Here is a 72,089-nt window from a genome sequence, read left to right as displayed (position 1 = left end):
TTGTATCATATCTTATCATATTGTATAATAATGTTTTGTGTCAGAACAAATTGTATGGTATTGCATGTTGTCATATCATGATGACCCAAAATATCTCATTGTATAATATATTGTGTCCAATACATCCCTCGTATAGTATCATATTGTGTGATATCATCTTGTATCCTCTTAAACAGGGTAGCAGGCTAAGCAAGTCCACCCAGACATCCTTTTCTCCAGCCACACTTTCCAACTCCTTCTGGGAGATCCCGAGGCGTTCCCAGGCCAGATAGGATATATAATCCCTTGTCAGATGCTCCTTTCGCTACCAAGGAGCAGCTGCTGTACTTCTAGCTGCCTTCGGCTGTCTGAACTCCTCACCCTATCTCTAAGGCTGAGCCCAGCCACCCTCCAAAGAAAACTCATTTTGGCCGCTTGTATCTGCGATCTCATTCCTGAGGTCATTTCCCGGAGTTCATGACCATAGGAGAGGGCTGGAAGGTAGATTGACTGACAAATTGAGAGCGTTGCCTTTGGCTCAGCTCTGTCTTCACCACAACGGTCCAGCACTGCTGATGCTGCACCTGTCAATCTCACGCTCCCTTTTACCCTCACTCGTGAACAAGAGCCCAAGATACTTGAACTCCTTCACTTGGGGCAAAGACTCACTCCTCCTCCAGAGGGGGCAATCCACCATTTTCCAGATTGTGCATTATCATATCTTGTCGTATCAAATCGTACCATCTCATCAAACCCATTGAATTGTTTTGTAACATGGATTGAAATGTGCAACTCAGAAACCCAAACTGCCCAAATCTTTAATGGTTCAGATGATGCAGAAAGTAAGGTTTTTTTAAAAAAATCAGAATAAGAAACCACCAAAAACAAGGAGCCTCTTAGTAAATACTTGAACGCCTTTATGAGGTTGTTTACAAAGCCTTGACCAGAGAGTCCTATGACTAATGCATGTACTGGTGAGTCATCACAGTATGATAATCAAAGAATAGATTCACCACCATCACCCTTTCTGCTGAGGTGACTAACCACTAATGTTAAGAGACAATCTGTAGAGTGTAGTGACAGTTTTTTTTACATAGCAGCCTACTATGGATTCGTTAATGTGTCATTTAGACCCTGTGTTTTAAATCTCTGTCGTTTCACAGTTTGAAAGATGTGTGGGAGGGAAGGTTAGGCGCCTATCTTAAAAAGCAGACATAAAAGAAGCACAAGTTTTCTAAAGAGACTGAGCAGACACGATGATGTTCTGATTTGCAGTTTGAATGGGATGATTCACTCCTCTCTTAATCTGAATATGCTCTGAAAGGACAAACTCAAGTGCTGCCTCAGGCACACAAGTTCAAAGCAATAGGATGTGTCTATGAACTTGTGTTTGCAGAAAAAAGAACGGAGGCTTCATTGCTTTCCCATTACTCTACTGTAATGTAGCTGGCACACCTTTTCTGAGTCACTGTGATTGGATGAAATAGGGTCAAAGCGTGCCCGCTCGCTGACATTATGATGTGTTAGTGAGCATGACTGAGTTCTGGCTGCAGGCACAGAAGGGATTTAGATTTGGTCATGCGAGCAAATACACCTTTCTGAATATTTATCTGCTCCAAAAATGATTTTTTTAAACACTGATGCATCAAATTCAGATTTGGACTGCCTTCAAATGGGCATATCCTCATAAAATGCCAAACGCAGGTCATGTGTAAAATTGAAACTTTTGCACTAGTTTGTGGATAAGGATGAAGCATCTAATTTTTTTTTGTTTTGTAGAATTGGAGCAGAAATAGACTTACTTTTCATTCAAAGAGTGGTTGCATTAAAAGATTTACATTATTGCGAAACATCTTCCATGAAAATGAAAGGGATATTTCAGGATTTTGGAAGTCACCGGCACTCCACGCACTGAACCTCTGATCAGCTGTGTGGGTCTGCGGGCTTCTACAGAGATAAACAGCATCACACCAAGCTGTTACGGCCCGGCTCAAAAGGCAGCAACAAAAAGAAGGGGAGGACATGGATGGCAAAGTTTAAGCCCTTTCTTGTGGGGCATTAAATGCAATAATAATAACAGTTATATTTCGGTTGTCAGTATTGTGAATTGTGTGCTGTCTGTGCATGTGTGCGAGTGATAATCAGTAAGAAAACGTTTGTAGTGAAATCTAAGTGTTGAGGTGCGTGTAGAATGCACAAAAGAAAAATTCAGTGGCAACAACGTGGCCGGCCGGAGGATGGAGTCTGCGAGAGAGAGAGAGGGAAGGCCACGGCAAGAAGTCAGCCCTAGTGGGCAGCCGCAGCACCTCAAACAGAACAAACACATATCAGGTCCCATGTTAAGAACCGTGACAAAGCTAAAACAGAGATAATATGATAGGTGTGTTTCCAGTTATCTCAGATGTTGTAAATTAATCTGTGCAACCAACACCAACCCAATTTAGGAGTTAACTGACAAATAGACCATGTTCAATACCTATAGGCTTATACTTTCCACTCTGCAGAACTGTAATAGCTTTTTAACTATTGTTTCGTGTGCAATGTACACTATATTGCCAAAAGTATTCACTTACCCATCCAAATAACTGAAATCAGGTATTCCAATCACTTCAGTGAATTCCAGCGTGGTACTGTGATAGGACACCACCTGTGCAACAAGTCCAGTCGTGAAATTTCTGGCCTGGACTGGCCTGCACAGAGCCCTGACTTCAACCCGATAGAACACCTTTGAGATGAATCAGAGTGGAGACCGAGAGCCAGGCCTTCTCGTCCAACATCAGTGTGTGACCTCACAAATGCTCTTCTGAAAGAATGGTCAAAAATTCCCATGAACACATTCCTAAACCTTGTGGAAAGCCTTCCCAGAAGAGTTGAAGCTGTTATAGCTGCAAAGGGTGGACCAATGTCATGTTAAACCCTATGGATTTAGAATGGGATGTCACTTAGGTTCATATGCAAGTCAAGGCTGGTGAGTGAATACTTTTGGCAATATAGTGTATGTAAGCTGAATGATCCATTACCATTAAAATTTCTTCTGCAAAAGATTCAATTTAACTTAATTTTGTCTGGATTTACACGAAGTATTTATTTGACTTTAAACTTCTCTGCTAAACATTTAGATTTTGCATGTAATTGAATGGAATATTTTACCCCTTTAGGTGCATCACCCATATAAATCAAGGCAAATCAAACCTGATTTGAGGCTGAGAATTTGTCCAAATAAACCTGAAGTGTTAGGTGTCATTGCTTTTATTTTACTACTTCCTGTTGTGTCGGGGCCTCTCACATCTAAACCCCATAAAGCAAACATGTCTGATACTGTCTGGTATGATTCCAGGTTGGCCTGCACCTAATGGAATAACCAAAATAACCAGTGTGAAAGCCGACTGGGTAGCATCATCAACCGGATGTTAGAGAACTTTGACAGCTTATAATCTGTGGTCTCCCATGATCTTAAAATCCATTAAGACTTGATTTAAACTCATCCAGTGCATATCCAGCTGAATCTTGACATTTTTAGGTGATGCCAGGTAGATATTTTGTGAGCAACCAGATTCAGGTGGAGAGAGAGAGGCAATACAATATGCATGTGCAACCCCTTTCAAGTCCAAAGATATAATTCATTAAGTAAACACAGGCCTGTAGACAGTGTGTTAGCAGAGTGTGTGTCTGAAGTGTGTAAAATTCATGTGTGTGGATTAATAAATGAAGCAGCTGGGGACAGGTTACACTGTCCCCTTGTTTCCTCTCTCTGGCAGAAAGCCCTGTTAAAAGCCACAGTGGAGGCTAAGTGACAGGGTCATTTTCTCACAGCTTTATGGACTGCTGTGAGGGCAGTTAAACTTTACTCAGTCCATGACATGAGCTTGGTTTTTAAGTAGTGTTTGTTTGCAACCAAGGAAGATTGGAGCTTTTAAGTATCCTGAGATAATGAAAGGCACTTTCTTTTGGCTGGGAAGCTTGTTATACATGACAAAAAAAACCCAAAATGCCCCTAATACTCGTCTGCTATATTAGATAATAATGCATTATTTTAATCATTTTTTTAAACATGCAAAAAAAAGTTCAAGTATCTATTGAATGACAAAAGTAAACATCACTCAATGCATGTGTTCCTTTATTATTGCAATCTTCGCTTGTTTCCTTAAACCTGACCAACAATTAATCAACAAGAAATGAGAAATAGCAAACCTCTACAATGACAAATGATGATTAAAGAAGCTTTATTCATATAGTGCAGGGGTCACTAACTGGCAGACTGCGGTCTGGGTCCGGGCCCAGACACCATCCGATATAGACTGTTAGATTAAAAGGGAACTTTAAATTTAATGGGGTGCTTCTAATTTAACCAGTGCAGCTATTCTAGGATTTACGGTACTGGTTTTGCAGATCAGAAAATGCACAGATCAATTGCATACAAGTTAAGCCATCTACTCAGCCAATAAACTGTTTGCATTCCAGGCAGTAAACATTAAACTGCTGCATTCTTATGAGGGACAGATGAGAGGAAGACAGAAAGATAAAATAAAAAAGAAAGAAAGAAAGAAAGAAAGAAAGAAAGAAAGAAAGAAAGAAAGAAATCACACCCAGATCCACATATCACACTAACTCAAGTTAGACATTATGATGTTGGAATGTTATGATGGAAAAGCAATGATACGGGTATAATCGGGCACCAAACACTCGCAGATTCCAGCCAAACCATGAAATCCCACAGAACTGTCTTGGTCAAAAGTGCCTTTAAAGTAAATGAACATGGGAGGAAATTGACAGGAAGTATTTGCAATATTGTTTAGGTTGCTTTCCAATGAAAACTGAGTTTTGTTGTTGTTGTTGTTGTTGTTGTTGTTGTTGGGCCTGCTTCTGCCAGCTTGTGTGGGATGTAATGCTATAGAAAATTTCAGAGGACCACTACTAAAAAGCTAACCATATTTCTCTTTAGTTCTTCCATTCATATTTGGGTCTTGGGTTGTTTGTTGTGTCGGGAGCTGATCCACTCTCCTAATAGATAACAAGGACATCTAGCATCCACCAAGTAGGAGTCATACAATAAATTAAAAACTGTGACATTGCATCCTTTTGATGGTGTGGTCCCATCATGGAACTGGCTGTTGATTCTATGACACAACAGTCCACAGAGTGCGTGCTCGTGTGACTACAGAGTTGACCCCTGTAACAGGATACTGGATTGGAAATATCAATTATGTTCAATATTGAAATCAGTCTATGTGTCCATGCAGACTGGATCACATCAGCGGGAAGTTTGGCAAAATACCGTTTTGAACCATTAAAATGAAAATCAGGAATTTGGATCAATTGATTTCATCAGTTGACCATTTAAAGGAGAAGTTCTATTTCTGATTATTTCTAATAATTTGGAACACAGTGTATTGTTTTTTCCCAGAATGCTTTGTGACCAAAGGTACTCTGTTCAACCATCATGCCATGCTTTGTTGAACTGCACATGCTCAAACACGCAGACAATGATGTAGATGGCCTGAATAACACTAATGAAGAGAAAAGGAGACAGAGGGCTTGTAGTTTGGCCCTCTGTGTCACTACTTTTTAATATTTAGCAGTAAAACTCTCAATAGTCAGCAGGACAAGAACTTTAGTGTCACAGAGAGCCTCTTCATTAGGATTCTAGTTGAGCCATGTTCTGAGTTCACTGTAGGGCTGAAATAATGGTCTAGTTTTACACAACACAATCCAGAAAGTAAACACCAATATCAGATTTGTACTCAGTGTCAGTGATACCAAACACTCTGGTATCGGAACCGATATTGGGAAAAAAAAATGGTATTAGAACATCTCTACTGATTATCACAAATTTTGTTGAAAGGGGGTAAAACACAGGAAAACAAGGCATGGACTCTGGGGATTGTTGAATGGTAGTTCCTCTGTAAGCAAGCTGAATACAGGAGGAAGCACAGCAAACCCAGCCATGGTGATGATAGTTACTATAAAGAATTCAGTTAAATGGGCAACACAGATTTGTTTTGCAAAACTCTCGCCAGTATCTGAAGTTCATTTTTCAAAATGTACAAGCCTAGCTCTCAAACATCCATAGACACAGAATCACCTAAATAGCCTAAAATTGTCCTGATTTTCTCATGTGCACTTTATATGAAAGCAACACTGAATTTGCAAAATCACAAGCTGCTCTGAAAATGAGCTAGCATACGGAGCCTCCCTCCCCTGAACATATCACACTGGCTATGCATCATTATTAGCATGTAAACAAAAAATATCTTGTCTGACTCATTGTGTCAAGCAGGTAGAAGTTGAGCATCTTGCTGAAGGCCACTGCAGGACATAAACCTGCGAGTTTGTGGTTATGGCACCATGTCTCTTACCCCTAGCCGTTCCTGTTGGTTAAACACATCCACTGCAGTCAGTAAGAGCCTCAGCTGATCCTCTGCAGAGCATTACTTGACCTGGCTGTTGGGAGAAAGGACAGACGTAAGCTTTAAATATCTCCCAGGCTTGACACAGCAGTGCTCCAGCTGCACTCTGTAATTACCAGCAGTGCAATCAGCAGACTCGTTAATTTCCCCTGACTGACAGCCGCTGACGGCTCAATTGCAGAAAATGCACTGGTACAACTTCATAAGTAAATGGAACTGACGTCCTGGAGCATTCTTCAGCCTGGGTGGCTGCACTCAGAAGACTGCATATTATTATCATGAGCACATGAAGACGTACAGTACAGATGCAGATCATTTTCTGTTCTGTCTAGCAGCCAGTGACACACATATTCCCACCACATGACTGTTTTTGAAATGCCTCATTAAAACATCAAAAAAAGACAAAAAAACTATCTGAAATCTCTTCCTGCCCCTTAAGAATTGCACATGTACAGATCCACACTCTCCCTGCAAAGCCCTTATCTTACATAACATGTTTGTGCTGCCATAAGAGGTGCTGCTGAGAGGTCTCGCACATGGAAGTGCTCTCTGCTTCTGCAGAAGTATCGATTTAAGTGTAAACTAATGTGAAGTGGTCCAGAATGGACATTCCACCGGCAAAGTAATTGGGGGGAGTGAGCCAGCAGAATTGGCCCAGATAAATAGGTCACTTAATGGGTTGTTTACGGCGGCGATTCAACATGATGCATCAGAGAGCAGGCGGCGAGGGCATCCAGTTTGAGCTGCTGAATGGCACAGGTACAAGAGCTGAAATATGAGATACACTCAGTTTCTTCAAACAAATACATGGCACATATTTCACAGAATCTTTTAGGGCTTATAATCAAAGCTACAGTATCTCTTCACACTCAGGTTATTAGTCTCTTTCACTCTGCATTCCTTTGTGCTGCAGAGCCATATTAATTTATTTTCTCCTGATGTCAGGGCGCTCTTCAGAGGTAGCTATTTTATGTGCCTGCTCGGTTGAAATAAAAAATGAAAAGCATGCAGCCTATGGCAAGAGAAAAATTAAAGGACTGTGAGGTCTGCACAGACCAGGGAGGTGAGCAAAACATGACCACAGGGAGAACAATTTGTTTTCCACCAGGGAAGCAAATGCTGTTTCACAAATGTATGCACTCATGGTACACACTGCTATCTGGGAGACAGCTGGTAAAGGATTTGTTTTTCAGCATGCAGACACGTTCAAAGCACCAAGTAAAAGTGCTGTTACCAAGCAAGATAAATGTTTAGACGGATTAGTGTGTAAGAATTATAACATTCTCTAAATCAGTGGTTCCCAACCTTTTTTCCTTAAGGACCCCCACTCATATCTAAGAAAAGCTTAGCCCCCCCAAGACCCATTTGCAAAAATTAAACATCATTTTTAATTGGTTACATTGAAAAAATCCCAACATAATTGGCCTACGTACATACTTCCCTGATAAAACATCTATATATAAACTATCTATTACTATGATGGTGTAAAATAAAGAGGCTCTGTTAAATTTAAAGAAAAAAACTCAAAATTCTTAAGTCTAAAAAGGTATTAATTCCAAGAAAAAATAGGGGTTTTTGCCTTAAAATCTGTAAATGTACTTGAACCAAAATGTAGACTATTTGTAACTATAAGTCAAAACTCCAAACACTTTTTTTCAGCTTTTCTGTAATTTTTTTTTACTTTACACTGCTGTAAATGTCATGTTTTAAAGCTTGACATTTTTGAGATTTGGTGTCAAAATTTAAGCCTTTTTAAACCCTGAAATTCTGAGTTTGATCCCTTGTAAATATACGACTTTATAATCCTAAAATTCAGTTGTTTTTTTTTCTGAAAATGTTTTTGCACAAAAATGAACAGATTCTCTTCATTTTTCAGCTTTTAGGTTGGCCCTAATACATCATGTTTCTAATCATGGTTTTAAAATATATACGTATATATGTACACTCATTTTGACAACATCAGAGCAGACAGGGTCCCGCACCCCCCTGAGATCTTTGGCGCCCCCCCAAGGGGTGCCTGGACCCCAGGTTGGGAACCACTGCTCTAAGTGGAGCTCAGCGAAAGTGAGCTACAACCTCATTTGACCAATCATCACGCACCTGACTTATTACCTCCGCCATGGAGGTTATTTGATCGGGTGGGTTTGTTTGTTAGTTAGTTAGTTAGTTTGTTAGCAACATACTGTAAAACACCAAATAACAGCCCGGGCGTTTATTTGTCTCAATCCCTGAGCAGACCAGGCGTTTTTTTGGGACCAGGCAGCTATTTGGAACAGGCGTTTAATTCCTTTCTCACAAAAATCTTGCTTAGCAAAAATTGGAAAAATATGGTAAATTTAATCAAACTATTTATTTACACCAGTATGAATATCACTTTTATATTTTTAAGACAAGATTACAGTACCATAGTTATACTTTTGTCTTCTTCTGTCAACTCAACACTCTCTAAACACTTTAAATACTGGTAAGGAACTGAACAAACACAAAGTTGACGACAGACAGTTAAAAGTTAATGTCGTACTTTTTATTTTTTGGCTGGGGGTGCCCCAGCCAATGAGGAGGCTAGTACTCACAGCCAACCAGGCTCAGGTCAGAGGGAGCGTTCCTATTGGCCGCTGTAGCTTCTGTATCTCAGCTCAGTGAGAAGTTGATTCGATGGCTGAATTACAGCGGTGTTCGGTCCTGTGTAGAATTTGTTCCTGATGAGATGAAGTGTTTTGTTACCTGTGATTCGGCCGGTGATTTCAGTGGAACAGCAGAGCAAAATCACTCCAGCGGACATTCTCACCCGCGAGGAGGCAACATAGACTGTAGAAGGGAGGCACGTAAAGAGAGGGCCGGAGCTACGGAGCTCAAACATGGAGAAGAACAGGAAGGGAGGGGGAGTTGTGAGTTGATTCTATATGGTTCTCATCTTATCTCAGTCACATATCAGAGCTGTAAATAAATTACACCCGCCATTTATTTGGAACAGGCGTTTATTTGTCAAAATGTACTGCTACACCCAGCGGTTAATTGGTGTTTTACGGTAACTCAAAAAGTTTTGGACAGATTTTGATGAAATTTTCAGGAAATGTCATAAATGGCATAAGGAAGAACTGATTAGATATTGGAAGGGATCCAGATCACTGTCTGGATCCAGGAATTTTTTAAAGGATTCTGTACTATTGGGAGACAGGGCTAATGGCGGAGGTCTGCGCTGTTACCACTTTACACCAGGAGATGGCGGACATGAGTAACTTCAATCCCAGCAGCATTTTGGGTGTGTTTCTATTCAAAGTTTTGAAGTTTATAGAGCTTGAAAGACACACGCCCAGTCGAGGAGACGAGTCGGAGCCTAACAGAGAGCAAGACAGCTAATTGTAGCGAGAATACTCACAATACTGGGAGGAATAGAGGAATATTCACCCTCTGCCATGACTCCCAGTAGACCACGGGTGCATCTGTTGGCACGCGTAGTGAAGCCACTGCTTTGCCTCACTGTGTTTCCACCGCACCGGGGAGGGAGTAATCGGCGAATGCCGTGGTGGGGGAACATGGGGACAGATCCAGGAATTTTTTAAAGGATTCGTCACTATTGGGAGATAGAGCTAATGGCAGAGATCTGCGCTCTCAAAGTGCTTCTCTAGTTTTAAATCTGATATCTCTCTTCCACAGTCGGCTTGTTGTTTCGGTGTGGATGCTGCAACCCTCCTGCACCCCAGCCACCTCCATTCATTTAATCAGCATCTCATCAGATTCTGCCTCAACCTCATTTGACCAATCATTATGCACTTGTCATATTTTACATGTCATTCTCACTTTCACAGTCAGCCTGTCATTTCAGTATGGATGCTGCAACCCTCCTCCACCCCGGCCACCTCCATTCAGTTAATCAGCATCTAGTCCAGACCTCACAGGTCCTCTGCTCATCTCATCCTGCATTCCTCAGTGTCCTTCAGTGTCTTGCATCCTTTCAAGCCACCACACTGGTTCCTGGTCTACCTTCTCAGAAGTCTGATCCTACATATAATTTTTGCTGAAATGTGAGTGTAAAATAAGGTTTATGTGACTTTTGATGCTTCTGTAGCCAGCTTAAAGGCACAGTGCACTGTAGGGATTTTTTTCTTCAAATACACAGTTAAAGGAGATACAGTATAGACAAAGACCTACAACACAGTCTTTCTTTGAAACAGACAAAAGCACAAGTTATATCCAAAACGACCTCAAATATCACTCCAGTGAATGCATCATTATGATTCTGAACCTCTCTGTCATGTTACCTGACACCTCTGACTTTTTCCTCTTTGTATAGTCGTGCCTGTCTGTATATTGCGTGTGCCTGTGTGTACATTGGACAAACACTTCCACAGAAATCAACCGGGCCGATGATGAACCAACCAAATGATTGCATTCATCATTTCAAGCTGCAGAGGTGACATTTACACCATGACAGGAAATGTGATGAGCTATCAATCTCCCATGCATATACATGTGCACACGAGTACACATGCGATGAATATCTGTGATGTACTCGGCTGTCGGCCATGTTTGACGCAGGGTACACATTAATGTGCCGCTGAAGAAAATGTGATCACCTTGAATAAATCAGTTTTCCATCTCTTCCAGAGACATCCATCTATATTGTTTGGGAGAAACTCGTCAGTAAAACAGATGCTGATGGAATGAAACCATTTCACCTGTTCTACTAAGGACGATAAATCTATAATTTAAAAAAAATATGTGAATACTAATGTCATAAGATATTAAATATGCATAAGAATGTGCCTGTTAGAGTCATCATTTGATAAAACTAAGATTCCAGTGTCCTCTCATGCTGATTTATTTCTTGATATTAAATGTAGGGTAATAAAACAGTCTCAAAGGGTGGTAGCTGCTGTTTGGGGGCAGTTCATATCTTGCATAAATTTCTCATTTACCTCTGTCTCTGTCAAATGAGAGAGACATCCAAATATTACTATGGCTTAGCAGTATGCAACAGGATTTTTTCTTTGATGTCATGCATACATAATATGCACAGTCCAAAGAGAAACCAAAATACCAATATTCAGATGTGACTTCAACAACAAAAGATACTGTCTTATTCTCATTGTCAGCAAACAATCAATTCATCCAGTCATCATCAATGCTCCTAGATATTTGAGAATGTTTCAGGAGACCAAGGTCACACTACACAATTATTTTGGATTTTGACAATGGCTGCTAGGCCAGTTTAGGCGATCACAGAGCCTTAAATTCATGCTGTGACTTGACTGACAGATGTGACAGGCTAAAAGAGGGTACATGACCAGTCACTGCAACCATTGCAATGAATGCTATGCTAAGGCTAACAGCAGTGATTCACCGGTTGCAATTTCTCGCCAACACTTCTGTCATTTCAAGTCCATCGTGTTCGTCCCTTGATGGCACATCATAAAGCTCGACAGCCAACCGCATCTTTCTTGAAACAATTACATTGTACATAGCATAGCCCTCTTAAGCCACATGCACGGGTCAAACCAAAACAACAGTGGCGGATTACAGGGTTGTGTTCGTGCTGCAGAAGCTACTGAGCTTATTATGGTATTTACAGCAAAATCTGATGCTCCTCTACCACCACGGAGAACAGCATACACCAGATGTACACCAGAAGGGCAACGAGGAGAAAGTTTTGGGCAGTTTTCCGTAATCTTCTTTTTTGGTCATTTTCCGTGGTTCTATGTTTACGCGGACATTTCCTGAAATGATCCTGTGTTTATGAGAAAACTTTTTGAAAACGTAATGGAAATATATCATTTTTGTCTCCATGTGGACAAGGCCTCAGACACATCCTTGATTGTTGATCACTAAGACACTACAAAATGAAAAGACAGATTTCCAGGCCTAATGGTTCCCGTGTCAGTTCTATATGGGGTTACAGATGGTGACTTGCCAAATCTTGAGCAAGCATATTTTTTCATTTCATTACACACTGCCCCTTTTAAACCAAACTAAACTAAATAATCATGTTGAAAACCTCAGCTTAAGTACTAAGATTTCTGTAGTATACTACAATAAACCACTATTTTCATTGCATGGATGAATTTCACATGAAGCTCTTAACTTGCTAAATTAGGAGGCTGAAAAATTAGGAATTCACATCTCTGGATGCTGCCATCGAATCTCTGTCTATGAATGGTGACAGTGTGGAAGTTGTTGAGCAGTTCACCTACCTTGGCAGCGTAATCCATCGATCTACTGACTGTGAGGCTTAGATCAACTTGGACTCACACATGGGGATATGGGTTCGCTGAGCAAGACAGTGAGGCGTTTCCTGTATCTGAGCATGAGGACAAAAGTCAAAGCCTTTCAGTCCTTGGTCCTCCTGGTCCTACTATATTCTTGTAAGGCCTGAACGTTGGCTGATGGCCAGAAGTGTCGTTTGTACTCCTTTGTGACAGCTTCTCTTTGGGTATCGTTGGCAAGATCATGTGTCTAATGCTGACGTGCTCAGGAGAATGGGGCCATATGGGCGCCGAGAGTGTTTGCCTGAGCTTGCATTGTGGAGGGGGCAGCTGGGAGGACACCTAGAGTGATGGGCCATGGGCCTGGCACAGGCCTGGACAATGTCCATCAGGACAGAACCAACGTTGACAAGGCGAAGTACTGAACCGGCATCTGCTCCCATACCTGACGAGCCCTTACAATGTTAGGGGCTGGGAGGTTGGAGGGTCAACGTCAGAGAATATTTGTGGTGAATTACAAATAAGTAGTACAAAACCTGAATGCAGTACAGCAACAGGACAGCTGCTAGCAGTTTTTTTATGTAATAGTCTTTGACACAGCATCCAGTATTGCCTTGACAATAGCGACCATGTCAGCAATAACAACTACTAAATTAAGAATTTTTCAGGCTTTGAAAACTACTGGGAATATCCAAGGTTAATTAAGTACTCAGCTAAACAAAAGATAAAACAGTAGTTATCATTTTTAATAGATAAAGACATATCAGTGCAACAATTATGCAAATTGGTTCCTTCAGCTGGGTTTGATTGCCAAAGGACGAGGGTTTGAACTTTGAAATACCATGAAAGCACCAAAAAGCGATAATATTATTGCATTTGAACAAAAGGGCTCTAAATATTCACTGTGATGTATTATCTGGAGCCATTTTCAAATCTTTGTAACACAAAGCAACAAATGCAAGGATGAATTGATTACCCTTTAACACATTATACAACTGTCAGTGTAACACTCAACGTGTGATTATCAAGCATCCACCCTCACACTCCCTCATTGCTTACAATATAACTGGATAATTACACTGCATGATTTATCTTTTATTAAAAATGTGTCTCAGTCTACTATACCATGTTCCCCCGCGTGTGAGTCGCTGTAGTCCCACTCTATGTTAAACAGAACCCAGCTGCCCTTTTCTTTCTCTGGTGTTGATTCAGACCCTCTAAGTATTTCAACATCTCGGGCGTCGCCACAAAAGACGCAGGAAAATCCATTTGTCATGTCCCTCACAGTACAATTCATTATGGATGGAGCACTGAAGCACTACAAAAGCAGCAATTGCTTTAATGGGTCAGCTGTTCAGTGTTTTCGGAGAAACCAATTTCAGAACATAATTAATCTTCAGGGAGGGATGTTTCGTGCCGGTTGGTTAAGGTGAAACTCACTGTGTCCTCACTGTTGCAGAAAGTAATTGATAATGGATGCTTACAGAGCTGAGGTCTCTAAAAACTACCCTTTTCAGTTTATCTGACCTGTAAACATTTGAGGACAGATAACTTAGTAAAGTGTCCTTGGTCCAAATAAATAAGGAACAAAATAAGACTTAGGCACTTGGATGCTGGAGTTTTTTAAATAGTGAGTTTTAGAAGTGTTGCAAACAGAATTGCTTCCACTTGTGTGAAATGTATTAAAAGAAAGAAAAGAGACAACCACCGTCCTGGAAAGTCTGCCACCAACACTCACACATGCTCACTATAAACAATGCATCTCAGGTGAAGGTGGACATTTTTATAGCGCTCCTTCCCTGCCAGGTATACCGCTGATTCCTGGCAGCTGCTGGCACTTTGACTCTGCTGAGGGGAAAACATGCCTATAAAAGTCAAAAGACTTAGAAAATAGAGTCACTTGAAAAGCAACCTCACAAAAACTCTGAGCCGAGACGAAAATTAAAATTGATTTTTACTCAAAATCTGGATATATATCATTGGGGTTTGTTTTGACTTGAGCACATATTCTGCCAGAATTGTAATCATAAAAATTGCATTCTCCACGGGGTGGGAAATTTTGGCTGAGTCACAAAGTTGGGATCAAATGGTAGGTGAAAACTAAAAATCTTGGGGTGAAAAAGGACCTGAAAGGTGTTGGGGGCTGGTGTGAAAATCAACATCCGGTGAGAATTAATGCCTTTGCTAAAAGCTCAGCTACAGCTGTGACTAAGTGTTTTCCTTCCTGATTTATTTTTCTTTTCTTTTTGAATATTTGTCAGACTTTAATATTTTAGATCATCAAAGAAATTCTAAAGACAAAGATTACCTGAGTAAATACAAAATGCAGTTTGTTTAATGAATTCATTAATTAAAGAAAAAAGCCATCCAAACCTACATGGCAGTTCACACTCAGACCGCCAGATCTGTTGAATCAAGAAATTCCTTCAATAGAAGCTGTCTGAAAGTGAAGTAGGCTTAAAGATCTCATGTAGGAACACGTCATGGCACTATCAAAAGAAATTCAAGAAGAGATGAGAGAAGTCATTGACATCTATCGGTCTGGAAAGTGGTACAAAGACATTTCTAAAGCTTAGGGACTCCAGTAAACTATGGTGAGAGCCATTATCCACCAATGGAGAAAACTTGGAACAATGGTGAACTTACCAAATTACTCTAAAAGTTCAAGACTAGGCGAAGACAAAGAAGCAAGGCTAACTAGCTAGTTAGCATAATTTTCCTACCAAGATTGTTCATCCTTTGAATGAAAATGGAAATAAAGATTTCACAGTGAGTTAGCAAACATTGAACACTAAACAGGAAGTGCACCATAGCTTCTGCTGAATTCCATTGAACTCTGAAGTCAGAGCTGGGGATTCGTCCCATTTGCTATGAGCTCATAACTAGGGGTTCTGGGGGTTGCTCTGACTCTGGATGTAAAAAGATGTGTTGGCAACACAAGGTGTGTTGACAAGGAAAACCAAAGTGTGATACTGTGGTAATGCTAAATACTTTGGTAGCTAGCTTCTTACCTCTGGTTTTGAATGTTAGGAAACTACAAGGTATGTGGGCAGTGAACTTCCACAGTTAGAATGAAAATCCACTGTGTAACAGTGCTAATGCTAACATGCTAGGCTAAGTAGCTTGTTAGCTCTGGCTACGTAGCTTATTTGCTCTTATGATTTCAAGTAATTGGTTCCACAATAGCCTGAGGTAAATGACTTGTAAGTGATGAAACCAGTAAAAAACAAGTATTTAATGGGAACGACTGCTAATGCTTCAGGATATTTTATTGGCCTGAGTTGTTCAATGGCTGGGTAACGTAGCCTGACTAAAATAAGAGTGAGGAACATAAAATGGTACATATGCTAAATTTTAGGCTAACTTGCTTGTTAGCATACTTCACCTACCCAGTCAGCTTTCATCCTTTGAATGTTTATGAAAGTAAAGGCTTAAAGTGCACAGAGTCTGCAAAAAATATTAAACACTAAAAAGCGTTAAACTGTTGGTGGGCAACCAGAACAGTTGGCAGCAAGAAAGATGCACTCTTGAGTTAAATCTTAGACTTGTAGTGTTTTTTCACAACTAAGTTGACAACATATGTTGTAACCTGTGAAAAAAAGGATGATGGATGGTCCAGGACACCTTTGAGAGAAAGAATGGGAAATTTCCATCAAGACAAACCCAAAAAAGGTGAAAAGAAGACCTCAGTCTCAACTACAACTCCTGGCTAGCTTAAAAGCTAAAAACTGCCAGTAACTGCTACAGAACACTGCCTGATCAACAGGAGACTACTGAATGCTACCTACTGAGGTAGCATGGGGCGGCACGTACGAACGCAGCGGCCCGGCGCTCCATGACTAGCAGCAAAACAAAGACACCAGAACTGACAGCATGTCACAGAGAACGGGACGCTCTGAGACTGAAAGGAGGAGGACATGGAGCAGCACGTCACCTACTGGCGGGGGGGCAGAGACAGCGTTGTGCAAGGAGGCAGAGGCGGGGCAAACAAGCCGGTCTGCAGGCTAGGCTAAGAGCGGCCCCACACAAACCTGCCCTACCAAGCATCTTTCTCCCGGATGCCCGCTCCCTCTCCAGCAGGACGGACTACGTGAGCCTCCAGATTTCTAACCACCGCTTGGACGGCTGTGTTTGCTGCTACAGAGGAGACTGCCAAACGTAATTTCGTTGTATTTTTTACAATGCAATGACAATAAATTACTATCTTAGTGTCATAAAATTGCTAACTATAGCTTACCGATTTAATTCAAAAGTTTTAGCATGTGTCCATTCTAATAGAGGCGACGTATCATTGTAGTAAGGGTCTGCAAGGGTGGGTGTCAGAAATGTGTGGTCTGCAGTCAGACTGTGTTGAGCTCACCTATCCAGTCAACTTTCATGAATGAAGGGATGACTTAATAGTGCACTGAGCCAAAATATTAAACACCAAAAAGGAGGTGTTAGAAATTCATAACGTACCATGACTTATTCTGTGTTGGAAGGTGAACTTTTCATCCTGTAAGAGCTGTATAACTACGCCTGAATATAAAGCTCCCTAGTTTCATTCTTTAATGACTCAAAAGGAGAAGTGCCAATGAAGGGAAGTGTACCACATTAAAATGCTATTTTAGCAACTAGCGGCTTGTTGTTACACAGTTAAACAAGTTTATTTGAACAGTTCTGCCTCTGGTGAGGCAATTTGCCACTCATAGTGGCGTATTAATAGGAAAGCACAACGGCAATAAATGTTCCTCTTGGCATTTTGAAAAATAAATCCAGGAAAAGTTTTAACCACTTGGAAAAAAATAATATGAATAGAAGATTCGGTTTCATTTTTTATAATACCTACAAAAAAATGACAAAATTTATATTTCACTTGATTCAGATTAAAAATTGAGGCCCTTTTGGTCTCCAAGTTTAAGCTGTATTTGTAGAGATGGGGCTTTTGGTAGCTTTGCAGCCAATTCTGATGCAGAACGCATTAGCAGTTAAGATTAATGTCACTGCCCTGGTCTGTTAGACAAACACCCTCATTTCTTCATATTCATTCTCTCCTATCACACCACTGTGATCAGAGTTCAAGGCTGCTTCTCCTGTGTATAATTACCCCCTTATGTAGTTTGATATGATTAATGTTTGAAATAGGAAGCTCTTTGAGGGCCTTGTAATGGACATGTGGTCTGCCAAGTGCAGCCACAGAGATCATACACGGCTCAGACAAACTTGTGTGTGAAATAAATAGCCAAAGAGACAGCAGGAGCGAGGGAGCGGGAGAGCATATGATGAGGAAGCCATAAGCGTGCCTATTCATCTCCTCGCACGGAGCGGACAGGTACAGAGGCATGGCAGCCTTACAAGGTCAATATTTTACTTTGGCTTGTGCGCTCTAATTAGATTACAGGCAAAGTGCCCCAGGAGAGCACGAGCACAGAGACGTAGACGCTGTGAGCCAAACAAATTGTATCATGAGCTGAGATGTTGGAGTTCAGTCATTGCAGAAGAGCTGGTTTGAAGCGATTTCGACATGTTTGAGGACATCAGGGGTCATATGTAAAACATGAAATCACAGACAGCCTCTGTCACACACTCACTCAGATGGGTCAGAGAAGTTAGGCTTTAATATTTAACAGAATTTGTCCTGGACTCTGTATTGTAGTAACAAGAGATTAATAATCAAACATGGGGGCACCTAAGGCCTGGTGCAGGGGTTCTCAACATGGGGGTCTGGACTCCCTTGGGGGCCACAAGACACTGAGAGAGGGTCACCAGATGCCTCAGAAACAAATAGTTTTAAATGATTTCAATTGTATATTTTACACATTTTTAAATGAAAATATTTGCATAAAATTAAATGTAAAATAAAGACTTGGTCATTTGGTGAGATTTATGCTGAAATCAAAGTAATGTTAAAAGAATCCAGGTTTGCACACAGATTTGGCCGGGCTGCTGACAGACCCAGAGAATGGGAGCCTCCCCAGTTGTGATTTACTGATAGTATCAATACTATGTATTTGATCAGTAGCATTGATGCTAGCAGCCTGGCTAACAGTTACTTCATTTTAAAGCCAAAGAGTGTATCAAAATATTATAGGGTTCTGATGCTGAAAGTATTTATTTGTGCCACTTTGTCACCACTTTTCTTGACCAATTTACCACCATTATTTGACACTTTTTATCAATTGTGCGCCCATTTTTGCTTCTTTACACAAATTTGACCACATTTTAACCAGCTTTCATCCCCTTTTCTCACTAATTTCTGCCATTTTTATACCATTTCCTCCACTTTTAAGCCATTTTTGTCACATCTAAACCCTTTCCACAACTATTTATCCCTGCTTTTGTCATTTCAAAGCCAATTCTTGCCTCTGTCCTCCAATTGTTGCCCCTGTTGACACATTATTACCACTATTAACCCCTGTTTGCCACTTTTTAACCACATTTCACTATTTGTTATGCCCATTTTTGCCAGTTTAACCAATATTTGACACTTTCTGCAAATTTCCCTACCTAAGTTAACCTGTTTTTGCTATTTTAAACCAATTTTTCCCACTTTTTAAATCAATTTTCACCATCATTTCCACCCTTTTCTGCCACTTTTGAGCCAATATTAACACTTTTACCATTTTTTACACCTGTTTTGCCACTTTTACCCATTTTTGCAACCTTTATCAATTTTTTTCTGAATGTTCACCTATTTCTCCAACTTATAATTCCATTTCACCACCTTTTCTGAAATATCTTTTACAATTTTCAACTTAATTGAGCCATTTTTTTTTACCCATTTTGATTATGTTTTTAAGAAACAGGATTAACATTTTTCTATAATGCTATAAATGGATAAGAAAGAGCTGTATTGCTTTGATAAGAGTGGTTTTTATTCAGTTAAAAAACAAAATATAGATATCACAGCTTTACTTTACCATATGCCCATGATTTTGCTGCTCAGTAACATCTGCTCACTGGTTGTGCTAGGTCACCACTGATATAAAACATGTTACACCATCAAGCATGAGTCATTTATGTATGGCATGACTGTGGTAGTGTGGAGAAAACATTATCCCTGCTAATCAATCACATAACACAGAGGCATACAACATATGTATACATATAATACATACATACATATACATATATATATATATATATATATATATATATATATATATATATATATATATTTATATAAACAGGATTCAGATCTTATCATTTAAGAATCAGCTTGTTCGTGAACAACCCATCACTAGTTGTTTTAATGAAAGCTGCTTGGGAGCTGAGAGTAGGCTGACATTGCAGTGCTGGACCAAAAGATCAGATAAAAAGAGCTGGAATCCCCATCACTAGCTGAGGGAATATTTGTCATTATTTAGCTGCTTGTTGTGTTTGCTAGTGATGCTGTTACTGTGTATGTGAGAGGCAGATGGCAAAAGCATTATTATCACTGTTTGTAGCTAATTGAGCTGTACACACGTCTGACTTCAACTTCCATCAGTGAGAATTTTCAAAGTAAAATTCATTGACATTTGTTACAGTCCATTTGGGCCTAATAAATGACCCCACTATATCTTTGCCTTTATTCTTACACAGTTTACTTACACAGCCTGCTAACAAGACATTTGTCTAAGTAACAGAAGCTTGACAAAGGGTTCACTTTGGAGTTATTACACTTTGAATCCATTAAAATGTATTTAGGTGCAAAATAACGATAATAAGTAAAGCAGAAGCTAAAATGCTTAATTATTTTTTAAGCTGTGTGAGAAATGCTTGCTGATGTGAATCTTCTTTAAGAGAAAATGCAGAAGGCACGAGTCATAATAAAGCTGCCATCCTATTGGCTGAGCGAACCAGGAAGTCCCTCATCTCTGACGCAGGCGCTCGCGCTTCCCGAAACTCCACAGCAGCGGCTGAAACGTAGCCCAACATGGCTCCTACACTCACAACATTTGTCCTGGGCTTGATATTCCTGAGTCTAGTCCCACCAGCGGAGGCTTACGATGCGGGGGACGCTCTCGCCCTCCTCCTGGGCACCATCCTCACCGTGGTGGGCTTCTGTGCCTTCCTCGGCTGGTACGCGCGGAGGCGGAACGACACGCTGTAAGGGAGACTCATGTGATCGTCATCCTGGACTGTTCTCTTGTCATCCAGCGCATTTTTGCCTCTTTATGGACCTCCTGCGGACATTTTGGCACACTTTTTGTGTCGAAGAGGCTGATGAGAAACGTGCCTTATCGGAACTAGTGCGTCAGGCGTGATGAGACGCACGAGGAGGAGGAGGGAAACAACCAGGAAGTCCAAAATGAGGGACTATTTACTCGTACACTGCTGAGACTGCAGACCGAGCACTGTTGCCTTCTCTATGAAAACACTGCTGCATATATACCCTCCTATGAGGACGCTTTCATTGCATATTTTCCATGCTTGGAGTGAACTGATGTGATTTCCTGACTGATGTTTCTATTGTTTGAAGCACAATAGATCAGAAGTGGACATACTGAAAGAATGAAGCTGTTGCTGTCATTTCTGTTACTAATATGTCTGACTGTAGCTTTGAGATAATAAACTGATTCTTCTGCTGCTCTTCACATCTCATGGTTTGCATGTGAGCGGTTATTATTTACACCATACCTTAATGGGGAACAGATCAGCTTCAGATTTTGCCATAGTGAGATTTTGGCGGCATACATTAAAAAATAAAATGCAGATATTCCTAACATAGTAAAGTCATACCTTTATCAGACATATTTGCAATGTTTTGAATTTTAGCAAAGCCTTATCCAAGGAAAAAATAAGAATCATGAGCAAACTATGCTTCAGATTTTCAATTATAAGTACTGGTAATGCAGGAAATCCTAACTACAGCTGATATGATATGAAACAGCCTGAATTTGTGGAGATGCATGGGATTTGAAACACGGTTTTTAGCAAGTATTTAGCTTTTTTGAATGTTTTTCATAATTTACCATCACAAAGTTTGATTGACCAGCCGTACTTGGCCTATTACTTAGCCCTTTATCACAGCAGGGGCCTAATCCTGAATTTCGGTCCAACCTGGGAGCCAAACAGGGTCCACATTTAACCTGTCAGCATTTCACCAGCAAGTAAACCTTAGCACTGATGATAAAGGATTGTGAGCTTGAAAAAAGTATAAATATACATTTAAAGGATCAAAATCTGAGATAAAATTCAAACGTATAGTTGAAAAGGTCACAACATGGCATTTAATTTCAAAATAATGTTTTAAAAAGGCAAATATATGAGAAAGAAAGTTGAAATCGTGATTTTTATTGGGCTAAATATGATAGAAATTCAAAATCATCGGTTTAAAATGTCAACACATGAGAAAAATTGTACAATTTTGAGTTTAAGAGGTCAAAATATTACTTACAGTTTAAAATTGAGGATACTAAAGGTCAAATTATGAGATAAAAGTCAAAGTAATGAGCTAAAAAGGAGTATAAAAGGTCAAAATATTGTAAAAGTTCATAAAGTAAGATAAAAATTCAAAATTGTGAATTGAAAAGGTCAAAATATGAAATAGATGTCAAAACCGTAACTTTGCGTTATAACTGTGAGATGCAAAATTAAGAATATGAAATTAAAACATGAGTTTTATTATCCCATATTCCTGACTTTTTATCTAATTGTTTTAACTTTTCATGTATTCCCATTTTTAATGACTTAACAAGGATATTTTAAATCATTATGGTTAAGTTTACCCTTTTAAATTGGAGGAAATCTGCAGACTTCAAACCAGTGGGCCAGTTATAATAAAAATATGATAGAATCTGGTGGGCCGGGTGTAATTGTACCATGGGCCGGATTTGGCACCTGGGCCTTGAGTTTGACACTCCTGACTTAACCCATTTATTAAGATACAACTAGAAATTTAAAAAAATGTGCGAAAAGTAATGGTAAAATGTGAGCTAAAGACAGACTTTACCCTGAATTTACCCAGGCAATCTTAGCATGTTCCACCATGCCACCCATGGCAGTGTTGTCTCTATGCTGCTTTTTTCTTTTTTATTCTCCATCCAGGTGATCCCATAATGCATCTGCAATATTCAGATCTGGAGTATGTGAGGCAAGCCCATAACTGTCAGTGTTTTATTAGCTGTTTTTCTCTTAAAATCATCTTAAATGTCCTGTGATTTCCCCTCATATTTCCATATTAATACACAAAATAGGTGCTGTAAAACTTAAACTTTTGCACAGTTGTAGTAATGATGTATGGATGCGTAAATCCCTAAGGCATGCCGAGACTTCCCTGGTGTGCCTTGCCACACCAACTGAGGACCACTGGCTTTGAGACATTCATTGGAAATGAAACCATTTCCAATCAGGATCTTAAAACTATCAACAAGCACTATTGCACAATACTCTAGTATCTAAATGGCACAATCCAAAAAGACTAAAGAGGAAGTGTCTTTTTGAAAGATCTGCTTATATCTGAAAGATTACAACCAGAGCCATGAAGGCATTCCTTTTTGTGAAGGCTATTTTTCAGAGGTGGAAATAGTACCAGGCTATTGTACTCAAGTAAAGCACAGATATTTTGGTTACAGTTTATTTAAGTGGACATAAAAGTGTGGCTCCATGTGCTAAAGTAAAAGTAAAAAGTATTAAATTTAAAGTTTTCTTGAAGTACTGAGCAGATACCAAGGAAATTATGGGAAAAACCAGAGTATGGCTTATTGCAATTTTCAAATTGCAGAAATTGCAGTATTTCTCTAAACTAAATTTGCACCAAAATACCAGTTTAATACTTTTTTTTTCCAGAAAAGATACTTTGTGCAACACATCATGCAAGCTTACTTTTTATAGAGATCATTTCTTGAGCCTTTTTTGCCCAGACAGGATATATCTGGGGAGAGAAAGCAGGGGAAGACTTGCACCAAACAGTGCTGAGACCAGAACTTGATCCCAGGACCAGTGCGTCTAGGACCACAGCCTCTCTACATGTGTGGCTGCCCCACCAGCCAAGCCAAACTGGTGCTCATCATGCAAGCTTTCAAGTGTCAATTTTTTAGAATAGTTGCAAAAAATCCCACATTCCTTAATGTTGCATGCATTTTTCGTATTTAGAATGAGAATGACATAAAAATGATCACTTATTTTAACACAACAGTTCATTTTGGAATAGCAATATTAGTCCAAATGATTGCAATTGGATTTTTTGTTAAAAGTGTTCAGCAGTACTTGTTATGATACTTGCATATTGATGTTTTCATCACACTTCTTTGGCAGAGCTTTGTTATGCTGCCTTGATTGTTCACAGGGGTATAAGCTAAACAAATCAGTCCATTTACTACTGTGATTGAAGTAATTAATAAAAATAGGTAGTTCATATTGACTCGTGCATCACACAACTGGCCTACGGGAGTGAAGTGTTTATGTTTAATCTATCTAATATGGTGTCGGTTGTATTGCAGAATTGTTTTTTTTCTTTTGTGTGTGGAAAAAACACATATTTACAATTGCAATACTGGAAAAAGACCCAACAGATTGTTTTCCCAAATTGCTCAGCTTTAGTCGATACTTAGGAGTTGTACATTAAAATATGATCTTCCCTAATTAAATGAAACAACATGAGAATATGAATCTCCAAACAGGTTGTTCAGGTAAAGCCACACCTTTATAATAAAGTTAAACAAACAGGTGTGTTGGGATGTGATGTGGGATCATTCTCTCTTCTTTTAGTTCAGTTAAAACTCACTTGATTAAAATGATTTCAAAATGTAGTCAAAAAAGTGCAAGTACCCCCCTCAACAAAACTACTCAATTACAGTAAAATGCCTAAATGTAATTTGTTACTTTTCACCTCGGGTATTTTTCTAGTGGTCACAGAGATGCATGAAGTAAAAAGTTGTATTAATTAAGCATTAAATATGTAGCATTAAACAAATATCTGCAAATTTGACTTATTTTTTAGTAAAGATACATAATTTTCCAGCATGTCAGTAAATTTAATACACTGAAAACTCTTACTAACCAAGGAAAAATAATAAAACGTATTTGTACAGGGGATATTAACCATTTCATTCCTTTGTTTAATGGATTTCTAAAGTCATTTGACCTTTTTAGGGTGATATAGACCAGTGGTTCTTACCTGGTCCAACCTAGAGACCCACTACCACCTTCTTCAAGGCAGATTAGGACCAAAATTTCTTGATTTTTAAATCACAACCTAATATTTTTTATTGAAAATGGGACAGTTTGAGTTGAGATAGAACAAAACATGCAAAGAGATGGAGACATGTCATTAAGAATTCAGCACATCATTGACTTTTTGCAACATATTTCTGTTTTGAGGAACTTATCTGCAACCCACCAGTTCAGAACCATGGCTATCAACTATCAAAGGCTTCTTCAAGTGTGTAGAGAGGTCATGAGATGATGCTCATATTTTATTCTGTGCTGTTTTACTGTTTTAAGAAGTCAGTTCACTCTGTTTTGTCAGGATTCTCAGCCCATTTAAATCAAAATCTTGGCACGACAACACTTGATTCCATGTTTGAATAGGTTTTTTTCACTGTTTTTCTTGAGATTAATAATGAGAAAACAACATAATGTCACTTTGGGGTTGGCATTTTTCAGCACTTTCTAAATATCTGCAAACTAATTCAGGCCTTTAGCCTTGCCTGGAGGCTAGCAGTCATTTGTTTAGGAGGAAAATGAAATATATAAAAACATGACTTGGTCTCCAGGTCACTGTCTGTGCAGCATGTATTCTTTATTAATCATAAAGCATGGAGATCTTCACGGTCCGCCATGCTGTGGCACTGTCTCTACAGGCATGATCATCATTAAATGATCAGGTATGCGGCTCCTCATGTGTGCATGCAGCTGAATCATTGTTCACTTGTTACACAGCACATGACGTCGCAGCTCTTCATACATGGCTGAGAAATCAGATCCTATGAATTTCTCATGCTGCCCGGGCAGAATAACAACAGTTCGCAAAGTGCTTGTCAATTATGTATATACAGTACAGGAGGGGAAGTCATTCTACCTTGGGGTGAACCGGCTGCCTGATTTAACCCTTCGCTTTGGACATGACGGTTGACATTTCTGCCGAGTGAAACATGCATGAGCACTTTGAAAAGCAGACAGAGCTGGAGGAAACAAATGCTTCTCCGTTTTCATCAGAATAAATCCCATAGGGACACCAAAAGCTTGATAAAATGTTGTTTTTAAAGAAAAATGGGCTGCTGAGTCCAGTGGCAACTCAGGATGTTTGAGGGGCAGGGCCAAAGACGGCACCAGCTGTGTGCAGAGGGGCAATATTCGTTCAAAAAGTGGTCAAACATTTGCAGTGACATAGTAAGACATCTTGGTTAAGCTTTAACATTTTTATAAACTAGGATTATACCTACTACACCTCTGTAAAAACAGACGAGGAAATAAGAACTATTTAACCATCGGTTCAACAAAGATACATGAGGCAAGATGTGGATGAAAATAAACTTTACACCAGGGAGCTTAAAGCTGCATGTTCTCCACTGTTGGACATGTGGTTTCATTTACTGAGAGGAGACCCGGCTCACTGGAACCCTGGAAGGCACTTACTGTCCAATAGAAGGGCAGCATGGACGACATTTCATTATGGAGTGTCCCTTTAAAAGGCAACCTAGAGACACTTTGTCTGATATTGTCCACTTGGACAGCACTAGCGAGGAAACTATATTAAATTTAGGGGTACTTATGAGAGCACTTCAGAGGCAATTTGTCAATTAGCGGGTGCTTTACAGGTCACACTGCCAAATTTTGTCCATTTAGAGGGCGCTTAAGAGGGCACATTGTCACATTTGTCTACTTAGAGGCCACCAAAGAGGACACTTTATCACATTTTGTTCACACTTTGTTAATTTTTGTCTATGTAGAGGGCATTTTAGCAGGCACATGATCAACTTTTGTCTGAAGAGGGCCCCGTAGCCACATCTTGTTTATTTCGAGGGCACTAAAGAAGACACTTTGTCATTTTTCATCGTTTTAGAGCGCACTAAAGAGGGCACATTTTCAAATTTGTCTACTAAGAGACCACAAAAGAGGGAAAATTTGGTTTATTTAAAGGGAAACTTGTCTCTTTTATTCTAGGAAAAGGGCGCTAAAGAGGGCACTTTGTTTTTTTTTTTTGTCCATTTAGGAGACTAAAAAAGCCAAATTTTGTTTACTTAGAGGGCACTTTATCAACTTATGTCAATTTAGAGGACACTTGTGTGGCAATTTGCCAATTTTTGTCTATTTAGAGGACATTAGAGAGGGCACTTTGTCATATGTTGTCCACTGAGAGGGCAATTTGTCAAGTTTTTCCATTTAAAGGGTACTAAAGAGGGCAATTTGTCAAGTTTTTCCATTTAAAGGGCAGTTAAGAAGGAACATTATCAACCTCTGTCTAATTAGATGGGACTTATGAAGCTTTTTTTATCAACTTTTGTATTTTGAGATGGCACTTAGGAGATAATTTAACATGTACTGTATATTAATGGACACCTAAGAGACAATAAGTCGGCACTTAAGAGGCCGTTGCAAAATTCTGTCTAAAGATGGCACTACGGAGGGCAACTACTCAATATTTGGCTATTTAGGGGGCATTTAAGATGCATATTGCCAAATTTTGTCCATTTAGAGGACACTGATGAGGACAAGTTGCCTTTTTTCTCTCTTTATAAAGCAGTGGTTCTCTACCAACTGGGCGTTACAATCCATCACCACCTTGTCATGAGAAATCGTGACCCAGATTGGAAAAAAAAAATTAAACCACACAAATGGAGGATGTTGCAGTGTGGACCTTAGATGGGAATAAACATGATTAAATAAAGAAACAGAGATAAACAAGTATGTCTGAAAGGCATTAAGGGCATCCCTACACTTTATTTTTACTTAGTTTTTCCAAAGATTGAATGGAAACTGGCAGTCTTCGAGGGATTACCTAATTTCCTGGGGAGAATCGGCTTTTTTATTCAAACAAAAGAAGATAAATAAAGTCAAATGTTCTGTAAATGACTGAAATTTACTCTCCAGTTACAGCCACTTTTCAAAAAGTTGCCAACTGTGGCGTACTTTTTGACAAAAATGGAGGAAAATCCCCCAACATCCCCAGCTTCATGAACATTCTGCCTTTAAAGGACATCCTTTAAGTTGATCAAACATTCCATTCTTGCATTTAACGCTAATGTCATCAAAGTGACGATGTTTTTAAGGCTTTCTGTCCCTCATAAACTTTTTGTCCTTCTTTTTATTCCAGGCACTCAATTACGACCCTCTGGAAACAGCTCTGCGACCCACTTTAGGGTCCCGACCCACATGTTGGGAACCACTTATTTAAGGCAATTCATAAAACGTTGTCCATGCAGAGGGCACCAAGGATGGCATTTTGCAACTTTCTGAACATATAGAGGGCAAAAAGGATCCACAAGAGTGCTTCAGTTGCATCAGGAGGGGCATTCACCCCCTTTACCCCCCCTTCTGTCCACCCATGGAGCTCTGTGACAAACAGACATAGCTGGAGGAAACAAGAATAAATCATCAGAATAAATCAGACAAGAACACCAAAAAGCTTGATAAACGGCTGTTTTAAAAGAAAAAAAGTGCTGCCTAGTCCAAACCCCATTTACTTTTTGCATAATTTAAGCAGCCTTTTATTTGATTCATAAATTATTTCCCACCTTGTAGAGAAGTAGGTCTGCCACACTCAGATGAGTGACAATGATGTCTTTTTTTAAATGACAACAGAGAAATGAGGAAGAATAATCTGTTACATTTGGCGTTACCGGGGGAAACGGCACGTGCTGCTGTAACGGCCCCAGTTGAGCAGATGTTACCGTGAGAGAGAGAGAGAGAGAGAGAGAGGGCTCCTGCTGCAACAAGAGACAAGACGCGTCTTGGATCACAAATAGGGATGCAGGGCGCATGCGCACTGGGCTCCGTTTACTGGAGGATATTCACCGTGGAGGAAAAAGGGGGCAGGCAACAAATCAGGCTTTTTATAAGAGCAAAAACCCGACTTGTGCAATGTAAATAACCCAAAGAGGAGGGATACACATTTAGGATTATCAACAGGTAGGGTTTTGATTGATCTTGTGATCGGCTCTGTGTCTGTCTCTCTCTCTTTTTCGATCTCCGTTTTTTTTGGCCTTGTCTTGTGTGGTGGCTGGCATTTCATAGCGAGGGACTTGGGAATAATTCGAGTCTAATGGACGAACACGGATTTGTCACAATGTTGTGCTGTATCCAGAGAATTTGGATATAACGACGGTGGTTTTAAACTCCAGTATTTTTTTTTTTATTTTTTTGTTTTTTTTTTTATTTTTTATTTTTCACCGGAATCTATCGGATTCAGACGCGCGTAAAATACTCGCCTGACAATCGGAGGACGCATTGAAACGCGTAAGTAGACACAACAGACATGAAATCAAACACCACCACAGGCTGTTTACTGTGTTTTTACATGTTAGGATAGCGTTCGAGTTGAACATCCCATAATATCACGAGCAGCTGGCTTGTTATTGTCACTTCCAAGCATCCTTTTCCAAGCTGATATTCACACCCGCGCATTAACGCGGACAAATAATGTCGAAATGCGGCTTTAGAGGCAGTATTACACATTCTATCCACTCAACTCTTCCTCCTAATTACTAATATAAAAGATGATCTGGAAAATGGAGGCTGGCTCAATAATCGCCCCTAATGAGAACACTGCTTATCAACGTGAGAGCCGTAATCCTGTTAACCTTTAATCAGACAAAAACACGGATGCTTTATTATGTATGCGCCCTCCGTCGGTTTTGCATGAAGGCGAAGCGAGTTGATTCGAGGCACCCACCGCTCCTGAGAGCCGTCCCTTGTTCTGCAGGGTGTTGGGTGTGATCTAGGAGAGCTTATTTCTGCACTGCATTTCTCTAAATGTCTCACTTTGCGTCTTAAAAGCATCCATTCCGGGCTTCTTCTTCTTTTGTGTGTGTGTGTGTGTGTGTGCTTGCTGCTTCCTTTTTGCGTAAAAATGCGTCGTTTCTTAATGAGGTTTGGTGCTTTGTGCCATCATGCTGCTTTTGTTCAGGAAGCCTTATGAAGAATTAAAACAGATAAGTCTAATCAAGATCCATGACTGCCTGCGTGTCTAACTGTGAAAGTGTTCAAGCTAAGGAGAGGCAGAGCTCTGCCAATTTAAAAAATGTAAGATTAATAAATTAATAAATGCCAGGCAGAGAAAACGCTTTTACTTCTATATTGTGTAAGTGCAGTTGAAAACATTGCAGCTGTTGTTCGCCACTGAACGCTGATGGGTGGATGATATTTTTCAGGGATTTTTTTCTTTAGGTGTGATGAGACAAAGGAACAAAGGATGCCTTAGAGGAGAGGTCGCCTGCACGTCTGGAAACCTCTTCAAAGCACACCGCCAAATGGATCTAACGCCTCCCCCTGCCACCTCTAGATCATGATACTTGGCTGAAGCTATCCCGCTATCTATATGATCCCTCCTCCATCTATGGCGAACTATAGCCATGCAGGGGACCACACCATCTTGCAGAATGTCTCTCCTCTCGCCACGTTCCTCAAACTGACCTCGCTGGGTTTCATCATTGGCGTTGGTGTGGTTGGAAACCTCCTGATCTCCATCCTGCTGGTCAAAGACAAGAGCTTGCACCGGGCGCCCTACTACTTCCTGTTGGATTTATGCGCTTCTGATATCCTGCGCTCCGCCATCTGCTTCCCCTTCGTCTTCACCTCGGTCAAGAATGGATCCGCGTGGACGTACGGGACGCTGACCTGCAAAGTCATCGCCTTCCTGGGTGTGCTCTCCTGTTTCCACACGGCGTTTATGCTATTCTGCGTCAGCGTCACGCGCTACCTTGCCATCGCACATCACCGTTTTTACACCAAGAGGCTGACCTTCTGGACCTGTTTGGCTGTCATCTGCATGGTTTGGACGTTGTCGGTGGCGATGGCGTTCCCGCCGGTGCTGGACGTAGGGACGTACTCGTTTATCCGAGAGGAGGACCAGTGCACGTTCCAGCACCGCTCCTTCAGGGCGAACGATTCGTTGGGATTCATGCTCCTTCTGGCGCTCATCCTCCTCGCCACACAGCTGGTTTACCTCAAGCTCATATTCTTCGTCCACGACCGCCGAAAAATGAAGCCGGTCCAGTTCGTGCCGGCGGTCAGCCAGAACTGGACCTTCCACGGGCCAGGCGCGAGCGGGCAGGCGGCGGCAAACTGGCTGGCTGGGTTCGGTCGAGGTCCGACTCCGCCTACCTTGCTGGGAATCCGACAGAACAGCAACGCCGCGGGTCGCAGGCGTCTTTTGGTGTTGGATGAGTTCAAAACAGAGAAGAGGATTAGTAGGATGTTCTACATCATGACGTTTTTCTTCCTGGCGCTCTGGGGGCCCTATCTGGTCGCCTGCTACTGGCGGGTGTTTGCAAGGGGCCCTGTGGTCCCTGGGGGCTACCTGACGGCGGCCGTGTGGATGAGCTTCGCCCAGGCTGGAGTCAATCCTTTCATCTGCATCTTCTCCAACAGGGAGCTCCGGCGCTGCTTCAGCACCACGCTCCTCTACTGCAGAAAATCCAGGTTACCCCGGGAACCCTACTGCGTTATATGAAGGTTTTGCTGTGGGTTTTTTCTCATCTATGTCTCTATTTCCCTGATTGATCTTGATCGGGGCATGCTCCCGTTGTACAGCGCACTCTCTCTTCTATCTCTTCTCTTCATCCTCCAGTTTTTTCCTCCCTTCTTTTCAGAGGTAGAAGGTGGACGGCGAATCACGAGGGTGGTTTAACATGAAACGTCTCAAACGTGGAGGCTGAAGGGAATGAGGATGCGCAGGAGGTCTGGATCCCTCCTGTGTTTATGTTTTAGTAAACAAGACGTTGTGGAAGGCCATGCCAATGCAGAGAAGCAAAAATTGAAAAAAAAAAAATAGGAAAAGAATTGACAAAACAATGAAAACAGAATCTTTCTTTGGTGTGAAATACAAAAAAAACGAAAAGAAAAATGAACAAAAACAAAGAAATGATACCTCTCAAGGAATCACTGGAAATGTTTTACATTTAAAGAGTTGCACTAAAAAGATGTAAAGATGCTTTTTTTGGTTGCATTGCAAGGACAACTTTTTCCTTTTTCCAAACTTAACAATGAATGCTTTAATTTGCAACAGACTACACAATCGCTGTAAGTAAAAGCAAAACTTGGTGACTGTTGGAATACACCACCACAAAAAGGAGGTTTTAATGTAAGTGATATCTTTTTCATTTCCGGGGGTTGGCGTTGGTGGTGGTGGTGGTGGTTGGGGGGAGGGCGGGGACCTTTACGATGGGGATTTACAATGTGTGGTTTTTTGAAGTTGCAACTTAAAAACTAGAAATGATTTTCTTGTAGTTTTACGATCCATATGTCCCCTAGTGTCTGGCATTGTTATTTTCTTATCACCTTTTACAGAAAAAAAGAGGAAAAAAAGATGTTTGGATTTTCAAAAGAAGTTGCTTTTAAGAACAACCTTGTGCTTAAAAAGACATTGAAGAAGTAGTTAAATGTTTCATCATATCCATGTACCTAAACACTATCATATTGTTACAGTATTGCTGATGCCACTCCGGGTGTTCTTGCCTTAATGGTTATGATATTGTCATGTTTCTTGGTTGTTGGGTTCTTTTTTTGTTATTTCATTCACTCCTGGAAAAGTCAAACGCAAAAGGAGGGTTCTTTTTTTGTTTCTTTTTCACATCAATGTGAAGTGCATGTCCATTTTTTAAAAAGCTGGTCCACTCCCATGAGCATCACAGGCCATAACACTGAGCAGCCCATTTTTATTCTGCAACGGTTTGCTACACCCCACAGAGTGCTCAGAGCACAGGGAGAGTGAGTGTTTGCGTGCGTGGATGTGAGTGCGTTTCAGAGCGCGCGTGCTGTATGGATCAGACAACAGTCACTTCAAGACCAGAGCCTTAGTATGAAATCTTGCACAATTTGTAAAAAATGTACAAAAAAATGAGAAAAAAAAAGACATTTAAGGCACACCGTCTTGTTTCTACTTTCCCTACATTTGCTCTCTACTGATTGTTTTCAATGACTTACTTTTTTCTCTTGTGGCCATTTTAATATTTATTATGTATTCTTTTTTGTATATTATAGATAGATTGTGTGTAAGTATGTGAGTCCTTTCATTTTTGAAGTCCCGAATGTGAGTACAGTTTCAGTTAGGATTGCATTTGCTGAAAGTTAACTGTGTAATCTGTTGCTTTTTTGAAAATAAAAAAGTTTCCATTTACAATGCTGGTTTTTTATCCCTGTCACTGGGGTTCGACATCAGAAACCCCCCTAGAATTGGCAGAATGGTGCTTGATTGGTTAACCCTTGTGTTGTCTTTGGGTCAAAAATGATCAGCCCTGATGTTTAGGATGGTGTTGTTTCATTTGCATCTGTTATAATGTTAATATTATCATTTAATGTTAGGAGTGGTGGTCAAAAAGGGACAACACACAGAGTTTGCAGTAAATAAGAAGATGAAATGTCTATATGAGTTACAAAAAAGCTTCACCCTTTCAAATGTTGCTACTTTTTTAGGCTACCAGAGATTATAATTCCCAGGATGCACTAATCCAGCAATTATAAAAATAGAAATAAAAAACCCTTATTATAGGTGTGCTGCAATAAATTAAGCAGTGTCCACTGCAACTGCAGATTTTCTGCACTATAAAGAAGAAAACACTGATTTTAACAAAGTTAGTGATGAAAAAGAGGTTACTTTTTCATGTGTGGATGGTTTAAAGGGTTTAAACTTCATAGAGCTTCTTTATTTTTGGAGTGCACAGAAAATTAAGACAACACAAGGGTTAAAGATGGTAAAAAATTACTGCATTTCTTGTTAAAATGTCCATAACCTAACACCAAAAACCATCCAGATGTGGGTTAAATCATCACCTTTCAACTGCTGAATATCTTAATGTCTATATTTAATTTTCAAATGCCTTACTTTGGTTTGTATTTCAACAAGAAGTAGATATATACACTGACCGATCACTTTATTAGGTACAGGTGTTCAACTGCAAAGGAAATATCTTATCAGCAGAGGTTGAAGACTATCATACTCAAGTCCAGTGCCTATAAACTTTTTTACTTCCTTGGATGTTTTACCCCTTTACTGATTTCATAAATCAATCATGGTCAATATGATTTGGCTTGTCAAAGTGAAAACACAGTGAAATTTTTTCACAAAGTAATGTCAAATAGAAATCACAGGAATCATCCCTTTTCAAGTCCAGCCACAAATTCTCTTTTGAATTGAGGTCTGGGCTTTGACGCTGCCACTCCAGAACAGTCACTTTGTTGTCTCTAAACTGTTTCTGTGTAGCTTTCTCCTAATGCTTTGGACCATTCTCGTGCTTGTTTAAATCTTCTCCCAAGCCATAGTTCTCCTACAGACTGAATAAGATTGTCCTCCAAGATTTTCCTGCCTTTGTCTCATTCATTTTATTCTCCACTTTTACAAGCCTTCAAGGGCTGGCTGCCAAGAAGCATCCCCACAGCACAATGCTGCCACCACCATGCTTCACAGTGGGGATGGTGTGTTTGTGGTGATGTACAGTGTTTTAGTGTGTAGTGTCGTGCCATTTTTTTTTCCCCATCAGACCAAAGAACTCTATTCTGCTTGACCAGGGAGTCTGCCACATGTCTTTTGGTGAACTGCAGTTGAGATTTAATCAGAGTTTTTCTTTTTGTATACAGAGTCTCTCCCATCTCAGCTGCTGAAGCTCCTTCAGAGTAGTCATCAGTGTCTTGGTGGAAGTCTCCTTCTTGCATGGTCACTCGATTTGTGAGGATCTGCCATATTCCTTCCATTTCTTGGTGGTGGATTAAACAGAACTTAGATTTTTTTTTTTATATCCATTCCCTGACTTAGATTTTTCGATAAATTTTTTTCTGGGTTGCTTGGAGTGTTCCATTGTCTTCAAGGTGTAATGGTTGCCAGGACAACTGATTAACCGGTGATTGGACCTTGCAGATACAGGTGTCTTTATACTACAATTAACTGAGACACATTCACTCCACTCAGGTGATCCCCATTTCACTAGTTGTGAGACTACTAGCACCGAGTAACTGGACCTGTGTTGAACTAGGTCAGTCACTTTAAAGAGGGTGAATATTCATGAGGACACTTATTTTACATTACATAGTTTTTGTTTGATTGACATTACTTCAAAAAATCTGTTTTCCCTTTTACATTAAGGTGCTTTTTTTGCTTTGTTAAAAAAGCCCAATAATACTGACCATGATTGACTTATAAAATCAATAAAATTGTAAACATCTATGGCGGTGAATACTTTATATGCACTGTTCTTGAGTTCACTTATCCTGCACTTCTTGAATACTCTTCATCTCTGATAATTAGCCAATCACATGTCAGCAACCAAAGCATTTAGGCATGCAGAGATGGTAAAGATGATCTGTTTAACTTAAAATAAAGCATCAAACAGGGAAAGGAAGGTGATTTAAGTAACTTTGAGCATGCCATGGTTTCATATGTTGGTTCTAATCATGCTAACAGTTTCTACATATGAGAAAATGATTTCTAAATGTGTCTTTGCTGGAACATAATCTCTTCTGTCATGTGCGTCCTTGGGACAGCTCGTCAAAACAGAATGTATGCGAAAGCTTGTCACTGAATGTGAAGTGTGTTTGACATTTAATGGAAATAATCTCCATGAATACATCCCTGGGGCACACTCACCCTCATGGTTTTTCCTACTGTGTTAAAGGGGAATACCACTGAATTTCAGATGTAATATATGCAATATTATTCCACAGAGAATAATGGAGAAGCACTCTGGATTAATGAGTAGCCTCATATTGAGCCCTGTAGTCACGAATGACATAGTGGCTTGCTCCATTCTCTTCTTCGCTTTAAGGTCACATTGACTTGAACAGCATTGGATGTAAAATTGGAATATATGGAAAATGACCTACTTAATAAATATCCTTAAATGCATGAGGAAGTGTAAGAAAATGTTGAAAAAATGTTATATATTCCTGCAAGGGCGAATCAGCTTATTCAGGGATAAAGAATGGACATTTTTGGGTCAAATAAATAATTTAAAACAAAAATTTGAAGCCATTAGAGCTCCTCTTGTTGGACAAAATTAGAAATAAAAATTGAGGTTAGTAAAATGGCACAAGCTTTAATCTTAAATTGAGTGGTATTTCTCTATAAAAATTGCTTTTACAATTTACTGATGATGTCTTAAAGGCACCGTGTTTACACAAAAAGAGTCGGGATTGAATTATGATGTGTCACTTCCCATTTTGTATTCCTCAAGCATTTTTCTGTATCTTTTTGCCACTGTTGTGTTTTATTCCCCCCTCCTAAAAGTCGTTCAGTTAAGTAATGACCCAAGCTCGGATGCCTAAAAACAAAATATGATGCTAAAATGGCCTGTAAACACTCCAGGTAATTGAATGCCATGCTGTGGGTTTCACTGATGAGAAATATCTATTAGGGATCCATTTTCATTATGATGTTGGCAATTACTGTTATATTTTGAACATTGATCTTTATATGGTCCCAGAGGGGCCAAGTTAGATGTTGTGAAAGCATTTATTGAAATTTAAAGGACTGGATGGCTATCAGAAAATGACCTGATGTAGCTTTTCATTAGCCCTGTAATGTTTTTTGTCAATTTTTCTGCCACTGACCATGCTCACACAGTGACCATTTACCTCTGGTGTTATTATGCAGTATTGTTCCATTTCATTTTTTTGGGTAGGTTTAAGGTTTCTGAAAAATAAGCAACTACATGATATCAATTTGAACATCTAAAAGTATAATAGGCTGTATTTCAGTAGATTAGAAGCTACTAGATATCTAACCTATATTAATTAGGTGGTATTCCTCCATAAAGATTGCTAATGCAGATTACTGAAGACGTTTGAGGCACAAAAAGAGGTTGATTTGAATGATGTGCCACTATCATGTGTCAGTATTATGAAAATCAAAGTACTATTACCTCTTCCTAGCCCACATAACAATAGTCAATGTAGTATCAAGAAAGCTGACAGATAAACGCTAAGTTTTGGCTTCCAACTACTTACTAGAAAAAACAATAATTAGCTTGGGTAGATACAACACCTGTGCTCCCATTTTGTAGTTTTATGGGATATAAACCAAGTCTTAAATTCCCCAAAATTTATGTTGAAGTAAATATCAAAACAACAGCTAACTTCAGCATTCAACCACTTGCAAGACTGTATTTCCATTAGCTGGGAAGGAGATCAGAACCTAGTCCACATTTTGTAGATTTACAAGAAATAACCTGTCTTTAATTCTTAGCTAACAAAAATTTAGTTTGTTGCAAATGATGGGACAACAGCTAACTTTAGTTTCCAAACATTTACCGAACAAAATAAGCTAATATTAGCTAGGAAGTAGATAAACCATTCTGTAGTTTTACATGATATAAGAGTAGTCTTAAATTCCTTGCTTTTTTATGTTGAGCAAATAATCAGATAAACACTGATAGACCCAATAATTCTTAACTAGGAATTCTTTAGCTTTAAATGATAAGGTAGAGGCCTTAAAGTCCTTGCTACAAAACTTTGGTTGAAGGATAAGCCAGTTAACTTTAGCATCCAGTTAGCTACCAATTGATTGTAGCACCAGTTACGAAGTAGATAAACGCTACTTTACCATTCTGTAGTTTTATTCAATATGACAGGAGAGTCTTATATTCCTAGCTAACACAGTTTAATTCCAAGCAAATTATCAGATAAGTGCTAACTTAAGCTTCCAACCACAGACAAGAGAAATATATTACGTATTCAGTTACTTACAAGACAACTGCAGCGTTAACAAGGAAGTGGATAAAAGCTGTGACCTATCTGTAGATATGATAAAAAGTCTTAAAGTTCTAGCTAATGAACTTATGTTGGAGTAAAAGACAAGATAGCTTATTAACTATACAATCAGTCACTATGAAATAGCTGTTGGCTAGGAAGTTGATTAAAGCCATGCTAACTTTTTGTAGTTTTACATGATGTAACTGGAGTGTCTTACATTGCCAGCTAACACAATTTTAGGTTGAAGCAAATCTTAAGATAATGGCTAACTTTAGCTTTCAGCCATTTACTTGAAAATAATAGTTAGCTAGGAAGTAGATAACAGCTATGCTACCATTGCATAGTTTTGCATGATATGGCAAGATTGTCTTAAATTCCTTGCTAACACAATGAGGTTCCAAGCATTCAGATAAATGCTAACTTTAGCTTCCAGCCACTTACTAGTCAATCATACTAGTCATAACTGTTAGCTAGGTAGTCAATAAAAGCTACCTTTCTGTATGAAATGACAGGAGAGTGTCCATGCTAACACAAATTTGGATTGGAGCAAAGGATAAATAGCTAAATTTAGCATCCAAACAATTACTGGTCAGTTGTATCATCCATTAGGAAGTAAACCGAAGCGAGTAAAACCTTTTTTAGTTTAACGTGCTGTACCAAGAGTCTTTAAATTCCTTGCTTATACAATTACGCTCCTAGCAAATCATCATAAAATATTTACTTAAGCTTTCAACCAACAACTAGAAAGACTAAGTATTAGAATAAATTGAGAAAGTAGAAAAAAAACTATGTTACCGCTCTGTAGTTTTGCATGATCGTACAGGAGAGTTGTAAGGTCCTTGCTATAGAACTTACAGCATACACACATTTAAATGCCTAGCTTACATAAATTCAGTTTTGGGCTAGCAATCTGAAAATAGCTCATTTTTTAAATTGTAAATCCAACCAACAACAAGACAATGTTCAATCGGCATCCAATACTATAGCTGATAATTCCCAAACAAGATAACATAAGCTAGTTAATAGGAAATTGGTACCTGATATAATAGGAAACCATTGAATTCCTTGCTAACAGAAGTTGCAAACAAGCAAGTTAAAAACTGAATTGGTCAATGCCATAGGCTATTTGGTTGATAACCTGTAAGGTTAGTTCTGTTAGCCAATGCTACCAACAAAATGCTTTTCAGACAACATTATATAGTAAGTATGTTTACTGGTGCTTGATTCGACAGAAAAGCCTTTAATTCTTTACTAAAATAAGTTTCAAAAAGGAACAAATGTGAAATTTGGTTGATAACATGTAAGCCACCTTTTGTCTACAACCAATGATAACATCCAAATACTTTCCAAACAACATTATATTAGCTATATTAGCTAGTTAGTATGTTTGCTGGTACTTGATGTAATAGATAACCTTTAAGCTTCTGGCTAGCACAAGTTTAGAGCAAATAAGTTGACATCCTAGCTAGCTAATGTCATGCTTGATAGCCCAGCAGTCTACAGCCAGTGCGAGCATCCAAATAATTCCCAAACAACATTATATTAGCTAGTTGTTTTCTGGTACTTGACACAATAGAAGAGCTTTCAGTCTCTGGCTAGCACAAGTTTAGAGAAATAAGTTGACATCCTAGCTAGCTAATGTTATGCTTGATAGCCCAGTAGTCTACAGCCAGTGCTAGCATCCAAATACTTCCCAAACAGCATCATATCAGCTAGTTGGTACTATGATGGTGTAGACTTAATTCTTTCTGCTCTATTGTTTAAAAAAGTGTTTAACTATGCCCTAGCTCGCAAAAGTGCTCTCTGGGAAGTGTCTGGATTCTAATACAGTTGTGTGACTGTAGGGTCATCAAATATGTTGCATTAACTTAAAGATACAGCCGGAGATTTTTCCTTGTTTCATCTTTAAATTGTCTTTTCAGTTTCTAATTTTTGCATTATGATTGAAGTCATAGGTTAGCTTTTGTCAGGCACTCTTGATGTAAGGTGGAATACAGTAGAACATCATAACAGCATTTAAAGGCTTAAAAGGGCATTAGGGGAAAATAGCTGCTTTTTGAGTGAGAAAAGCTAATGATAAAAGAAAAATAATGATTTTATTCAATGTTATTTTTAAACTGGGGCTAAAACTAGGCTTTATGAGACCGTGGCTGGAAAAAACATCTCACTTATGTATATTTTAGCCTCATTCAGCATATGCAAATCACAAAACGGTGTCGCGTTTGAACACTGGCCCATTTCCTGGCATGTTCATTTGAGTGCCCCAGTAATTCTGTTTCTCTCCTTGTCTGAGGGAAGATGACAGGCAGAGGTGGTCGGCTTGAAAGCGGTTCATTCTGGCAGACAAGCTCTCACATTGAACTGTTTTCCCTCTGAGGTAATGTATCTCCCGAGAAACATATTGTTCCCGAATCAAAACAAATTAAGGTGCTGTAGTCTGCTGTACCATCTGACTGGGATGGTTTCTTTGCACTTGTGGTTTAGATCACGGAAGAAAGAAAAAAAATTCCGAGGTAATTATACCACTTTGCTGGAGATATTTGTCTTTTATCCATCAGAAGACTTTTCTATTGGATTTTGGCTGTGGATGAATAACAAAACCATCCTTAATTCTGTGTCACTCTCCTTGTATCTCAGTGGATTTGCACACACAATTTCTGCGTTTTAATAGACTGCCAATGGGCTTGGAAAAAAAGCATCTCACACTAGCCCTCATTTGCTGTCTATAATTTGAGTAAATACCATCTGTTGACTGAGAAACGTTGGCTGTTTTTTTCCATACAGAGGGGAAAAGCACATCTAATGTGTGCCTTTCTGCACTCTTAAACACTTTCTGTTTGTATAATGCATACCAAAGCTTAATTAAAGTGCAGTAAGGGTTTGTGTCGGGAAGCACTCAAAAATGAAAAGCTGCGTAGAATGGGATGAAGTGGACCACTCAATCATCAGACAAGCTTCCCGGGAAAAAGGAAGAATTGCTTTTCGTCCTCGCATCGTCCTGCTCTGCATTTTTTTTTCTTGATTGTGTGACCGCTTGAGATGCAAGCTGGAATATAATAGTTCAATGTGCTTTGCATAATTTCTGCGGGGCATTCATTTTGTTTTGTGAAATGACATTTACTTACAATGTTCTTTTGTGGAGTTTTCCTTGGGATATTTGCTCAAATTATTTCCCTCTCTGCTCTCCGTGGTTGTGTCTGTGTGTATGTGACCCCCATGACAGTGTGTGCGGAGTTTTCCTGATGTCCTCACTCACAGGTCAAACCACTATCACTGTGTCAGAACAGGCTGTGAAGCCAGACGGTCCTCTTTTCAGCTTTAGCCTACACGGCTAACACTCAGAGCTGCGGTTGTTTCCTCTAATGGCTTTGGCGCTTTATAGCTGATGTGCCACAGCAAATTGCTAATGGTCAAATGAACGATAATGTTTCTGTGGTTTTGCATTTGGAGGTGTTTTCAGAATTTTTTGTTTGCTTTCAGGCATTTATTTGAAAAGAAACAATGGATTATGAATGAGCAGAGCAGGACAGAATTAAACTCATTGTCCAAAGCTATTAGATATAAAAACACAAGGTCGCGTCTGTCACTTCAACATTTGGGACAAATCCTTTTAGGAACAAGCTGGTCCTCTGCAAAAAAGGATTTAACATGCATGTGCAGAATTTGAAACAACACTTCTTCCCATTAACTAACCCAGAGCCAGATGTCTTTAGGTTAAGATATCCAGGCAGAGACGGTCCAATAAAATGCAACGTAATGATTATTCCCATTCTCTGGAGGGAGGCCGGGAAAGAAAAATGTTGCTGCGTTTATTGTCTGACAAGCTATTAAAGGCAGTGCTAGCCCCTGAATACCAATGATCAACAGGATGCCTGATCAAAATTTGCAAGTGGATAAAGATTTCCCCGCATAATATCCCCCCATCTTCAAGTCTTCATTCTCCAACCAAGCACTCTCCCCCCCTAACTCCTGCAGACCAGCATGCAAATGCCTTCTATAAAGAATGTCCCTGCTTTAAATATTAACTGATTAAATTGCGGATGGAGCTTCAAAGGTTCCGTCCTGCATATTTAAACAGTATTTTTTTTTCTTGCTCACTCTTCTGTAATGTGAGATTCAGCGGTTGGATCACTTCACGGGAAATTTGCTCGAAGCTAATTAATAAGAGGAGGTCTTAGTGCTATCTTTAGCATCACACCTGTATGCTATGGAGGTTTTCTCTAGGCTGTTCTAAGGTATATTCACATGCTCCGTACGTGTTACAAATGGTTTTTCATGCCTATTTTGATGAGACTGAGCTATTTTCATCATCTTCTACCCTTAATGTAAAATTTACAGATGAATGTCTTTAGGAAGTTGTCGTTTTGATGCATGACTGAATATTGTGTTACTGTAAAAAAGCACACCTGTATTAAGGTTGTACTGTTCTGTTTAACCCTTGTGCCCTCCTCAAATTTACTACCCTCTGGACACCTTCGAGGCAAAAAATGCACAGGTACAGAAAATTGCCATTAAATAACCATACATCAATATTTTTTCTACTTTTTTTTTCATAAATCTCTTTATCAACTTCAGACCCACTCAAAACTAGCAATCATTTAATCGTTTTCAAGATTTTAACCATTTAAATGGAGCTTTAATGTAAATCAATGGGGGAATTTTTGCCTCGAAGATGTCCAGAGGGTATATCTGGCACTGCGTAAAAAAATACTAATGCAATCAAATCATTTTTTTGCTAATCTTTGACCAAGCCAAGACTCTTATCACCCCCAAAACCTCATCTTTCTACTATTTATTATATGGAAAATAATCCACTTTTTGTGTTTTTTGTTTTGTGTGTGGTAAAAAATAAATATTTCAAATAGTTAAACTGGCATTAAAAGGGTTAAAATTCTGAGAATGATTGAATGTTTAGTAGTTTTTAGCAAGTCTGAAGTTGTTAAAGAGATTTATGAAAAAAAATTGAAAAAAAAAGTTGATGTATGGCGATTTAATGGCAGTTTTTTTTGTACATGAAATACGTACATAAAATTGAGTTTTAAGGAGTGATTTTAAAGATGTTACTGAATCTGATAGCTAGATAGCTCGTTTCAAAGTCGAGGGGCCCTGACAGCAAAATCCCTGTCTCCTTCAGATTTCAGTCTTGACTTTGGAATGACCAGGAAGCCCCCGCCTGAGGATCTAAGACTAAGGGGTCAGCAACTCAGTAATATAACCTGGTGTTAAACCCATGAGAGCTTCGTCCGTTCTTGGTTAAAGTTGCTGTTTTCCACGTCAACTTTCCACTTTAGGCACTTGGACAGTTCTATTTTTCCTGCCAGAGAACCCCAACAATAGAGCGCTTTCCTTCCACCAATCACAACACAGCATTTTAGCATCATACTCAGTAAAGGATAACATACCAGCCCAGAAATATGTAGCCAAAATATCCCAATTGCCCCCTAGCAGCACTTAAGAGGTAAAAAATTATTTTAAGGTTATGAGAAAAAAATAATTATTAATCTGTTAATTGGACCAAAATGTGTATTTAATTTGAGTTTTTGTGATGTCTGGCCCCTTTGGCATCTTCCAAGAAAAAAGGTGGCCCTTTCACAAATGTAGTTGATGACCCCTGAAATAGACTCTTAACATAATGTTACAGTCTGAGGGATCATGGAGGTCAGCAAAACCATGGTCCATTTTAATTAAGCTATGATAAAAACATATTTAACCTGAATAAGGACTACTCTTATCAAAGCAACGAAAAGTAAGTTTTATTTATTTGTGCTTTGCTTTTTGCGATATAGCTTTCTTTAAAAGGTAATCCCCCTACAACAAAATTACATTTTTATTGGTCATGTTAAAAATGTGGATGGGTACACTGAACTAAATCAGATTGGAAAATAATCTTGACTTCATAGTGTGGCCATAATGTGCTCAAATATCAGGATGCCAGAAAATAAAGCATGGGTGAAAATTGGCCAAAATAGGTGGATGTAGCAAAATATGGCACAAATGGACAAAAATGGGTTAAAAGAAATGAAGAAAATGTCGCAAAAAAGGTGGCAAAAATTGGTCAAAGGGATTTTTTTTAAGTGGTCAATTTTGGCGAAAAGTCATTCAATAATGGAATTGGAAAAAATTGGTTTCAAGTGATAAAAGGAAAATGTGGCAAAATTTGGCAAAAAGTAGCCAATTTGGTTAAAAGTGGAAGATTAGGGTAGTAAAAGCAACAAATAAAAAAAGCAGAATACAAAAATGGGTTCAAAGTGGTGACGAGAAGAGGCGAAAATGGGCCACAGTTGGTGAAAAAGTGGGGAAAAGGGACAAAAATGGGTTAAATGTGACTCAAAGAAGTGGCAAAAATGGCAAAAAGCAGCAAAAATGGGTTGAAAGCATCAAAAGAATTGAAAAAAAAATGGTTGTAAAAGTGGTTAAATTGGTCAGAAGTAGCACAAATAAATAATTCCATAACATCTGAACCCAACCGTAGTTTGACACACTTTTCGGCTCCAAAATAAGATAACGGTTAGCACCAGTGCTACTGATCCAGCACACGTTCACTGATATCATCAATAAATCACAACAAAGGCCCATTCACTGGGTTTATTAGGGGCTTGGGTAATTCTCTGGGCAGACCTGGTTACAGTACTTTTCATAAAGCTGTAGTTATAATTTACTGTTGAACAAATGAGATCCACTGTCCTAGAATGTCCAAAAGTTGACCGCTATTAGGTCATTCCCACCGAGTGACCCGGTTTAAAAGTTGGACAGGGTCCCAAATGACTGACATTTACTGTCCCAGCTTTTTGGCTCCCTTCTGTAGATGTGCCCAGCTTACTTTTCAGTCCACTTTCAATAGAGGGTTTGCACTGACGTCACTGTCAGCGTGCGACACAACTGCTATCAGCTCTATGAGGAGTGTGTGAAAATGGAAGAAACTCTGCTTAAATTGGAGATACTTGGACTTGACAGAAATCAGTACTGTTTCCTGGATTGTGAACATTGGTATGTGCCCACAATTCAGGTTTTCTGACGTTTATGTGGACCTAAATTCAAGGAAAAAAGCAGAACCTGAAGGCTCACATCAGCCTGGTTCATCAGTAATGGATATGAAAGTGAATTAATGTTGAAGTTTTGTAATAATGATGCTTTAGATCCAACATGGCTGTCTCAATCTAGTTTGATTTTAACACCTCTTAAAATTTAATTTTATATTAATGTGAAAAATTTACATGGTTAAACAATCAACTTTTATACTATGTCATTTAAACTGTTACAGGGTCGGATAGGTTCACTTCAGCGTTTACGGACAATTAACTTCAGCATTTACCCAAATAGAAATGAGCTTAACTTACAATGGCTGTGTAATCTGTGATAAATATTAGTGGACCTCACAATTTATTTCCCCATGAAACCAGTCATTTTGGACATTGCGAGACTATTTATACAGCCATAAAACATAATATGTTGTCCTTAGATGTCACCTTAGGTATTATTTAACCAACTGGTTGATCTGCTGAAATTTAAGATCTAAATTTTCCTTTAAGGTAAGAGGAAGGACAATGGAGTTTAGATTATGTTCATCTAAATGAATGTTGTATCTACTGTAATAGCTCAGCTTCATCTTGTCTCTTCATTAACGTAGTTACAACTCCTCCTTTCTATTAACATATTCTATCAGTGAGGATCTGTACTGATCACTTTGAACATCATTAAGATGCAGTTACGAAAATGAGGGAAACTTTCAGTTAAAATAAAGCCATACACTGCTCTGATTTTTGCTACTCAGTGGCTGGAGAGGCTTTCACTGCCTGTGACGCCACATGCATACCCTCTACGGTCCAACCACCAAGCGAGAGTACGGGTGTCCGCAGTATTTTGTAGTTTACCATACAGAACTCGATCAAACTGAACCACCCGGTGATATCGAAGCTTATGTTACTGCTCTGGTGTTCTGCCCTAAAGCGGGAGCGTATGTTGAAATGCTACTGCATTTTTTCAAGTATTTCTTCTTAAGTACAAATATAAGTTAACATGCTGGTTGCTTCAGCTAAATATATCTCTAACCGTTGTTCAGATCCATGCAGGAAAGTTCAATAGTTTATTTCCAAGGGTGTCAAAACATTCTCCAAAGCTTTGCACAGAAATGACCTTTGAATATGACTGCTGTAATGTTACTGCTGTGCTGTTATGCCTCCAGAAAGGAATTTTTAAAAGACACAGATTGCCTTAAAGGGAAACTCCTTTCTTCCTATTGTCCATTTCTCACATGCTTCCAGAATTTGACAATACATCCAAGCAGCTTAACACAAAAATGACCTTTATATGATGGCCACTTAATTCTTAATGCTGTTATTCTGACTCTCCTAAAGTGATGTGAGTTTTTACTCTCATGGTTACTCATGATTAAATACACTTGACAGCACTTATTCCTAATTTTGACAGGAACTTGAGGTCTGGTGGTGAGTTGTGTATTGAGTTTCCTGGTTATAAATTATTTTACAAACTAGCATTTATTCAAATTGACAGGCATTTGCCTTACTTTGAACCTAATTCTGGCTGTCTTGCTAAAGCCATGGTAGCTAGCATACAACCTTTGTCCAGAGCTCAGGTGAAAGACTGGAATGACCCCTGTTAAAGGTTTAATGCTACCTCATAGATTTAGCTAGCTTGCTGAAAGTCGGCTCCACTTGAAGCAATAAGCTTTCATTTCTAATACCTGTGTAACATGTAAAATGACCTTTAACCTCCTGAGACCTGAGATTTTGTTTAATTTCTCCCACTTATCTTATCAGTAGGACCTGATCATTTCAAATGGTCGGCCTTGTCTTTGAACAGGAATTAGTTTCTGCCAAAAATGATGTCCACAAATCTCCAGAAGGTCCTGTTTCTGCAAAAAAGTAAATAAAAAATCCAGTACTGGACTGGTCTAATATGGATGTTTTAGCTGTGGGTCGGTCACATGGTCAGTTTTATGGGTCTTCAGGCAGAAATGGTGTCAGTCACTGAGGAGGAATGCTGGAGTCATTTTGATAATAAACTAATTAAGACCAAACATAAACAACATTTCCACTAAAGGTTTTGAATTTCTAGGAAATTGCCCATCCCAAAATCCACACAAATTCCCTAAAATGTCAAAGAAATTACCAAAAATTTCTGTTGAGATTCCTGAATTTTTTTTAAGTATCCAATAAAAAGACCTTACTTTTTTTTTTCAAATAATCCCAAAATTTTAGTTAATTTTTTTTATCATAAAACCCAAACAATAAAGACCCATAAACTCTATATTAATTTCTGATTTTTTAAATCAAATATTCCCCTAATTCCAATGCAAATATCAAATACCCCCAACAATTACAAATACCTGATTACAAAATTCATCTGAGCTTCCAAACAAATTTCCTGAAATTTCTATGAAAATTCTTGGAAATTTCAACCCCACTCCCGAGCTAATTTCCATAAAAATACATGAAAAAATCTGAAGCAAATTCCCATGGATTTACACAAACATTTCCCAAATTGCTGAATATGCTAAATAAAATAAAATAAATTAATAGTCAAAGCAAATTTCCCCCAAAAATGCAAAACTCTGCAACATGTATGAACATATCCTTAAAATTTCTATGAAAATTCTTGAGCATTCCTAACAAATTCCCAAAAATATCTGGACATTCTTGATGATTTTCTCCAAAATTCTAATATAAAGAATTAAAATATAAATTTAAACTATTTTGTAGGAACACCAAAATGTAATGTCTTCATATGTACATGCAGGGTCTTAGGAGGAAAACTACGCTCAGTACAAACAAAATATACAAGACATAGTACTCCAACCCACAAAAATCTCAGATGTTGTCTCATCTGAATGATTTGTGTTTGCTGCATAAATCAAGAGTGAAGATAGGTCAGTTATATGAGGTCAAAGATTTGATGCAAGCATGATGATACAGAGCCTTAAGCAATGTGACAACCAACACAACTGACTCCCGTCTTCTCTTTATAAACTGTCAGTGTGAACACAGAGTAGGTATGTGTGTGATTTAGGCCCAAAATCCTGATCAAAAGTCTCTACTGTACCACGGTCACCCACAGCTGGTAGCCACCTTGGTTGTTCTTGATGACCACTACCTCGCTGTCAAAGTGCTCTTTACTCGGATGGAAGCAACAGCCAGCTGACAGCACTGATAGCATCTTGCTAGAACAACAGTTTAGCACTATTTTGATCTAGAAAATGAGGATTAAGTTGTCCAGATGATGTGTGAGGTAATACTGATATATAATAAGCACTGAGTAACGATGTTAATCACAGGAATGTGGACGTTTACCTGCAGGAGGTTCAGAAGCTGCAGAGTTACCATTCCTAACATTAGCTAGATACTTAAGCTAAACCAACTCCACACTGTTACCATGTAAAGTTGGTTGCAGAATGTATTTACTTGACTTAAGACTAGCCTGCTAAACAGAATTATAATTTGCATGTAATCATAGGGGAAATTACTCACCTAGGAATATCCCAAGCACAGAGCCAAGCTTACATGTTGTTAGCTCCAGCTACATACAGAATTCAATTGTTTTAGCTCAATTAAAAAATAGCCTACACTTTCTATTAAAAGGTTGTACCCCTTGGATGTTTTACACTTTTATTGTTTTTATAAATCAATCATGGTCAACATAATTTGGCTTTTTGACAAAAAAAATTACCAACAAAGCTCTTTATGAAAAAAATATAGTAATGTCAATTAAATAAAAGATATGTAATGTAAGATAAGTGGCTGCATAAATATTCAACCCCTTCAAATCAGTATTAAGTAGATGCACCTGCAGTCACAGCTTTGACTCAGCCGCTCCAGAACATTCACCTTGTTGTCTCTGAACCTTTCTGCGTCACTTTTGTTGTATGCTTTGGGTTATTGTCTTGCTGGAAATCAAATCTTCTCCCAGTCTATAGTTCTCTTGCAGACCGAATAAGATTGCCCTTCAGGACTTTCCAATACTCTGTTGCAGTCATTTTACCCTCTCCCTTCACAAGCCTTCCAGGGCAGGCTGCCAAGAAGCATCCCTTCAGCATGATGCTGCCACCACCAGGCTTCACAGTGGGGATGGCTTGTTTGGGGGGATGTGGTTTCTGCCAAACGTAGCATCATGTCTGATTGTCCAGAATGCACTTTTTTGGTCTCATCAGCCTAAAGAGCTTTCTTCCACTTGACCATGGACACATGCATTTTGTCGAGCTCTAGTCCAGATTTAATCAGTTTTCATCAGCAGTGGCTTTCTCTTTGCCACTATCCCTTAAAAGCTTTGACTGGTGAAGAACCCAGGCATCAGTTGTTGTATGCAGAGTCTCTCCCATCACAGCTGCAGAAGCTTGTTACTCCTTCAGAGTCGTAGGTGTCTTGGTGACCTCACTAGTTTCCTTCTTAGGACGGCCTGATCTAGGCAGATTTACACATGTGCCATAGTCTTTCTATTTCATGATGATGGACTTAACTGAACTTTGAGTTCTTTGAGTGTTCTTTTGTCTTCATGGTGTAACAGTAGCCAGGAATACTGATTAACAAGTGACTCAATCTTCCAAAAACAGGTGTCTTTATACTACAAACACTTGAGACACATTCATTGTACTCAGGTTGGAGTGCAGAACCTCTGTGGAATTAAGTCAGTCACTTCAACACCTTAGAATTCAGGGAAATCAATAAAAGGGTAAATCATCCAATGGGTGAATGCTTTTTAAAGGCACTGTATATGACTGCTACAGTGTTAGCTATCTAAAAAGAGCTCTTGTTAAAATGCTCCTCCATTTTTAAAGTATTAACAGGCTACTGAAAGATCAGCCCTTTCACTCATTTGCCCCATTATCTTTACAAAATGAAAATTAGCATGCTTTAAAAAGCTAAACACCATAATTTCCTTTCTTTATGACTGCTGTAATGAAGCTGTTTTGTCATTCTGCCCCAGCAGGAGTAGCTAATGCTGGACAAATGCAGGCTTACGTGTGCGCCTCTGAACAGTCTGTCTATCATGACTGAACAGAAACGTGCTGAAGAGTTGCGTGGTGTCTTGCAGACGAGGCCTTGCAGGTTGATGTTAATGCTGCAGCAGAGTGTTATTACCTAATGTTATTAGAGCGGATGGCTTGAGGAGCAGCTGCAGAGTCTTAGGAGCATGGGTCAGGATGTAAGCCTACATAGGTTGTGTTTCTTTGCTGCTAAATCCTTTTGGTTACGGTGGGAGTCGAGAGGAAACACGTCCCCTTGGCGGCTAAGACTTAGGCTGAGTGATGGTGCTGCGGATAGATCATGATTGGTGGGTTAGTACTTAAGCACATGTATGCCAAAGTTGCAATATGTGGGGAGAGAGTACTGGTCGGGGGTGGGGGGGGTAATCCTCCAACAGGGATTACTCGTGTCTTTCATGCTAGATTAAAGGGTCCCATGATACTGCGCCGGGCTGTCCGAAACCTGATGGGGAATTGATGCACTTGGTGACAAATTATAGGTGTCCCCATGTCTGTAGTGTTTTGTTATCATTGTCCGTGAGTGTGATTTAGTCGTTTTCAGTGGAATTTTTCCAGATTTGGGAAGGGTGACCAACCACTGGTTTCTCCCTGGAGTTTGTTGAGATAATCATCTTATCCACTCAGCACCACACAAACACATAGACACACAGAGAGTCTGAAATGAGGAGATCTGGATGACGTACCTACAGCAGTCAGCAGAAAGGAAGAGGAGTATTTGGGTCACATGAAAATTGAATAGTGTTGTGATGATTTTTGGTTGTTGGTGTCGGTGGAAGTGCTCCTCCACCAATGAGGAGCCTCATTTTTTTTCTATGTACTCAAATTAGGCAGGGCTTGTCGGATAAAACTGACACAACTAGCAGGCAGTGCAAACATTTTCCTAACAGACTAAAATATTCAGAAGCTGCTATCTGGCTTATAGGAGCTTTCAGAGTATTATGAGGAGGCTGCAACGACCATATTCGCGTAGAGCTCCATTTGCAGAGGGCAATCTGTCATGATGAAAGCCTGCAAACATGTACATTATGGTGCCTATTTACAACATGCAACCAGCTGCTTACATCGACGCACAGTGGGGCACATCTGCCCCCATGGCGGCGAGGAAAATGAATATTAAAGACATCTGATGTAGAAATTATGTGCACTCATATCTTTTTTGAAGCTTGAATGCTTTGCTTCTCTGAGCTTTTAATAATGTTGTTCCGAGGTTGGCATCATCATTTATTTATTTATCAAATTTTCCCGTCATGGCAGTTGGGGAAAGTGTTTAGGGGTGTTTATTCGGGCGATTTGTTCCCACTAATTCGGCATGTTTTGTCATGAATCCAAGGGCTTTTTGGAAAAGCGAGGACGGGGGGAGTTAATCCACTCTGTTTTCTTCTGTTCCAGCCTGTTCAGCACATTCCCTTCCCTGTCTCTCGTTTCCTCTCCCTCTCTATCTCCCTCCCTCCTTTTATTTTTGGAAACATCTCATTCTCGTGAGTCAGGCCCGTCATGCTCACAAAGGCTCGGTCTAGCGGAGCTCTCGCCTCCTCCTCGTTCTCTGTTGCCCGTGTCTTTGCTGTTTGTGATGAGAAGAGAGGAGGAAACATCTCTTTTCTGCAGACCGAGGGGGCGGGGGGGAGAGGAAGTAATGCTCTGTGCATTTTTAATACAGCATATTTACATAGTTGACAAGTAATGGATGGATTTGTTTGCGTGCACTGGTGTTATAAAAAGGCCTTGGGAAGGTGACAGGCAGCAATTTCTAACCTGAAACTTGCTGAATTTATGTGCCTTTTGTGGCTTAAAATCAATGTGATGATGCAACTACATTTTTGGCATCTATCTTAATTTGCCAAGCATTGTTGATGGCAGTGTTGATTGATGGTACCTGACTTGACTGATAGATGTGTCAGCTTCACCTTAGTTGGCCATTTGTTAGGTTTTTTTCTGTATATATACAGTACCTATAAAATTATTCACTCTCATGGATGTTTTAATCTTTTCCTGATTTTATAAATCAATCATGGTGGATATAATTTAGCTTTTTAGACCAAAAAAATTACAAAAAAAAACATCTTTATTGTGAAAGTGATAGTAGTATAAAGACACCTATGTCTGGAAGGTCCTGTCACTGGTTGATCAGTATTCATGGCTACCGTTACACCATGAAGACAAAAGAACACTCCAAGCAACTCAAAGAAAAGGTTATTGAAAAGTAGAAGTCAGGGGATGGGTACAAAAAAAAAATTGATAATAAAAAATTGAAGGAACTAACCTGCCATGCCAGATAGACTGGTCTATATATCCAGTGCATGGATGTATTTCACATTCATTTGGGAAACCTCACATAGAGAACATTCAGGAAGGGCAGGACCTTTAAAAACTACTCAGAAGGTGATTTGACATACGTCCTGTCTGTCACATAATCAGCAAAGCAGATGGGTTTGCTAGACTCCATCTCTGTCATCAGGCAAACTCCAATCCAACATTTGTGCAGAACTACATGCTATTTGGACCAATCAGCGTCATTCAAGGAGAACAAGGTGGTAGCTATGGGTGGGGTTTATTTGTACAAGCCGATTTCAATGTTTGTGTGGTGATTAGCTCATATGTTGCTTCAGCACAGCGGCGGTTTCAAAACTTGATCACGAATCTGGATGAAATAAGGAGTAACAACCCTAAAAGCTTTTCATGATGAAAAAGATATCCACTGCTTCAGCATGAGCTTGTGAGAGTCAACCGCAATTTCCACATAGGACGACTGCGTCGCATACTGAAGCGCCGTGGGTTTGGTCCGACCGAAGGTGAGTGAACTCGCCCACTGGAAGTGAGTGTAGAGCGCTGCACTGCGGTGAGCAGCCCTGATCAGCAGGAAGAGATCACGGGGAGAGCTGTGAGTTCACACAGGAATAGTGTGTCAACAGGGGACTATTTTACCTTTTGGGGTTAATTTATCATCCTTTCCGGTATAAGTCCATGATATTATTGCTTCTGCCATTGGGTGAGTACATTAGGAAGTTAAAAGCTTAATGTTTGCTTAAAGGATCTTTGGTTTTATGTAAAATTCTTTGGCTAAATGTCTTCAAAAGTTAACTTTTCCTCGTAAATATAGCCTTTGTAACTCTGTGACCAACTGGCTTTTGATATAGTGATGATTTGAATGGCATCCATGCATTGTTTTGTATTCTGAAAGAACCGGATGTTCTATGATTTTGACTTCCGTTCTGGAGTTTTCTGATCGACAGGTATTGACGTGGTTTGGCGAAGTGGTGCTCCAGGCATGCGCTGTTGCTGTACTGTAGTGCCGGCTGTGGAAATGCTCTGATAGACTAGAGAGGGAACAATGTGCTCTGCAGTGTGATTTGCCGGCAGATCGCTGCATGGCTGCTGTATCTGGATATTGGAGGTAAGGGTGAGGACTGCCGGTGTATCTAATGGCTGCTGCTGGAGAAAGCAGGGACCCCAGGTTTGGCAGGGTGCACAGAACACACTATGATGGTTCGGTACAAGATTCAAGCAAGAGAATAAATGCTTGGACTAAAAGTTAAGACTAAAATGTGAGGACTTCAAATGAACTAAATGAGTTTTCATCAACTAAAACTCGTCTAAAAGCGCAGAAAAGACTAAAATGTGAGTAAAACTTTAAGGAATTTAATCTAAAAACTAAGACTGAGACTAAAATTAATCCATCTGGACCCATGCTGAAGCAGGTCCAGAGAAGCAAGAAAACATCTTTTCTGTCTTGTAAAGCTCTTGCTGAGGCTCCGTGCTCTTGTTTTCATGGCGAAATGGAGAAAATCCCCACTTCAAAGCACAGTGGTGGCAGCATCATGCTGTTGGGATGCTTCTAAGCAGCCGGCCCTGGAAGGCTTGTAAAGGTAGAGGGTAAAATGAATGCAGAAAAATATAGAAAAATCCTGAGCTAAGGCTTAATAGAAGAGTTATTTTCCAGCAAGACAATGACCTGAAGCAAAGAGCAAAAGCAAACTCCAATAGAGAGTGTGTGGATGGACTTAATACGGGCTGTTCATGCAACATAAAAGACCTTGAGCAGTTTTGCAGTGAAGAATGGAGTAAAATTGTGCTGTGATTGCAGCCAAACATGCCTCTACTAAATACTGACTTGAAGGGGTCAAATATTTATGCAATCACTTATTTAGCACAATATATTTAGATTTACTTTGCAGAAATCTGTTTTCACTTTGACACCCTTTTTGTCACAAAAGCCAAAATGTATTGACCGTGACTCGTTAATAAAAAACATCCAAGGGGTGAATACTTTTCATAGGCACTGTAAATATGTGTTTACTGTTTTTAACTGGCTCCAAAGGGATGGGCTAATTAGCATGTTTGCTATGCAGTGTCATTTCTTTGAAGAGTTTTTCCTGCAAATGAGGCGGATCACTTCCAGGGAAATCTTGCTAAATGAAGTTGCCTTGGAAACAGCAAATTACACAATAAACACTTACATCATCCTGCCGGCTGGGTTTGGGCTCGGCAAGCAGGATTAGGCAGCTTGTCGAGATGGACATTTTTTGCTTGTTTTGCATCCCTTATCGTGTGCACAAGAGTATATCTGACTCAGACAATGTCTCCGTTATCTTTGCAAGCATGCGAGAAAAAGGAGGATTCATCTTTTTTCTTGTGCTAATTATAGAGATAACCTGCTGTGACAAATCAGACATTTTCTGCACCACACAAAAACAATAGAAAAGGACTTTTGTTGTGATAGGATGAGGATTTCATTTGGCTATAGGCAAGAGCTGAATGCTACAGCGTTATTTAGATGCTGCTGTGCTGTTTGTCGATCAAGAGAACAAGCCTCATGATTCTCTGTTTGAACTTTGTGGATGCATATCTGCCGGCATCATGTCTAAATATATCTGCAGCTCTAAACTTTAAAGAAGTTGCTTTTGTTTTGAAGTTTTTAATGTTTCTTTACATCGTAATTACACCCTCTAAAGAGAGTTTTTGGAGCAAGATGGCCCTACAGCTGGCCTAGGAAAGATGTCTCTACTGTTAAGACACTCAGCACAGTGAAAAAGTAATTTACCTTTGCTGTTATATTTTCCTCTATAGAAGTCTTCTGCATTCATCTAATACACTGATAATAGAATTCATTCTATCTGAGTGTATGCACACGCACAAGCAAACAGTGCACAACATATAAGCTGTTTATTGTATATTTACTCTTAATTTGCATTGTACACAAACATCTATATGCCCTCATGTATCTAAGATGGCAGAATCCACAGTGTAAACAACCCTATGTTAATTGTGTAGAGGGCTACCGTGCATTGAATAGTCCCTGATGCATCTTGCATCTTTGTGCAGTGTAAGGAGAGCAGAGAAAATAGTCTTGAAACAGAAAAGGGCCCCGAGCGAGGCAGCGCAAAGCCATCATCATTAGTCATCAACAACAGCACATGGCCGCCTCAAAGCAGTGCACGGTGAAAGTTTCCCTCTGAATCACTGCAGCCATTCCTCTCCAGCCGTTCGGTCCCCCGGTCTCTGTGGGGCAGAATGCTTTCAGACGCTTCAGATAATGCAAGAGAAAAACCTGAGACTCAGATAAAGCACTGGTCTGCTTTGGTAGCTTGCATTATGCATGTGTTTTTGAACCCAAGTCTCTCATTGGAATGCATTTGGCTGTTGTTGACTGAATTATGTGGCTTGTCTTGGCGACAAATCTTAAGTCTTAGCTTGATTTTTCATTTTATCATGCACCAAATGTTCTCCATTGGTGAAAAGTCTGGACTGCATCAGGCCAGTTTAACACCTGAACCCTTTTAATGTGAAGCCATGCTGTTGTGATGGATGATGTACGTGGTTTAGCATTGTCTTGCTGAAAAATGCAAGGCCTCCCTGAAAGAGACATGGTCTGGATGGGAGCATATGCTGTTCTAAAACCTCTATCTTCTTTTCAGCACTGATAGTGCCTTTCCAGATGTAAACTGTTCATGTTATAGGCACTAATACAACCCCATACTATCAGGGATGCAGGCTTTGGACCTGTGTGGTAGTATTGTAGTACTCAAGAACGGTCTTGATCTTGAGACCGGTCTCAAGACCACATTTCAAATGTCTTGGTCTTGTCTCAGTCTCGGACTGTCCGGACTCAGGATTTTCCATCAAGACCAGTCGAGACCAGCACTGATCTGCTATTCTTTGACTTCATTAATGTGATAATAAGGAGAAGCACTCGTTAAAACAACAAATAGCTACACCTGCAAAAACTCACACAGCAGACCATCTTATTTCTAGTCAGAAATACCTCTGAACACTTACTTTGGGCCTAATTCACCTGACAAATCTAGATAAACATCTCATTTTCAGATATTGAAAATTATTCTGGACTTGTCTGTGGCTTTTAAAGACATACAAGGATTTATTTTTTACAAGAAGTTAGTTGAACAAATTTGTTAAGATTTGAGATTTTTGCATGTTGTGCTTTGAAAGAGTTGCAGACATCTTGTTTTTATCTGTCAAATTTATTTAAAGGAACACTAAAATTAAAGAGAGAGTGCTTTTTTACTTTTCTATGGTTTTTAAAAATGGATTTTTATGGTCTCGGTCTTGACTCGGTCTCGACCCCCAAAAGTCTTGGTCTTGTCTTGGTCTCGGTGCACTCTGGTCTCGGGCAAGTCTTGGTCTTGGATAGTGTGGTCTTGAGGTCAACACTGTGCGGTACCAAAATGCTGGACGGCCCCTCTTCTCTGTAGTCTGCTGAACACATTTCCAAAAAGAATTTCAGTTTTGATTCCTCTGACCACAGAACAGTTTTCCGTTTGCCTCCGGCCATTTAGAACAAGCCTTGCCCCACAGACAACAGCTGAATTTCTGGATCATGTTCATATGAGGCTATTTCTTTGCATGATTTGCCCCTGAGGGCCTGAAGATCATGAGCATCCAACATTGGCCTGCTGCTGAATCAATCAACAACCTGCAGTGAGTCTTGGTCCACTCTTTAGGGTTGGATAGGTACAATTGGTGCCCTAACAGAAGGGTGCCATAGTTGGGCTGTGCATATCATCTACTTTGGCACCATTCCTTACTTTTGTTGATGAAATTTTTGAGTACCATACTAAGCCAAACTGAACCAGACTGTTTGTATTGTCAGTTTTACTCAAACTTATACCAAATTAAGTTATGGTAGTAGTGTTTTCAGCACATATCAGTCATTGAGATTGTAAGCACATCTGGAAAATGTTAACAGAGTTAATACATCAACAGAAAAGTAGGGTATTTTTCAAACCTGTTTCTATTCAGTAAGGCCTCGCAACCTTGGAGCCCCCCTCCCTTTGCTGGCCATCAAAAGAAACATACAGTATATTCAGACCCCCTTCACTTTTAGATTTGTGTTGCTAATTTATTAAAATAACTGAAATGTCAAATTGACATAAGCATTCTGAGCCTTTACTCAGTACTTAGTTGAAGCACCATTGATAGCAATTACAGCCTCAAGTCTTTTGAAGACTTACCTTCCAACATGACAAGTTTTGCACACCTGGATTGGAGTAATTTCAGCCATTCTTCTTTGCAAATCCTCTCAAGCTCAGTCAGTTTGGATTGGGACCATCAGTGGACCGCCATTTTTAGGTCTCTCAAGAGATGTTCCACAGGGTTCAAGTCAGAGCTCTGGCTGGACCACTCTTGGACATCCACAGAGTCGCTTAGCCACTCCTGTGTTGTCACGGCTTTTTGCTTTGGTGGCTTTCACATTCGGGGCCCGGTCCCAGATCCAAGTGCACTTGAAACCAAAGTCTGGTTTGTTTTGGTCAGTGTGGATGTAAACAAACCATGCCCAGGCACTGGGCCCAGGCCCACTTGGGGAGGTGGTCTAGGGCACCATTCAGGTGGACTTTGGCATGGTTTGGATGAGATGTGAATGCAACCTTGCCATGATACGGGACAGAGCGTTGAATCAGCTTTATGATGTCATTGTAAAAACTAAACTTCTTTCCACGGTGCTGTTACTAAGCCTATAGGAATTATGGAAATAGGCGAATTTGCCAAAATGTTTAAATCATCCATGGCTGCAGGATGGACTTTTTTGCCACTTTAAAAAACAAAATCTTCCCTTAGGTCATGACCCAAGTAGTTGCAATGGTAGCTTCTTCTTCTTTCTCCTCCTTGGCAGGTTTGTAAACCAACTACATGCATACCATCACCTGCTGTATCAGAGTAAGTACAAACACTAGTAGGCCTGGGCACGGATTGATGTTGTTAGTGTGAAAGCAAGACAGCGGGTTGGAAGGGGGATTGGGAGGAATTGCGCCACAGCACGGTTCGATACAACTGGGCCTGGTGTGAAAACACCCTTAGGGTCATTTCCATGTCGGAAGGTGAACCTTCGGCCTAATTTGAGGTCCTGAGTGCTGCAGAACATGTTTTCATTTAGGATATCTCTGTACTTTGCTCCATTCAGCTTCACCTCAACCCTGACGACTCCCAGTCCTTGGTGCTGAAAAGCACCCCCACAGCATGATGCTGCCACCACCATGCTTCATGTAACGTTTAGAATCAAGGCCAAACAGTTCAATTTTGGTTTCATCAGTCCAGAGAATCTTGTTTATTACAACCTGAGAGACCTTCAGGTGCTTGTTGCAATCTCCAAATGGGCATTCATTTGAGCCACTAGACACTCTTCCATAAGCCTACATCAGTGGAGGGCTGCAGTAATGGCTCTCCTTCTGGAACTTTGCCCCATCTCCACACAGGATCTCTGTAGCTCAGTCAGAATGACCACGGGGTTCTTGGTCACCCCAGCTAAAGCCCTTTTCCACTGAATGAACAGCTGAATACTTTCTGAATGCACTGTAAATATAAAGCATTTCTTAACTTACCTAACTTTTTAAAAGGAGATGCTACACCCACTTCTTATAAAGTTCTGACAGATGTAAGCTTGAGTTTTGAAATTCTAGACTTACTGTATGAGATATCCTCGAGGTTGACCTGTTCTACAGCTGAATAAAAATCTATTCACAACATGTTTTAAGGCTTTATACAGTTAACTTGAAGTCATATCCCATGTGATTTGTTTTTATTAAAGCTTGATCATCCGCTGGAGTTTTATGTTCCTCTCCGCTCTCCTTCCTGAAATCCAAATCCCTCCTAGAAACTCAGGAAATGGGTCATTTTTACTCTCTTGATGTGGGAAGATAAACCTTCCGAGGCTCGTCTAAATCTTAATTTTGCATGAACACACAGAGCAGAGCTGTGAACTTGGAACATTCTGGCAGACCAGCTGACAAAAAGGACCTTTATCTTTTCCTCATTTCTTCCTCAGTCTAAGATTAGTTCTTAGAAGATGTTACTTTACAATTTTTTTTTTTTTTTTTTTTTGCCTGAAGCTCAGAGTAGAAGCAGCTTCACACAGCAAATGTTCGGCTCGAACTAAATCCTCTCCAACCAGGCCGCCTTCTGTGTGACATCCATGAACCTCGTGTTTTTAGAAATACCTCCTAAAAGGCTTTTCTTGGCAGGATTTTCTTCTCTGCTCACCAAATAAACAAGTCAGCACTCACAGCTTCCTGGTTATCACATCAGTGAGTTGCACCCACTCAACATAGGATGCATTCTAAACAATCAGACTGCTGCTGTGTAATTACCCATTATATAACCAGTGTTAGAGAGCCGTGCATGCATGGCTGGGCTCAGCAAAAACAAAAATGCATTATTGTGCAGGCGTGGTAAACAGTTCTTGAAACAGCATGTCAGAATGGACTGTAGGCTCCTGAAACAGACTCATAGCTCTCTTCAGATGTATTCATCCTCAGCTTTAAATCATTAGGGTATAACTTTTCTATGAAAGGGAATTGTTTAAAGAAAAGCATTTAACTATTACAGGCTTCATAGGCACAATCATTTTGTCACTAAGGACCTTGATCTGTTTATCATAATCAGATTTGACTTGTCTCGATGAATAATCGCAGCGTAATCAGCTTTTCCATTTATTAAGCTTTCCAGTTATTTCAGGCTTAATTATACGTGAAATTTGAGGAAGGTTCTTTATTTTGATTGGATAAAACTTTACAAGGTCATTACTAGGCCAGATGTGGTGCACATATTCCAGTTTAAAGGTACAATATGTAGTTTTCATGCTCTTCTGTTGTATGCACAAATATTATATGGACAGCAGCATTTTGCCACTCCTGTTAATTTCAATCAGACCGATTGCCTCAGTTGTATAAAATCAAGCACTTAGCCATGAAGCCTCCATAAGTTGTGATACAAACTGATTTGTTCTGAAGAGCTCAGTGACTTCATGCCTGGCATTGAGATCGATGCCACCTTTGCAGTAAGACGACTTGAAAATATTTCACCCATGTTGGATATTCCATCGTCAACTGTACGGGATGTTATTGGAATGTGGAAGCATTTAGGAACAACCGCAACCCAGCCACAAAGCAGGGTCAACAACTGTTAAGGCACATGGTGTGTAAAAGTTTCCAACATTGCTGATTCCATAGCCGAGGAGTTCTGAACTTCCACTGGCATGAATGTAAGCATGGCAAGTGGCGGATAGAGTAATGTAAAGCATGTAGACACTGGACTGTGGAGCAGTTGAAACGTGTTCTGTAGAGTGACCAATCATGCTTCTCTCTTTGGGTGACTGTGGCTTTAGCGGATACCGCAATAACATTACCTTCCTGACAGCATTGTGCCAACTGGTGGAGGAGGGATAATGGTATGGTGCTGTTTTTCAGAGTTAAGGCTGGGCCCCTTACCTCCACTGAAGGCCAATCTTAATGCTTCAGCATACCAAGACATTTTGGACAGTTCTATGCCTCAGATTTTTTGGCAACAGTTTGCAGAAGGCCCTTTTTTTTCAACATAGCTGTGCCCCAGTGCTCAAAGCAAGAACTATACTTCACTGGCCCGATCAGCACCCAGACCTCAACTCCACCAAGCAGCTCTGGGATGAACTGGGACAGAGATTGTGAACCAGGCCTTCTCGTCCAACATCAGCACCTGACCTCCTGAATGCTCAACAGAGTGAATAGGAATTTTCACAATGAAACCAAATGTGTTTTAAAATGACTATTCTTTTGTTATATATTTTTGGTTAGTACTTACACAATTTTGAAAAATTTCCAATAGTTTCAATATCCAGAGAATTTCTTACTACTATGAAAGTTACTATGCAGTAAATTAACCTTGCAAAATAAACGGATTGGCAAGATTCCATGTCTGTCAACAAGCAAATCCATCTTGCAAAGCTCCAACCTGAAACATGCCAGGTCTGAAAATGGACCCAACCATTCATTGTCATATGAGGAGGATGAGGTGGTAGCTAGGGGCAGGGTTTAGTGTACTGCAAGCTGACAGCAATGGCTGCCACCAGTGTACCTGTATGGACCACATAATGTGGGCAACAGGGCCAGTGAACTGTGGAGTATCATTTGGCGATGCAGATCACTGACCTGGACTTTGCTGATGATGCTGTGATCCTTGTAGAGACTGTAGATGTCCTAGTGAAGGCTCTTAAACTTGCTGAGTGAGGAGGCTGAAACATTGGTACTGCATGTGTCCTGGGCCAAAACAAAAATCCAGGCATTCAGGGATGCCTTGGATGGTTAGAGCATGGAAGTTGTAGAGCAGTTCACCTACCATGGCGTCCATCAATCCGCTGACTGTGAGGCTGAGATCCAGTGCAGACTTGGACTCTTGCATTGGGCAATGAGTTTGCTGAGCAAGACAGTGTGGTGTCCCCGGTATCTGAGCATGAGGACTAAAGTGAGAGTACTTGGTCCCTTTGGTCCTACTATACTCTTGTGAGCCTTGAATTTTGACCGATTATTGTAGGTGTTGGCTGGAGACAACTTCTCTTCAGTGCAACTTTGTTGGCAAGACTGTTTCTAATGCTGATATGCTCAGGAAAGCAGGGATAGGAAGGGTCATCTGGACACCTGACGTTTTTCCCTGGTCCTGATCTGGCTCACTGGGTGCCCAGGACCTGGTGGGCTGGTCCAGATGCCAGGGGCAACCGTGTGCATCAAGGAGGGGGCAATTGGGAGGATACCTGGCAAGATGGGGTATGGGTCTGGGGCAGGCCTGGAGGATGAGCATCAAGATGCCAGAGCAGTACAGAAGAACTTCAGGTTTATATGTCTTTTTTTGGACCCCTGTGGACAAAGTGGTCTCTTTGTTGGTTTTGTCTCATTCTTGCTTTAGTATTGCTTCTTAACAACCCATATCTGTCTCTGCAGAGGTCTGTTAATCAGTCTGTCTGGCTCCTACCCCATGGCTGTAGTTTCAGACAGCAGAAATAAATACATACAAACAGTCAGTCCTATAGATTATGGACTTGTTTGCTTCTCTTAATAATCAGATGAAAACTCCCAACAGAAAATTTAAATGTCCTCTTAAATGAATACTTTATGTACTGGTGGAAAGGCAATTGGCTTTTGTACTGCTTCTTTTTATCTTTTAAGATAACTGGCTGTTGTTTTAACCTTAATGACCTTAAAGACGGAGGACTGGAATGAAAATGACCAATATAAAGGAAGCTGGAGGACTTGACGTCCCATACTAATGAGTGCAGTTTTATAGATGATTTTATTGCAATATTTCAAAAAGAACAGTGTATTCCATCAGCATTCATTTCTTCTACATTTCTATTGATTTTAATTTTAATGTCTTGAATTTTCATACCCATCAGTGTTGTTTAAATTATAGTAAAAAGAACAGTGTATTCCTCTGCAGCATTTTCGTTAACTTGCATTCATGCAGAATAAAGATTTTAGAGGTCATTACAGGGGCAGACAGAGCTCTTTAAAATAAAGCAGAAAAAATCTTAAATTAATATTAATCGGTTGAAAATGCATGTCTGAAAATTTCCAGACTCCTTATTTTGATTAGATAAAACTTTAAAATATCCTAGAGGGAGATTTTATGATGGCAAACACATGCCAAATTTGATTACTAATGCAACTTGCTGCCAGCCCTGAAATGCTATTAAGGTTGGACTCTGATCAGTGACTGATGGCTAACCTTTTGAATTAAAAGAGTGCATTTACAACATCAGAGTACATAAATGTTTTTATTGATGAATAAGAGAATGCTTCTGACATCTTTAACGACATCAAAAGTGTTTGAATAGCATATTTTTAATTGTGTATGGTGTGTTTACTCTTTATTTGTACTTTATATAACCTCAAACTTATTGGAACTCACACTTCATGCATCTATTTTGCTGTCTTAGTACCTAATTTTACATTTTAACTCTTGATGTTAAACCATAGAAGTCTTCATTTCTTTCCAGTCCAGTGCGGCTTTCCTCTGACCAAAGAGTCTCTTTTTAATGGCTATTCCCTCGTCAGTTAACTGAACCATCTCCATTTGTGCAAAGAAAACGCCGAGGCCCCTCTGCAACTCCAGGGATGAGAGCTCGGCCCGGCTGTATAAGATCACAAAAGCTGATCGCTCCCTCCAATTATTTCAATGAACACTGGGTTAGATCAGCGCGAGGAGCAGAAAGCCAACGTGCCATTCGTTTTGGTGGAACTAAAAGAGGGAGCAGAGAGGACAGTGGAGGACTGATGAATCTGTGGATGGATGAAAGGACACAGTGATGTTTGCTTTTTATCAAATGTACATCACGGAAACATCTGAGACTCTGTAGAACATGGTGTGAACAGCTATATACAGTGAATATGGCTGGGCCTAATGATGGCAAGGTTAAACCCATCTGATTCATCTTTCTACAAACACTTTCAAAAGAGAGATGTTTCTCTAGTCCAGTGGTTCTCAACTAGTCGGGCCTCAAGACCTGCCACCACCTCCTTAATGAGAAACCACGACCCAGCAACACAGAACAGGACAAACATGTTTAAAAAACATCATTACAGAAGTCCTGGGGGGCCATACATGCATGCAGTGCCTATAAAAAGTAGACCCCCCTTGGATGTTTTACTACCTTTATGAGACCTACCTTTATGGAAGGTCTCATAAAGGTAGAGGGTACAATGAATGTGGCAAAATATCATGGAGGACATTCTTATTCAGTCTGCAAGACAACTACAGCTTGGGAGAAAATTTATTTCCAGCAAGACAATGAGCCAAGGATACAGCAAAAGCTGCACGGAAATGGTTTAAAGACAGCAAGGTGAATGTTCTGGAGTGGCAGAGTCGAAGCCCAGACCTAAATCGAATAGAGAATTTGTGGCTGGACTAGAAATGAGCTGTTCATGTTTGGTTCCTGTGCAACCTGGCAGAGCTTAGCAGTTTTGCAAAGAAGAATGGAATAAAATCAGTGTCCAGATGTGCAAGCCTGACTGAGACCTAACCACACCGACTCAGTACTTTATTGGAAATTATTTTTAGAAATCTGTTTTCACTTTGACATTAAAGAGATTTTTTAAATTCTTTTGTCAAAACCCCCAAATTATATTGACCATGACTGATAAAATAAAATAAAAAATCACCATCATAATCATCATCATAAAATCACTTACATCCACTGTATATGAGACTGTGTCATCTGCATACATCTGAACACCTCAGTCATTTCTATACAAGAGAGAAAGAAGTGGGCCGACTTTTTTATTTTGCTAGCAACAATTCAAAATAGACACATAGTTTCCCAAAAGTAATAATATTTCTCAATTTCATCCTTGAATATGTTGACATTGTGCTATTTTGATATAGCATTGGTGTCTCAGTGCTTCGAAAGTTATCACATCCAAAAACACAGCTCAGCATAAAACAATGGACTCACCTGGTTCTATCCCATGACAACACAAACATTTTGTTTTCTAGAGATCTGAAGAAAAAAATACATTATTACTGGTTAACATTTTTTTTATCCCTAGATGAATAGAGGCATTTTCACAGACACTACTGAAACACATCTGTCTGTGCACAAGCTCAGTAACAAATCTGCGGAGAAGAAGAAAGAAGAAAACGCAACCATCCACTCATGTTGACATTGTTTCTAGAGTCTGGGTTTGATGGGTGCTGGGAGAACGTTATCTGCCTGACTATTGTGCCAACTGTGAAGTCCGGTAGAGGAGGGATAATGGTATTGGGCTGTTTTTCAGGGTCTGGTTCAGGCCCCTTATCTCCAGTGAAGGCCAATCTTAATGCTTCAGCGTACCAAGACACTGTGGATGATGCTATGCTGCCAACTTTGTGGCAACAGTTTGGGAAAGGCCCTTTTCTATTCCAACATAGCTGTGCCCCCAAAGCAAGGACAGTAAAGGCATGGTTTGATGAGTCTGGTGTGGATAAACTTGACTGGCCCTGACATAAACCAACTGGAATGGAGATTGAAAGCCAGGCCTTCTCGTCAAACATCAGTGCCTGACCTCATAGATGCTCTGCAGATTTAACAGCCACAAAAGGGGGTTAACTCCATATTAAAGTACATTTATTTGATGTAATGTCATTACAGTCCCTGCTGCTATCATAGTCAGATGGTTTAAGACCATAGAGTTTACCGTTGCACATTGGGTAAAACCCACAGAATAAGTCATGGTGAGTTAAAATGAACCAAGAGCAGACAATAAAAGCCTGCATGTCTGATTGAAGAGGGGAAAATTGCATAAATCCTGTGTGGATTCAGTGCTAATATAATCAGTTCCATCAGCAGCTTGCTGTGCAGCTGAGGGCTGCGGTGTGTCACTGATATGATTACCTACTCATCCACAGCTCTGATCTCATTGTTCCCTAACATGGAGGTGACTGGATAACACATGCATAATGATGTCAGAGTGTCCTGCAGATAAATCTGTGGAGGTTGCAGTGGAAACACGCTGCATCAGACACCAATAAAAAGGATCCGATTCACTGTAACTGTTTAGAATCCCTGGTGTGTTCAGGTAAACAAGCAAGTGTGTTTAAATCTCGATACTGACATGACTGAAACACCAAGAATTTTTATCCACAGGGGACCTGTTTTTAGGCAAACGGGATGTGCTGGTCTCAGATCTTGTTGTTGCTTAGCAACAATTCTAAAACTGGCGTGAAGCGTGCCATCTTTTTTTTGAAATTTGAAATATTTTTATCATCAAAGCTCCACGCACTGTTGGAAGAGCAGAAAAAGCACGTGCGCTTCTTTGCAAACATGAGATAAAAGAGGTCAGCGGGTTGAAGACAGATTCCTCATTGATGTGAAAGCTAATAGTATCAGTGCTGTAGCACGCTGGCTAATGAGAGACATGACTGGGACGCCTCATGATAGGCACAAGGAAGTCCATGGCATTGCTGCAATTAAGACACTCCTTCGAGGATAACTTAAAGGCTTTGGTACAAGCCTGGACCCAGTGAATTTTTCCAACTTTTTCAACTTGAGACTGAAATGAAAATATGAAAATGAAGGTTTTTTTTTTTCATATACTCTGACCTATATAACTCTACCTGAGTGTAAGCTGTGGTCTGCAGACTCTGCATGGCAGTTTGCTTCAAGGAGTTCAAGTCTCTGAGAAAATACAGAAATGAAAACCTACCTGTCATACCGGCTGGTGAAAGAGGCAGCAACAGTGACAGGGTTTTTCACAGCAAAATTGCAAGCCTTAACCAATGTTGTCGCTGAGTTGAAACCCTTTGGGGGGAAAGTTTGAGACAGCTGAACAGCTGTTTCAGACAGCAGGTCGCAGGACTTGTAGCTGCACTGCTACATTTGAACAGACCAATGAAAAACAGGAATTAGTTCAAGTCATTCTACTTTAATTATAGGAGAAGTCAACGGCATGATTTTAACTGTTAGTCTTAAAAATCTTTGTTCATGTTTAATAATTGGACATCATTCTACTCAGGGATTTTTTAGCTGAAGTTGAATTTGATATTAAGAGTCTATAAAGTGTAAACATTACATTTTAACTTTCCTACATCATTCCAATCATTTCTATTAGAAGATATGAGGTAATTATCCAGAAAGTTCATTTAGTCAGTCATTTGTTTGAGAAGTTGGGAGAATTTGCTTGAAATTTTTTAAGTACTTTTATAGAAATTCATGGGGATATGTTTGCATATTTTGTAGTTTCACTGGAAATTTAAGGAAATTTGGGTCTGTCATTTTCATGTATGTATTTGTTCATCTCTGGGAATTTTATAAAAATGTTTAGGGGGACTTTGCTCTGGAATTTTCAGAACACTTACTGTAAATTATGTTTCATGGGAATTTGGGAAATTTGTTAAGATGTTTGGACATTTTCTTGCATTTACATGGGAATTTGATATTTTTACCTTTTTTTGTAATGGGTTATAGGGGTATAGTCCTTTTAAATTATAAATGATGGGAATATGTTTTGATTGGGGGGGGGGGGGGGGGGTAGGAGTGGACTTTGTTATTTTCAAGAATTTCTCAAAAAACGTAGGCAATTTCCTTTGAAATTTAAGGGAATTTATGTTTGAAAGGCAAAACCCATTTCCAACTTGCTTTCAGATTTACTGGCATTTTCATGGAATGGTATTTGTACATGTTTGGGAATCCAAGAAGGAAATTTGGGATGATATTTTTTCTTGAAATGTTGAAACATATCAGGACTATTTTGAGAAATTTTTGGGTACTTTGTATGGGAAACTTCAAAAATATGTCTGAGAATTAAAAACATTGCCATTTTCTTTGAAATTTAAAGGGATACTTCAACATTTTGGCAAATTCGTCCATTGCCATAATTCCTGTAGAGTTAGTAATAGGTTCATTACCTTCAGGTGCAAGCTATTTTTAGATCGCCGCTGCCGAGTTTGGACCTGCTGTGCCAACTCAATGAAAGCAGACGGTATTCCGGCTTTCCCTCATCAAACTCATCAAACAGACAAAACAACAACTCCAAAACGCTCTCGTGGACAAGTTGTGACCTGCACATTCACCAAGCTATGAAAAAATCATGGAAAATTACGAGACGGAGATGTTTTAAAGTTAAATGTAAAGCCGGAACTACACTCCAGACATGGCTGCTGCACTGTGTCACTCCGCCCAGTGGTTTACTCAAGAAATAGTTCAGAGTATTTGCTTCATGCGTCGTAATGTTACACAATTACACATTATTATGTGAGCGAGAGCGTTTTGGAGTTGTTGTTTTGTGTATTTGATGAGCTTGATGAGGGAAAGCCGGAATACCGTCTGCTTTCATTGAGTTGGTACAGCAGGTCCGAACTCGGCAGCGGCGATCTAAAAATAGCTCGGAAAGTAAAAAAAAAACTTTTCCAGCAAGCTTTGAAATTTTGTGGCATTTTAATGAAAATTTAGATAATTGTTTGTGATATTGTTGAGATCTTTTGGGGGGTTATAATTTTGGGGGATACATTTTCAAGAATCTTCAGGGAAATTTCATGGAAATTCTTTTAATTTTAATGAAATTTTTGGGACTATCTTTGCACATCATTTAGAGTTTGATATTAAATTTTTGGGGGAATTTGCTCAGAAGTTTGCTTGAAATTTTTCAGGAATTTACATTGAATTTATGAGGATTTTTTATTGAAATGTTTAGATTTTATGATGAACTTTAAAAGAAACATTTAGTGAATCTCTGAAGAATTGTAAAGGTTCTTTTTTATCAGTAGTTTTCCGCTGGTTGAGCCTCAGGACCTTCCATCAAGTCCTCAATGAAAAATCGCGACCCACATTTATCATATTTTTCAATCAATCAGATTTATTTGACAAAAATAGGTGCAGTTTGGACTTCAAGTTGTGGATAATGTGACAAATCAAAGACAGAGATAAAACAAAAGTGTTTTCAAAGAGTTTCTAGAGTTTTTGGTGGAATTTTCTTCCCAAGAATATAATCACTGCCCACTGAAAAGGGCTTTGTGACCCACTTTTGGGTCCTGAACCACCAGCTGAAACCACTATTCTGTAGGATACCTTGTTAACATGTTGAAGAATTTCATTGAAATTTTAGGAAATATGTGTGGATGTTGGAATGGAAAGATTCCAATAAATTCATGATTTCAGAACTTTTATGTGTAAATTTTGTTCTTGCATGGCCTCAGCAAGTCCCTGTACTATATCATCATCAAAATGAGAGGAAAAATGACTCCCCTATCCTTCCCTCAATGACTGACCATTTCTTTCTGGCCCCAACAATTGATCCAGTGATGATAATTCTGCAGAAACAGGCCCTTCAAGAGAGTTATGGACATCATTTTTGGTAAAATTTACTTCCTGTCCAAAGACAAGGCTGAGCTTTAAAACTTACCAGGTCCTCCTGATCTTAAATAATTTAGGGAAACTAAAACTGCATTCCAAATTAAAGCCCAGCTCTCAGGAGGTTGAATCCTGACAGCACATTAGTAAATGTGGCAGTTTCATCCACAGACAGAGGTTGAAGTCATTATCTGTATTTCTCTTGTCTCAGGTCTAGTCCAGTCTTCAGCTTTTAGGAAATTGTTTCCAGGTGGAAGACTTTTATAAGCTCTGTTAACAGCATTTATGTCCTGACAGGGAAAACTGAGTTAAGGGCCGTTAACGTCACACTATAGACCTGCCCTCTTATTTTGAGATGACTTGTGAATTGAGACTCAAGACTGATCGGTTTCATTGATTTATAAAGAAAATTTTGAGATATTTCATTTTTCCTCTGTATGTTTTGCAATATATTTGACACAACAAACAGACTATTTGGCCTCAGTGCTGATCAGCTGCTAGGGTCTACAGCCTTTTAAAGACAAGAAAACAAACTAATAATAATTAGTGGTTTGGATTTATGTTAAAATGACATGCCATTTATTGTGGACCTGGAATACACTGAGGAAGAACTATTGCAGATGAGACAGAAAGAAAGAAAGGAGAAACTTCAATGAAAACTGGTGAGATACCCACAAACCCGGAGAGATATTGGTGTCACAAGTGGGTCTAAGTTCCAACGCTATCTTAGGACATTTCTGAATTGCGGCTCACATAAGCCTGCAGCCTGCATCACTCCCCAGCCAGAGTTCCCTGTCATACTGAGCACCGGGGTTTTATGGTTTCATCAACTTCAGAAGATAACCAGAAGAGCTGGTTGTGAATTTCTCATCCAAGTAAGTTTATGGTTGTCACTTTATTCTTCTAATAGCTGATAATCAGTAAAGCTACAGACAGCATGATATATCTGTCACATAGAAACACACAATGGGCTCTATTTTCGTAGACCAGGCGCAGGCGCGGCGCACCCACGCCTCCATCCCTCCCACCGGCACAAGTGGCAAAGAGGGAGGAGAGAAGGCATGAGTGGGTTTAACACAGCCGAGCATAATCTTCACCAATCAAATGAACGCCTCTCCTCGCCTTTAAATGTGCTGCGAGCAAAGTGCAGTGCCAATTTCACCTCGCCACCACCACAGCACACACCACAGCAGCAGCAGCTCCAGGCGGCCAAACTTCTCCCAGGAGGAAACTGATGTGCTGGTCCGGGAGGTCCAAGCTCGCAGTACCAGAATATATGGTAATGCTAACAGACCTCCACAGGCTGATGATGCAAAAACTGCCTGGAAGGAAGTTACTAATATTGTCAATCAAGATTGCCCAGATATTCTGAGAACCGATGCCCAATGTAAAAAACGGTTCAATGATGTAAGGAGAAGGGCCAAAAAAAGCTGTCAGAGCAAAGAAGGCACACAGTGGCCACCGGGCTGTGCATCAGAGGCCACGATGCGTGTCACAGTGTGGACCACCTCGCGGGACAGATGTCATCTGTTCCTGTGTCATGAATAGGAGTACCAAATTAAGTGACAATTACATTAAACACAGCAGCAGGCTAATCCAGGCATCATGCTTGTGATCCACCTGCATTCCTGCTCTGTCATCGCCAAATAGGACAACCTTTGGTGACATATTCTCTCCCGGTATCTCCTCCTCATCCTCCTTGCAATAATGTACTCCATCTTTTTAGATCACGTTAAGAATAAAAAATAAAGACGAAATTACCACTGCGCGGGGTGTGCCACGCTCCGCCACCCTGCGCCACACTGCGCTGCGCCACGAAATTAGAGCCCAATGTCTGTTGTTTGATGTGGAAAGCTGAGATAAGTTCTTTGCAGATGACATCTTACAGCGAAAAGCTCCCAATGGGGTAAAGAGGGTATTGAGAAATGCTACTAAAAAGGCCATTTTGAGCTTTTTAAGACTTGGCCAAGCACTCAAAATGCAAAAATATAAATATTCTAAATTCTTGTGACCTGGAATTGAAAAAGCCTCCATCTATAGCCTGGACAAGCAGTGTCACATAGCACCTGTGTATGGTCCGTTTCCACAAAGCAGTCCAGTTATGTTCAGTAAAGTTTTTCCATGGTTTAGCTTGCTAAACTCCCCTGTATTTCCTCAGCTGAGGTCCATCCAGTCTCCCTCATTGTGACAGGAAATTTGTCTCTTTTAAGAGATCCAGATCATTTGGCTGAGCTCAGTAGGGCTGGTTGTTTGGTTCCCAAACGGCTCTTACTTTGGCACCAGTTTGGCTTTTTCGAATGTGATTAGATAACAACAGAGAGGAGGAAAGAAAACTGGCACTCAAATGGGAGATAGCTACAGTGGCTGACATAAAGAGTTGTTTCCAAGGATAGGCATGTTTGTGTAACTTCCCTCCCTTCATCTGGCAAGGTGATGCTAAGAGGTCCGTAGGACTGAGTAAATTATATTATTGATCGACTTCACACCAGGTAAATCAGTTAAACTGTTTTAAAAATCAGTGTAAGGATTGTACTCAATGTATGTCAAAATTTTCTGATAAAAACTGCAGTGTAGAGGCCATTTTAGAGCTTTAAAGTACTAACTTTCCTCCGTTCCCATTCATGGCCCCCCACTTCCTAACCCCCAACGAACATTTTTAGTCTTCAGCCATCTTTATTATTTGTCTCTGTAACTGATTAGTATTCATCCATCCATCCATTTTCTATACCGCTTATCCTGCTGGGGGTCGCGGGGGGGCTGGAGCCTATCCCAGCTGTCTTTGGACGAGAGGCGGGGTACACCCTGGACTGGTTGCCAGTCAATCGCAGGGCTGACATATATAGAGACAGACAACCAGGCACGCTGACATTCATACCTACGGCCAATTTAGAGTGATCAATCAACCTAATGAGCATGTCTTTGGTGGTGGGAGGAAGCCAGAGTACCTGGAGGGAACCCACGCGTGCACAGGGAGAACATGCAAACCGTACAGAAAGGCCCTGACCGAGAATCCAACCAGGAACCTTCTCGCTGTGAGGCAACCGCCGTGCCATCCATTAGTATTCATAATGTTTGTCATTTAACACAGTTTACTGATGATATTTTCCAACAAACTCTTTGACCCAGCTAGCTGGTCAGAGGATAATGATTCAGTGATGCAGATGAACATGTAGCCTATTTGTTGCGCTGCAAAATGGTCCTTGACTTTCAGGAAAGAAAACTGAAATCCTTCAAAATGTTTCTAAATAGATTGCATTAAAGCTTGTACTGATTTCTAACGTGTTTGGCCTAAAATTTGCTAAATTACACAGAGCCACTATATCTGTCTGTAGTGTTGTATAGCTTTAGCGTCCTTGCTGGTGCCCTTGGTACTCTCCTTAAAGGCAATGTGGGTCAAAACCTCGTTTGGCTAATAAATCTACTATTACAAAGCATCTCATACAACCCACTTCAAAAATGCTGAAATGTCCCTTTAAAGTAATAGCATTAGTTTCACCCCAGCTTGATTTTAATCTGAATTTAAGAAACAGTTAGATACAAACAAAGCTTCAGAGCATTTCTAGGATCATATACTATAATATGGACTGAGAGCATAGATGATAAACTCGGGGCTAAATGGG

General features: G+C 39.8%; 1 protein-coding gene across 2 annotated transcripts; it reads left to right on the top strand.

Moving 5' to 3' along the window:
• Positions 1-28,500: 28,500 nt before the first annotated feature.
• gpr85 (G protein-coupled receptor 85) lies at positions 28,501-31,783 on the top strand. Of its 2 annotated transcripts, none has more exons than XM_041781073.1 (2): positions 28,501-28,624; positions 29,866-31,783. In XM_041781073.1, exon 2 carries the CDS (start codon positions 30,033-30,035, stop codon positions 31,164-31,166), a length of 1,134 nt encoding a protein of 377 aa, XP_041637007.1. In that variant the 5' UTR covers positions 28,501-28,624; positions 29,866-30,032; the 3' UTR covers positions 31,167-31,783. The 2 variants fall into 2 exon arrangements, with proteins under 2 accessions (XP_041637007.1, XP_041637006.1); XM_041781072.1 differs by having other exon boundaries at positions 28,523-28,951.
• Positions 31,784-72,089: the final 40,306 nt, after the last annotated feature.

The sequence above is a fragment of the Cheilinus undulatus genome, linkage group 23 (genome assembly GCF_018320785.1).
Source record: "Cheilinus undulatus linkage group 23, ASM1832078v1, whole genome shotgun sequence".
In the NCBI taxonomy this organism is placed as follows: domain Eukaryota; kingdom Metazoa; phylum Chordata; class Actinopteri; order Labriformes; family Labridae; genus Cheilinus; species Cheilinus undulatus.
The sequence above is the reverse complement of the archived record's forward strand: the minus strand, read 5'-3'. Positions and strand labels throughout refer to the sequence as shown.

Bases quoted from the DNA above. Each gene is read 5' to 3' on its own strand.
- gpr85 (XM_041781073.1), top strand. From the start codon at position 30,033: ATGATCCCTCCTCCATCTATGGCGAACTATAGCCATGCAGGGGACCAC.